This window comes from Myotis nattereri (assembly GCF_964212035.1).
Source record: "Myotis nattereri genome assembly, chromosome: 17".
Lineage (NCBI taxonomy): Eukaryota > Metazoa > Chordata > Mammalia > Chiroptera > Vespertilionidae > Myotis > Myotis nattereri.
Genome location: NC_138092.1, coordinates 23,267,063 through 23,339,151, shown reverse-complemented (window position 1 = coordinate 23,339,151; position 72,089 = coordinate 23,267,063). Strand labels below are relative to the sequence as shown.

The following is a 72,089-nucleotide window of genomic DNA, read 5'->3' as shown; positions in this document are numbered from 1 at the left end:
TATTCACTGAGCACTGAGACAGTAAAGCACTTGCGGAAGCACAGAAGGAGGCAGGGGCAGCCTCTCTGGCTCTGAGTGGAGCTGGGAGCATGGAGCTGGCTGGATATGTGACTGAGAACAGCTCAGCCAACAAAGACCATCTGGCCCAGTGCAATCAGGGCTCCCAGGAAACCTGTGGGGCCTCTGACTAAACCAAGATATTTGGCTTCTGATCAACTTCACATTAACATTCTCCAAGCTAATTCCTCCTAAAGAGGCGTGTGATAAATAAGAGACCTTCTCAATCAGGCTGCTGTTATTTCTTCTGCCTCATCTTGCTCCTGTCAGCTGGGTTGATCCACTGTAAAACACAGACTTTTTTCTTATACTAAAGCAGAACCTTCATTTGGATAAACATCACTGCCACAACCTCGCTTTAAAAGGCCTGAACACATTTGGGGGGGGGAGGGTACGGCTCTGGGCCTCCAGCGATGCTTCTCCTGGAGTTGATGCCAGTTTCCCTTTCTTGTTAGGGAAGTGGGCAAGCTCCTTTGAACCAACTGTGTTTTCTAGGACCACCCAGTCTTTAACTTTCAACCCTTCTAAAGGTGTCTGAAGGCCAAGGGTGTCCTTAATTCTAACTTAACATTAGTTAAGCTACTCCAACATGTTAGCAATAGGATCCTAGACAAAGCCACAAAATGAATCCTGTCATTGCTATTTTGACTTCATGACCTGCTTCAGCCAGGTAAAGGCATTCAGAGAAGTCTAACAACAACTTAAGCAAGATCTTCCTATTTAAACCCTGTATTATAAAGTAGGCCTACAGTGCCGGGGGAAACTTGCGATCAGATCCTCTGCCTCCCTTTCCATCGAATTCCCTTGAGTTCCCCAGATAGTGTCAGGCACATAAAGCTGCTTGGTCCCTGTTTGCCGAACTGAGCACACAGTTACTACCAGAAGGATTATTTCTCAGCTTCCATGGACTTGTATTTGCAATGTTACTGTCAAGTAGTCTTACAGGAAGACCTCAATAAACAGTTTTTCATAATTCAGACAAGCAAATAGTCAATGTATATATGAGTATGTGTGTTTTACTGGATACGTTGGAGGTTGGAGAGGAGGGGCCACTATACTCATATAGAAGGAGGTAAATCTATTGTACAATTTCTACAATTTAGGGCCATGCAGTAATATTTGCATTTAGTAATAATCTACACTAATAAAAGAGAAAAATGGTAATTGGCGTACGGCAATACCGTTTTCATTGGCTAATCAGGGCTATATGCAAATTAACTGCCAACTAAGATTGGCAGTTAACTGCCAACAAGATGGCGGCTAATTTGCATATGTAGGCACAATGCAGGGAGGCGAAAGGGAAAGCAGGAAGAAGCCCCCTGCCACTGACAGTGATCTGAAACCCAGGGGGGAGCTAAGAGCTGGGGGGCAGCCATGATCAGAGAAACAGGCACCTTTGCCGCCCTGGCCAGTGATAGCAGGAAGTAGGGGTGGAGCCAGCGATGGGAGCTGGGCGCAGTCGAAGCTGGCAGTCCCAGGAGCTAGGGGTCCCTTGCCTGGGCCTACAGCGAAGCCCACGATCGCGGCGCCCCCCGCTGCCACTGCAGGTCCCCGCTGCCTGGGCCGGACGCCTAGGCCAGAGGCGTTAGGCCTGGGCAGGGGCGGAGCCTGCAACCGCGGGGAGCTGGGGGTCCCCTGCCCAGGCCTGACACCTCTGCCGGAGGCCTCAGGCCTGGTCAAGGGGCCGATCCGGTGATTGGTGATCAGAGGGTGATGAGGGTCAACTCCTCTGGCTGAGGCATCAGGCCTGGGTGGGGGGCGGAGCCGGGGATTGGGGGGATATGATGGTCCCCTTGCCCAGGCCTGAAGCCTGGGTCAGAGGCGTCAGGCTTGGGCGGGGGGTGGAGCAAGCGATCAGAGGGAGATGGGGGACCCCTGCCCAGGCATGATTCCTGGGCCAGAGGCCTCAGGCCTGGGCGGGGGCCAGAGCCAGTGATCGGGGGGAGATGGGGGTCCGCTGTCCAAGCCTGACACCTCTGGCAGAGGCGTCAGGCATGGGCAAGGGGCCGATCAGGCGATCGGAGGGTGATGGGGGTCAATGCCTGAGGGCTCCCAGTATGTGAGAGGGGGCAGGCTGGGCTGAGGGACACTCTCCCCCCCCCCAGTGCACGAATTTCGTGCACCGGGCCCCTAGTAATTTATATAATATATAATGTAATTATATATTGGATTATATAATGGTATATAGAATGGCTGATTATATAATGGTTTACAGTTTACAAAGTACTTTTGACTATGCTTTCTCATTTGATCTCTATAACAATTGAAGGGAGTAAGGAGAGTCAAGATTCTTAGTCTCATTTACTTTGGGGAGACCGAACCCCAGAATCAGCCGTGACTCATTGCAGTGACAGAACTGGCTCTGCTGATGCCTGTCCTGTTACTCTTCCTACCACCTGTTCCCATCTACTCCACTTCCTCAAGGGCTCTACCAGGGATCTGTGAGCCACATCTATGTTTTAAAAGTTGATATATTCCATAATTATTCATTCAACAAACTATCCCGTGATTACTTAGGTGCTAGGCACAATGATGGGTTCTGGGAGGGGATGAAAAGCTAAATAAGTTAAAGACCACTGCTTTTTAAGGGCTCAGAATCCAATTGACAAAGTCAAAATTGTAAATAACTATTTTTGTGGAACATGGCAAATGCCTACAAAGCAAAGAAGACAAAGAAAATAACTCTTCTGAGGAGTTCAGAGAAGCTTCAGAGAGAGTCAATCATTGACAAGGCTTTGGGTGATGAATAGAAGTTTTGGTGTGTTTTTTTTTCCTTGCTTTCTTTCAGTTTTAATAAGATACTAGAGGCCCGGTGCACAAGATTCGTGCACTCAGGGCAGGAGGAGGGGGTCCCTCAGCCTGGTCTGCGCCCTTTCGCAGTCCGGAAGCCCTCAGGGGATGTCCGCCTGCGGGGAGCGGGCCTAAGCCAGCATTTGGACATCCTTAGTGCTACTGCGGAGGTGGGAGAGGCTCCTGCCACCACCGCCGCACTCGCCAACCTTGAGCCCGGCTTCTGGCTGAGCGGCGCTCCCCCTGTGGGAGTGCACTGAACACCAGAGGGCAGCTCCTGCATTGGGCATTTGCCCCCTGGTGGTCAGTGCATGTCATAGCAACCGGTTGTTCTGCTGTTCAGTCGATTTGCATATTAGCCTTTTATTATATAGGATAATGGACTTATAATATTGCATATATTTATAGTATATGATGTATATAATGTAATCATTTGATAAGTTTAGTTATCATCCACCAGCTCACAAATTTCTTTGCTTTTGATGAGAACCTTTAAGATCTACTCTCCTAGCAGCTTTCAAATATACTATACATTATCATCGACTATAGTCACCATGCTTTACATTACATCCCCAGGACTTATCTTGTAATTGCAAATTTGTAGAACATGAGATTTTAATGAGGGGCCGGGGGGGAAAGTGGGTTTTTCAGGAGAAGAATGAGCCAAAGCACAGAGCCATGAAGCAGTATGGCCTACTTGTAAACAGATGAGAAGCTCAGTGTGTGGCAAGTATAGTATACTTAGGGAAAGTGATAACAGATGAACCTGGGAAATGAAATCAGGCCAGATGACCCCTAACTGAGAAGTCGTTTATTTTTAATCTTTATTGTTGAGATTATTACAGATGTTCCTCTTTTTTCCCCCATTGCCTCCCTCCACCCAGTTCCCACCCCACCCCAGGCCTTCACCACCCTATTGTCTGTGTCCATAGGTAATGCCTATCTACACTAATAAAAGAGAAAAATGGTAATTGGCGTACGGCAATACCGTTTTCATTGGCTAATCAGGGCTATATGCAAATTAACTGCCAACTAAGATTGGCAGTTAACTGCCAACTAAGATTGGCAGTTAACTGCCAACAAGATGGCGGCTAATTTGCATATGTAGGCACAATGCAGGGAGGCGAAAGGGAAAGCAGGAAGAAGCCCCCTGCCACTGACAGTGATCTGAAACCCAGGGGGGAGCTAAGAGCTGGGGGGCAGGGCAAAGGCGGCCCTGGGGCCGCCTTTGCCCTGCCCCCAGCCATGATCAGAGAATCAGGCGCCTTTGGCGCCCTGGCCAGTGATAGCAGGAAGTAGGGGTGGAGCCAGCGATGGGAGCTGGGCGCGGTCGAAGCTGGCAGTCCCAGGAGCTAGGGGTCCCTTGCCTGGGCCTAAAGCGAAGCCCACGATCGCGGCGCCCCCCGCTGCCACTGCGGGTCCCTGCTGCCTGGGCCGGACGCCTAGGCCAGAGGCGTTAGGCCTGGGCAGCGGCGGAGCCTGCAACCGCGGGGAGCTGGGGGTCCCCTGCCCAGGCCTGACACCTCTGCCGGAGGCCTCAGGCCTGGTCAAGGGGCCGATCCGGTGATTGGTGATCAGAGGGTGATGAGGGTCAACTCCTCTGGCTGAGGCATCAGGCCTGGGTGGGGGGCTGAGCTGGGGATTGGGGGGATATGATGGTCCCCTTGCCCAGGCCTGAAGCCTGGGTCAGAGGCGTCAGGCTTGGGCGGGGGGTGGAGCAAGCGATCAGAGGGAGATGGGGGTCCCCTGCCCAGGCATGATTCCTGGGCCAGAGGCCTCAGGCCTGGGCGGGGGCCAGAGCCAGTGATCGGGGGGAGATGGGGGTCCGCTGTCCAAGCCTGACACCTATGGCAGAGGCGTCAGGCCTGGGCAAGGGGCCGATCAGGCGATCAGAGGGTGATGGGGGTCAACGCCTGAGGGCTTCCAGTATGTGAGAGGGGGCAGGCTGGGCTGAGGGACACTCTCCCCCCCCACACACCCAGTGCACGAATTTCATGCACCGGGCCCCTAGTATGCATATAAGATCTTTATTTAATCTCTTCCCTCCTACCCCCCCTTCTCTATGAGAATCATCAGTCTGTTACATTTCCTATTTTGTTCGCCAGTTTAGTTGTAATTTTGATGTGGTTGTGGGAGGCATCGACTACAGGCATTTACCTATGCCACCATATTGGTCCCACCTCCTAAGAAGTCTAGTTTTTAACACTGTGTTATATGCATTTTCAGTATTTAATTTTTAAAAAGGCAACAAGATTTGAAAATAATACTCCCTGACTCTGTATCTGACATGTAGTTGATCAATAAATATTAGAGCCCTAGCCGATTGGCTCAGTGGATAGATTGTCGACCTGCAGACCAAAAGGTCCCAGGTTCGATTCTGGTCAAGGGCATGTACCTTGATTGCAGACTCCTCCCTAGACCGGGCCCTGGTCAGGCTCATGCAGGAGACAACCAGTTGATGTTTCTTTCACATTGATGTTTTTGTCTTTCCCTCTCTCTGCCACTGTTTCGGAAGATCAATGGAAAAATATCCTTGAGTAAGGATTAACCAAAAAATAGTAATAATAAAATAAATATGAGAAAAATTAGTTACATGAATTAATGAATTAATAAAAACTATCAGGCTAGGAGATTACAGGTTTTCTTCAAAACCTATATATTGAAGTATCTCTGTATTTTATACCCAGGTAAAACATCATCCATAATTGGGTATAAGTGCTAACATTCAGTATATTTAAAAGTTATCTCTGATCCCTGGCCAGTGTGGCTCAGAAGGTTGGAGCATCATTCCATGCACCGAAGGATCACAGATTCAATTCCTAATCTGGGCACATACCCAGGTTGCAGATCCCTGGTCAGTGTGTTTGCAGGAGGCAACCAATTGGTGTTACTCTCTCACATTGATGTTTCTCTCTCTCTCTCCCTCTCTTTCTCCCTCTCTCTAGAATCAATGAAAAATGTGTCCTATGGTGAGGATTTAAAATAATAATAGTTACCAAAATAATATTAATAAGAAGGAGGAGGAGGAGAAAAATAATTTGCATGTTCTCATTGGGGCTCCTTGGTCATAGTGCCTCCCTCTGAATTTTTTCTTTAGTTAGCATTAAATATGCTATAATCAAAAACCCTAAAAAATCTTCTACATGGCTTTATGCTTATAAACAATTGGAGTTTGAATGGGAAAAGAATCTACTTCTTGTTTCTTAATTCAGAGCTTACTGAGCCCATGGAACCTGAACTGTTCCTACCTCATACATATTCGTACAAGGTGCTGCACTGTCTGAGGAAGTGGAAACCAGAAGAACAGGCGGCATCTTTCTGGGCCATTAATTATTCATAGAAAGTGTTGCTCTAATGAAATGTCAATACCGGCTACTCATACTTTTCTGATTGTGGACTTTGGCCATGTCAGAGAAAAAGTTGAAGTAAAGAATGGGGCAGTAACAGAAATTCTTGTTAATAAGTCCCATGTATATGCCACATAAAATGCCCTATTTTGTGTCTGTGAAAATATGGGAGAGAGATGGAAAAGCAGCAGGGCATTAGTTTATTAAGATCCTACCGAATCCCATTTGGAGACTGTGGTTCAACTTCAAGCAAGACTCCAAAGTTACACCTGACTCTGATTCTATTGTGCAGGTTAACTCGCCATGGTTTACAATATCTTCAGGCCTGGTGCTCTTTCTTCTTCTGTAACCCCCACCCCACCCCCCAAAAAAAAACAACCCTAAACCTCGAAAATCTAGGGAAATAACATCTGACAGTAGCATTCGACTGTGGTTTCAATGGCTGCACATGGGACAATTATGTTTTTAGCAAATGGGTGTCACTTTGAAGAAAGGAAATGCGGGGCAATTATATTGATGCGTGTCTCCCAGGGCTTGACTAACACACCTGAAAAGAGGGCAGTTCAGCTTGACATCACTCATCGCTTCTTGACCTTTATGGTGGAATACGCACAAGTGTGTTTGTGTTTTACAACTGCCAAGGGCTGCTGCTGCCTCTGAAACCCATTGGGGTTTCATGCCAATGACCAGGATGGTTTCAAAAGTGACCCTGACTCTTAGATCACCTTTGATCTCTCTCAAACCAACCTGCTCCCAAAGGGGTGATTCCCTCCAAGAAAAGGTTGACAGTGGAAGAATGTATTCTCATTACAATGGTGTCATAACAAACATTTTGTCATGATTTTAGTGGTAAAAAGATGACAACTTAACCCACAACTCTCTTTTTTCCTGATTTTGTTTTAAATAACACACTTTTAACATTTTAAAATAATTTAAACAGGTGTCCAGTAACAGAATGGCAAACGTTAAGTGTGAAATCTGAAAGTTAGGAAACCGAACTACATATGGCCGGGTTTTTTTTAAACATCCTCCTGGGCTGGACTGCTAAGTGGTTTCATCACTGTCAGGCCAAGCAGGACTTGTAAACCCTGGGAGGTGGGCATTCAAAGGCAACATTTGCTCGGTGCCTTTAATGATTTTTGTAATTAGTCATTTAAACAGATTGCCCTGTGATCTAAACCTGGGAATGCAGGGAGATGGACTGAGAAAGTCATTTCCTGAAGGAACTATAAAGCTAATTGTGGAAAATGAGGCTTGTCTTTGCAGGCTTTTCTGGCTCATATTTCATTGGGTGGGAATGGAGGTGGAGAGCCACATTCTCCAACAATCTATAAAATGAACATGCCCAGAAGGCCTTCTCTCTGATACCAGAGAGCTAAAGGCCTTTGTTGCCTTGCAAAGTTTAACAGATGAGTAAGTGGTCCAAATATGCAATGACAATTTAGAGACCAGAAGGAAAGGAACCAAGAAAGTGATATTTCAATGAAATAGGATAAGAGTTCTGGGAGATCGATGATTCTGCCTTCATTGAACACAGTTATACTTTGTTGGTGCACTTTGAGTAACTAATTCAGCTTTCACTTCAGAGATAAAAGTAGAATTTTTCAGAGCATGTCAGAAAGGGACTCAACTGTGTTAATGAATCCACGGCTCCCTCACTAGGTAACAGTCGCTCAGATAACTAACTGTCTTGATCTCAGCACGCCTCAGTTGCTCCACGTGAGAGAAAGGGCCATTTAATTCTCACCAACAATTTTCTCACTCCCTTCTGAGAGTTTTATTGATGGCTCAAAACCTTTTAAAAGTTTGGATGATATTAGTCTCTGTGTTTGGTGCACACATACATACACACTCACTTTGTTTATAATAATAGGTAATTGCTAACATTTACTAAGTGCTAATTGCATGCTATACACAAGTCCAACCTCTTTATGTGGCCTAATGTATTAAATTCTCAGAATAGGGAGGTTTTGCTGATCAGGAAACAGAGGAACAGAACATTTAAGTAACCAGCTCAAGGTCATAGAGCTAATAAAGGAAAGAGCTAAGCTTCAAACTCAGGCAACCTAACTACTGAACTGATGTTCAAAGTACAAACCTTCTTTCCTCCACGTCCTTCAACATTCCCAATTCCCATCTGTAACCAAACATGAAACACATCAATTTCTTTTGTGGGCCCTAACATCACTATAGAGCTGGAGATAAAATATTGATTGGCTGCTAGGTGACAGAAAAGCATATTGTGGATGGAGGGTGGAGGAAAGTTGTTTGATTTCAGTATTCTGAAAAATAAAATGTGTAATTCTGAAAGATAGGGAAAATCATTAACGGGTTTTTTTTGTGGGGTTTTTTGGTCTTAATCAGTTTTTAATTATTTTGTTATTATAATAGTTATTTTTTTATTGATTAAGTTATTACATATGTGTCCTTATCCCCATGTTACCCCCATCCCCCCCACTCTTGCCTTCACCCCCCTGTTGTCTTGATGGTCGGAGACAATACAATGCCACGAAGTAAAGGATGCTACTACGCTCTTCCCATAACTTCAATGGCCGGGAGTTCCCACCATGCCAAGGAAGGGCAAAGGGAGAAGCCGACCTTCAAAACTGATGTGTGGCACCTAAAGTCCCTTGGTGGTATCTGCTCTTTCATCTTACATCCTTAACATCCCCATTGCAGATGCAGATAGTCTTGTGTGTTTTTTTAACCTTAAATTAACTTTGTAATGTATTTTATAGACAAATATTACAAGCTATAAGAATTTTAATTCGATAAGAATCTATAGAAAGTATTTTTTAAGTGGAGAAACAGTATGAATAGGCAATTCACAGAAGAGGAAATGGACTATAAATTTTAAAATATATTACAAAAAATGCAAATTTTATGAAATAATTGAATATTTTTTATCTATTAGATTGGCAAAACAAATTTTTATAATATATTTGTAAAAGGGTATGGGCTAACAAAAAGTATCATAGGCTGCATAAAAATTGGGTCACCCAATCTGGTGGGTAATTTTCTCGGCATCTATTTAACATTTTAGTGCAAGTAAGCATCTCAGTATCTACTACAGAGAACACATAAAATTTTTATTTTTTATCAGAGAAACATCTGCCATCCAGAGTTTTCAATCTACCCAACTAAGGGAGTAGAATTTCAGGGAAATAGCAGAAATGGAGGTTGGGGTAGTTCCTTTGGTTGACTTACAAATCCCCCTTCTTGGCATTCAATGTGTTCTTGGCGTGAAATTTAAGAGAAACATGACTTCAAAAAGAAAGCAGAGCAATGAATTACACTGGAACATGTGTGCTTGCAAGGTCATCTGGTCTTTAGGGCTCTGTCCTGCACAAAATATGGAAAAGCAAAACCATTCCGGGGCCCCTGGGGCAGGAGAAATGATTTGGGGTGAACTGTCCTTTCTGGTTTGAGAGCCATCTGCGGCAGGAGTCGTTAGGAACCTGAGCGGTTCTGATTCTGGTTGCCTGATTCACAGTGCCTACTGAGGTGGTGGACCAGTCTATTTGCCTCCACTGAGCAGGGCAAGCTGCCAGCAGAATACTAAGTGGCTATTTCAGTGGCGCTGATTGATTCGCAGAGATGGCACAGCTGTGACCTCCTCAGTCAAAGTCAGTGTTTTCTTGGTCCTCAAAATTTCAGAGAAATACAAACGCAAATGAAAAATAATGACAAGGCCCACATAGCACCCCAGAGCCATTGCCGCAACAATTATGAATGCCTCCTAGGCTTCCAGCATCCTGCTAGGTGCTGACAGTGACATAAAAATCATCGAAGACATAACTCTTGTTCTCTACGACATTAATAATGATAAAGTAGCAAAAGTTATGTAGTTGTAAAGATCACAGAGTTTAACATTTCTTTTGCCACCTATATTCTGCTTCTTAAACACTAACAGACAAATATAAACATGCCTTGTGCATAATCTTTTTATCTAGAATGCCCTTTTCTTTATCCACCTGGAGAAGCTCCGTATATAATACAAAGTCTAGGATGACCGTCACCTTGATGACATGAAGCCTTAATGGCTGTGCCCACACTGCAATCCTCATCACTTTCTCTGTGCTCCCTTTAGACCCCCATCCCATCCACACCATTGCAATTCTAGATGTTATTGTAAGTATCTGTGTGTGTCTGAATCCCCCGCTTGGGGGGTGAGGGTAGGGGTCCCCTTTGGTTGAGGTTCTTCTAGATTCTGGCTGTCCTTTAGAATCATCTCTGGATATGTTGTGTGTGTGTGTGTGTGTGTGTGTGTGTGTGTGTGTGTGTGTTTTAAAGTTCAGGTTCCAAACCAGACCCATTGGTTCAGAATTCCCAGGGTATAGACCTGCACATCTTTATTTTATGTTACTCTCCACGAGTGATGTGGACTTAGAGTCAGGGCTTAGAGGCACTCACTGTGCCCGATTGCTTTTTATAGCTCCGATGCCAGGAACAACACCTAGCACACAGCAGATGCCCAAGTCATGCTTGTGGAGGAATGAATTACTCACATCCACTTTATGTCTCTTTGTAGGTAAATATCTAAATTATACGTGACACCAACTTGCTGGGGTCAACTCGGATGTTTTGTAGGCTTCTCTTAAAGATGTCTGGGTTTCTACAGCTACATTCTTTGGTTGGTCCCAGTGCTTTAGCATTCAGATAAAGGAAGTGATCTGAGGTGGAAATATTTTCTTTTTAACAGTAAATGTATGAAATTTTGCAATACACAAGCTAGAATTTAAAGGTAGAAGGGATTTATTGCCAAAATGTGACAATATAGATTAGTTATAAAAGACCTCTCTATATATTCATACGCATGTCCAAGTTCAGACTAGAAAAAAATCCCAAGAAGTTGTCTATTTTAAGGTCTGTGACCACATTTCTAACTGCTCAATGGAAGTTTACATGTTCAGATAACATACTCAAAATGGAACTTACTACATTCTTTTTACACAGCTCCTCCTCCTTGTTGGAGGTAAGGACTGAAGTGTAGATGTTGATGGTATTATATGGTCAAGGATTTAGAATGAGAGAATTTGGTCTTTCCTCTGGCCTCCCTTCCCCAAGGAGAAGAGAAGTAGCCACACAAGGAATAATAGTTAAATATGAATCAAAATATCATATCACTAACATCTGAGTCAGGATCCAATAACCCAGTGAATGTTTCCTGGTTTAGGACATATTATTGGGCTAGAGACTGAAGTGAGCCATCCATTTCTTTACTACTATTTAAATTTAAATCTTGAAAGCTGGACATTCAGTTCTCCCTGTGTACATTAACGTCTGCCTTAATACCCCCATTGTCACGGGCATAACTCAGGTTCCCTGGGAGAAAGGTCTTTTGGAGGGTCAGCCCACAACCATTTCCATTCATTCAGTGTCCTCTTTCCTTAGCCAAACTCTGTAGAGATGGTACAAGTTTCGTGCTCCCCAGTATAGGATACACTAAGAAATACTCTCAGTTCTTCACTTTTAAACTCAGCAATTTTTTCATCTGATTCTTTTGAATAACACAGTCTTGTCATTTGCACACAAATCTGAAATAATGGCTCATTCTCAATGTAGATTATTTGGTCAAAAAGATCATAATAAGTATGTATGGGGCTACGTGGGTACTTAAAATATCGGGGGGGGGGTGCTCTGTAAAGTACATGATTGGCCACTAACCACTATGCTGTACATCTGAAACTAATAGAGAATCATAGTGAATGTAAACTGTATTTGAAAAACATAATAAAAGAAATAGCCAAAAAAAAATAAAAGTGTTCAAAGATAAAGTATAGATGAGATTTTGGATAAAATAGATCTAGGTTTCAGCTACTTTCCAAAATGGACTTTCTTATCTCTCCTGTTTCAGGTCCTTAAATTCACTCCCTCACGTCGGCCCCTCCAGCCATAAGGTCCTCCCTCCATTCCTCAAACACACCAAGTTCATTCTCCAGGGTTTCCAGTCATGATCTTGCTTCTCTGAAAACCAGCTTCTTTCTACGGTTCATTTACTTATCACCTGCTTTTTTGTTCAACTCTCAACTCAGAAGCTATTTCTTCAGAGAGGCTCTGCATTGACCTCTCCCAAACCAGCCTCTTTTCTCTTATTGTCACTTGTCACTATTTGTATTACATTCTTGGTGGTATTTTTAGTGCAATGCCTGTCTCTCCCACAAAAGGGAAAGAACTCTATGAAGACAAAGACCATTTCAGCTTGGTCCACCAATGCTCAGTCCATAGCCTGCCTCAAAAAATATTTTTGAATGAATGAATAAAAGACATCGTTAAGGCACTTAACCTATATGAGCCTATGTCCTTATCTGTAGGCTCAAAGTTATCATTAGAGTGAAGTGAGGTGATAAGTTTACCAGTTAGACAATAGTCAGTACTCTATAAATATTATTCAAGACCTTATTAATTTTTTGACTAAATTATTTTCCATGTGACTTGAAATAAATAATCTGCCTCTTTGTGTCTCCCCATTTTCTTTTATTAATAGGTCCTACCATATGAAAACTCTCAAAAAGCAGTAAACTTTATAATTTTTCATTTGTCCACAATTTTTGTATAGAGAAGTACAATATAATGCAATAATTTCAGACACTGTACAACATAATTTGTAAGCAAGATGGAGTGAGGGCATTTCTACCCCATTTAGTGAATAGTGATGTTGATAGAAAGGGATTCAAAAGAATTGCCTTAAATCATATTACAACCTGGTGGGATAGTCAAGTTCTTATGAGCTATTGGGCCTCCAGATTCTCTTTATCCTTGACTTGACTCTTCTTATTTTTACTTCTCCAGTTCTGGGAAATCGTTGTGACTCTTTCCTTGCCACAGATTCCTGATCAGACTTCCCTTAGTTCATCTTGACCCACTCATCCTTGGGCTGTGCTATTGAAGGGGGATGCACTTTTTAAGGCCTGTAGTTACAAACAGTTGTTATTTCAGCCACAGTTAGGAATGGCCCACACATGTATTCCTGAAATGGAACACAGCTACTGATGATAATCAGTATTGATTAGTGAATCCAAATGCATCTCATTCATGGTGGGTGGAGCTAAATAAAGAAGTATAAAATGTGCATTGTACTGTATCATCAATTTCTCAAACTTCTTCCTTTGGTTCCTTATTTTTTATGTTCCAGGAACTGCAGAGCATCACGTAGTGACCTGTCAACTCAGGAAGCTGATGGTCTGACTGAACTAGTCCTGGGGCTCTTCACAGAAAAGGCAGCCGGGGTCCTGGTCGGCGGGAGATTCCATCTGAATGGTGAGTGAATGCACAGGAAAGCTATTGCTGAGGGCTTTAGCAATCTCTCTCCGAACGCCCTGGCTGTCCTGGCTGGCTGCTGTTGAAGAGGAATCATAGTGAGCCTGACATTGATTGCACACAAATAGGCAACTACTACATCTCCAGCTTCAAGTACTTGGTGGGGCAAGGCACAGGCCTAGTGATCAGAAGGAGCCAGGTTGGCTCTGACAATCAGCTACATCTACACAGACAAGGTGTGTGTGTGTATGGGGCGGGGGGAGGATTTTAGGACAGCAGAGTACCCAGATACTATGGGAGCTCTTCTTCACAATTATCTCTGGGGCCTGGCACTCCTAGGAGCTGAGTATGAAAGTGGAAATGAGCCCCGGAAAAAGCCAAGACAGACCTGTTATTTCTTATACAGCCTTGCTCACCAGTCCCCAGGGACCTCTGGGTTGCAGCCCTTATATCTAATCAGAACCTATGTTAAGGCTGGTGACAGGAGGCAGGGAGCATTTAGAGCTCCCCACAGGCCTTTCTTAGAGCAGCAACCCTCACTCCATCTTTTCTCTTGTCCCCAAAGGTATCAGGAGGCTGTAAAATTCCCTCCACAGTAACATGATTACTAGGTTCTTCCATTTGCAATAAAATATTAGTGTTGTGGATGCTGTAAATTCCCTGTAGCCAGATCTGAGCCTCTCAGCGAAGATCGGGATGTCTGAGAAAGCAAAGTCCTCAAATGACTGTCACCAATGTTTCTGTACCCTGCGTCTACATAACTTCCTGAGTTATTTTCTAGCAGCCTAATGTGTCTTATTGGCCTGTCTCCCGAGGCAGAGAGACACCTCCCACCACCCAGTTTCTCAGCGCTAGGACATACCCTGGACAAAATCACCTTCTCCTTGAGAAAGTCATTTTTAGAATAAATCCAGTTTCCTAAGAATTATCTCACATGGTTATAAAATTTCTAACCATCCAGTAAAAAAAAAAAAATCACCACTAATTTTTACTACCAAGTATTTTAGGTTGTTAGAACCTTAAGGCCCAGCCGGCGTGGCTCAGTGGTTGAGCATCAACTTAGAAACCAGGATGCCACGGTTCAATTCCCAGTCAGGGCACATGCGCAGGTTGTGGGCTTGATCCCCCATGTGTGGGGCATGCAGGAGGCAGCCCATCAATGATTCTCTCTCATCATTGATGTTTCTCTCTCTCTCCCTCTCCCTTCCTCTCTGAAATCAGTAAGAATATATTTAAAGAAAAGAAAAAAAGAACCTTAAGGATGGAACCTGTGTATGCTTTATCTTTCTTCGGTGATAGGCAAAGCATCTCATACACAGGAGATACTCAATGAAGATTTATTGTTGAAATCATCCCTATTATTTAACCGTTTGAGTTCCAGGCCAAACAGGTGAAGTCTAATTTTCAGAACCTAAGGACTTCAAATTTGGGTGGCATTTTTACCCACTTTGTCGTACCCTCTTCAGTCAGCCTCTAGGAATAGCATCAGTATCATTGTTGCCATGACAACATTGACAAGGGGTATGGTTTTCCAAGGCCCTTGGTAATACAAAGTATTTCACAGTTGTTTAGACAGGTATCGGCCACTAAGGGCAGCTCTACAAAAAGGAGGAAAATTAGTGACTTTACAGAACAAGGACTGAATTTTGTCCAGTCTTACTGACCTGCAGCAACATGAGCCGAGAGAATCACCTGGTTCGTTGTCAAAGACCAGATGTGCAAGCTGTGCACAGACACCACACCATCCACCGCTAAGATGAGCTCTTTCACAGCATTGTAGTTGAGGTTCTTTGGCACACCTGACAGAAGGAAAGAGTGGGAGGCTACTGTTATTCCACTGAATATAGCTCGTCTAGATGGCCAATTGGGGCTGGGGGTGGGTGGGTGTGGATCCTTAACCCGCCTTTTTTAGGATTTAAGAGCCTTACTCATTGGGATTTTCTCCTTAGGGCTAATTTAAAATTCTCTACAATTTGAGTTTAGTTTAATCCCACTTCATATTATTTCTCAGAGATAACAAAAAGTTGGTCAATATGTAATTTTACTTAATTAGCTGCACAAAGTTCAGGATAGCAGAAACAAATTAGTGGGGTTTTTTCTCAGATTAGTCATAGAATGTATATACAATTATGGGTGAAGTTGTTGTATTATAGTAATAATAATAAAGACATAGCTTTGTTGAGAACCTATAGTAGGTCAAGGCTTATGCTAAGTACTTTATTTATAATGATTGTCTTATTTTCATATTTACAAGAACTTTACGAGCTAGTTTTATCAATGCTACGATTCCTATTTAACTGGAGGAGAAATTGGGAGACAGAAAGGTTAAAAAGCATTGCTAAGGCTACATAGATAAGTGGGATGTCAGGGTCTGCAATTCATGCTCTGAGTGTGAGGTGTTATGCAAATGGTAGACTCTAGGGATTGCAACCCACAGTTGACTGTTATGCCTAGTGTGTCATCTCTGCAGAGTTTCATTTGGCTCTTGAAGACCTGCTATCGTTCATCTAGGACCCTTATGATGAAGTCATGATCCCATTACTTTTTGTCTTCTTGCCTCATTTATTTCTTTACGTTCAGGAGGAACACGAGTCCACTATTACTTATTTTACTCCGTGAAATAATGTCAACGAGCATGAGGCTATGCTCTCAGGACCTCCATGCTCCATCACATTCTAGGGACCATTTTTCCCCTGACGGAGAGCCTGCAAAAATATTAATGTATCCAGGAAAGTACTCAAAGTAATGTTTAAAAAATAATTTCCCAGATTAATAAATAAGTGAAAAAATCGCTCAATTATAGAATTGCATATTAAGTAAATAAGATAAAATATTCCACCAATCAGATTAGGAAGGAAGAGAATCAGCAGTTTGATAATAAACCATGTTGGTGAACATGTGAGGAAATGGGCACTGTTATATTCTATTGGCCAAAAAGATGTTGAAATAGTTTTTTGGCAGAAATGACCATATCTGTCAAATTTTAAAATGCACAGAACTTTTGAAATGGAAATAACATTTTTAGGAATTATTCCAAAGGTGTACAAATGCTAAAAATATATATATGCACATGAATGTTAATTATGCCATTGTTTGCAATGGCCATCAATAAGCAAGTACATGCATACAGTGGAATAGTTTATAGCTATGTAAAAAAATAGGGTGTTTCTATGTATGTATTTAAATGGAAAGATATCCAAGTGAAAAAAATAAGTGCAGAGCAAAATAAGTACAAATCCAGAATACTATTTGTTTAAAAAATACATACATACATTATATGTGTATATATACATTATATGTATATATACATTATATGTATATATGTAAATATTTATATGTGTATATATTATATATAATGTGGTATATATGTAAATATTAATATGTATATATATTATACATTTATGCATTTATATATGCATATATATAGTTATCTTTTGAAAGATGTATGTCAACTTATAAGTAGATGTTACCCCTGAAGAATGGGACTGAGAATTCAAAGTAGGAAAAAAGAGAAGACCTTTAAAATTCATTTTCTACTTTTGCATATTATTTTAAAATGTTACCAAAAATAAGTATTCTTTTATGCTATTCTTATTTGAAAACCTAGTTTAGAAATTAAGCATCTACCAGATAGGAGTTACCTGGCAGTTTCCATAATTAACTGTCCTTTCTTTAAATAAATAAGGAAGATAATCACCAGAGCAGATCTACACTGAGAGGCAGGGAAGTGGAATATAGTCATCTCCACCAATAGTGCGCCAATCTGCCTTTTATCCCCCTGGTAGTCATAAGTGCCATCCTAGCGACAACAGCTGCAGCTCAGCACTTGGCCCTCAGGAAAGGAAATGGGTGTATTTGTGACTTGACAAATCAAATATTGTCACCTCCAGAGCGAGGAAATTCGCTTGTTACTCAGTGACATTTGACTCCATTTGGTTTCACTGTTGTCAACATTATCATCTGCCAACAATGATACTGCCCACTGAGAACAGAAACCTTAAATGCAGCCGTGGCAGTGAACACTAAAAATGCGAACTGCTTTGAAGGCAACTGTCCTCTGAGACTGTGTCTCCCTTATTTCAAAATGTGCTAGACAAAAAAGAAAAGTTCATCCAATATCCGGATATTCATGATCATCCAAATGTTTGATACGATGCAAACCTCTGGCTCTGATAGAGTTTTCTGGGAGCCATTCCCCGCACCCTCCTGTAGGAATCTCTAAGTGCTACGAAAAGACTGATTCAGTGGTTCTCAAAGTGTGGTCCCCAGATCAGCAGCAGCAGCAGCATGTTGTTAGAACTTCAGATTCTTGGGCCCCACCCCAGACCTATGTCTCAGGAAGAGTGTGGGTGGGCCCAGCAATCTGTGTTTTAACAAACCCTCCAAGCAATTCCGATGCCACTAATGGCATCAATGAGCAAGTACATGCATACAGTGGAATAGTTTATAGCTATGTAAAAAAAAATAGGGTGAGAACTGCTGGCCTAGTCTAACTAGGGTGTTAGGCAAGCTCTTCTGAATAGCTACAACGCTAAGGATAGGTTTATACTGTCTTTCTTGGGTCTTGCCCATACATTTAGGGATAAACTAATATCTTTACAATAACTTCCTCCATGTCTATCTTTAGTGTGTGTGCATATTGTTTTTATACTGAACCATAACATTTAACAGTTACTGGAGGAAAATTGAAACCATTACTTTTTAGTTGTTCCATATGAAAGAAAATCATAATATTTGTTTTCCCCCAATTCTTTATCAGTTTAAATGTTCTCTGTGATGTATATTAATAGTGAGCATGCCTTGAGGCTACCACCTCTTGTGGTTATAGGGAAGAGAAAACATGGATCTTGGGAATAAAATAAAATCACTCCTACCTTCCATGAGTAAGATGGAGAAGTCCTTTAAGACTGTGACGGTACTGGCCAACACCAGGACAGAAAACACAAATGTGCAGATTGAGTCGGCCATTTTATAGTCTGGCTGGAAAATACAAGGGCTTTAGGTTAACTGAATGTGTGTCTCCTTTGAAGAAAGTCTGATGAATAAAATATGTAAACCTCCCTTTTTCCTTCCCTCTCTATCAACCTTTCTCCTCCCACTTAACATCCAACTTGGCATGATATCCAATTCAGAGGCAGCTTTCTGAAGACTCAATCTTTCTTTTAAGCCAGGGGTGGGAACCTTTTTTTCTGCCAAGGGCTATTTGGATATGTATAACATCACTGGCGGGCCATACAAAATTATCAACTTAAAAATTAGCCTGCTATATTTGGTCAAACATTTAGTTAACTCACCCCTAATGCCTTGGCAGGGCTGAACCAAATGATTTCTCAGGCCTTATATAGCCCTCAAGCCAGACATTCCCCACCCCTGTTTTAAGCTTGAAACTATCAGTGACGGAAGAAGAGAGACTACAGGGCATCTCCCATCATTTAAGAAGTGAAGGGAGAGATATTCTTGAGTATTTTCTCAAGAGGCCTGATTTGACTTCTCAGAAATGAACAGAAGTACAGAGTTTGCGATGAGCTGATTCGCATAATGCTCATTGACTTTTCAGCCTTAATTATGACGAGAAGAAAGCCTGTCATCTGCTGAGAGGTTGCATATGCCCGAGGTACAGCTGGAGTTTGGCCTTGGCAGACTGGGGTTAGTGTGGTTTTTTCCCTTCCAAGTATGAGGCATACTCGAGACAGACATCTTTGATCCAGTCCTAAGAGTACAAGCTGAGGCCTCATTCTTGCCTCTCTCACCACTGAAACCCTTAGCCTCAGGGTGAAAAACCTGCTATTTTGTCTCTGATGTAGTTTTGGTCACAGAGAAGTCTGCCTCATTTGTCTAAGAAATTTAACCTTTATAAGCATACTCTCAAACTTGACTAACCCATACAATTTTGAACTATTTTTCCTTAAACTTAAAGCTTTCAGTGAGTGAGCATTTGCTCAACTGAATTCAGATATGTTTTTGTAATTTGTATTTACGTGTTTTCATTTTTAGTAAAATTAATGTAGAGTCCCTGCTAACTGGGCAATCATAAGAACAAAGATAAATGCTCTTCTCCATTACCCTCTTCCCCCCTCCCCACCTCCACACACCCCGCCCCCCCCCCCCCCCCCCACCACCACCACCACCACTCTCACAGGCCTGTTGGTTCTCAGTACTACCAAGTGCAAATCTGCAATGAATATTTCCTTAGGGTCAGAGGCCCACCCACAGCCATTCCTACTTTTCATGAACACTCTGACCTTTTGGAGAGAAGTTACCTCTGGCCAAGCAGCAGGTACAAGACCCACGCTAGACTCCTTTCCCAGAAATATGAATCTTCAGCAGAATGATAAGAAATTTAAAAAAATGAGTTGAGCCATATTCATTTCAGTTTGGTGTCTGGGACAGAAGTTGGATAGTTTCTGAAATCTAGATAACAAAAGTGACCCTTATTTGTATCTTGATTTCTGCCTGGAGTACATCCAATAAATTTCATATGTATATATAATTATATATAATTTATTTTTACATATATTTTATTTATTTGTTTGTTTATTTATATATTTATTTATTACTTAAGTGAGCTAGAGATTTTTTTCTGTTGCTTACAACCCAAAATCTCTAAGATATTTATGGCTCCATTGTAGTGCATATTGACCCAATGACAAAAGGAACGACTTTCTTAAAAGACTGGAAGCCCTGCAATTAAAGACAGAGCTCTCAGGAATTTGGAAAGTCCAAGGTTTCAGGCTTTGAATGTTTATTTGTTTAAAATTTGCACAGTAGTGTGTTGAGGAAAAGAATAGCCTGTCCACCCTCCTTTCTGTTAATTTTGGAGGACCCCCTTTTATACTACTTGGTCTATAAAATTGCTATGACAGTGAGTTAAAGCAAACATACTCACCTTGAAGTAGATGATGAGTGCGCTGGTTAACACACTGATGCTCTGAAACAGATCCCCAAGCGCATGCACAAAAGCTGCTCTGACACTGGCATTAGCTTGCACTTCCTTGTGACTGCGGCCAGGAGGCCTCTGGTGCAAAATCACACTTAGTCTGAACAAGAGAACGTGTTCTCAGCACACATGAGACTAACCCTTAAGAACCTACCCGGCATAATGGAAGAGTTAACAGTAGCATATATTATCCAAATTGACAGGTAATTAAAATATTCATGTTTTAAGATGTACTATTTTGGACTAATTTTGAACACAAGTGGATCCTAGCATTGTCCGTTTTCCACAAAAGGGCAGACAATGAAGATCCGCTTCGGTTTTCCTTTTCGCCTAACGCTCCCCTTTCACGTGAAAACCGGAAAGCATCAACTACTCTGAGGAAAGCCGAGTATTTTACAGTGAGGAGGGAAAATATCATTTATTGAAGGTCTACTGACTGAGCTAGGCTTAAAGCTGAACTTTGATGGGAGCTTAATTAAATGTATTCGTTTCAAATGCATAAAGCAGCAGGAAGGAGTAAAACAAAATGAGTAGTGAATTTCATCAGGGCTGGATTTTTAAATCTTTTACTTAATTTTGTTCATCTACATAAGCATTTGAAATTTGGATAATTTTAATGGCCAATGATGAGCATACTGTGCTTATGTATATGTAGCTATTTATCCAGAGAGTAAAATATATGAAAATATTATAAATGTATTGCAAAATTTAACATTTCCTATCCAAATCGAAGTGTTAAGTAGTAGCCATTATAAATTATGCACCTGGTTCTATTTATCTACAACCTCAAGAGGTATTAGACCAAAGGCAAAATGAGAACTTTTTTTTACTGATGGCCAACAAGGAGTGTTTTGCCTAGAAACTTCTCTGTACATTTTGTAACAGAGGTTTTAAAGAAATATTGTTTAGTACCACGTACCCTTATTTTCAGAAAAGTGTCTGTCAACTCTCAGACCGTCATCACGACGTGAACTGACTACTGCCCACTGGGATTTGCTGTTCACATAATGTTTCCTTTTTAGACTGTCAGTGTTTCGGCAGAAATTGACCCTCAGTTCGGAGCTACCATTTCAGGGTCTTCAGACAGCCTCCCACGGCTGGCAGTTACTAGACTCTCTTTCTAGGTCTGCTACTAGGAGGTGTGCTCATCATGTTGTCATTCATTCTTTCACTCATTTTATTAAAAAAAAAAAGAAAAACTTACATAGGGACCCGTGTATGCCAGGCACTGTTAAATGTTTAGGGCATAAGAGTAAGTGAAAACAGACATGGTCCCTCCCTATTGTGGCTTCAAGCATGAAGGAGATGCAGAGAATTTAAAAAGACAAACACACACACATACATGGAAAATTCTAATTATAATAAGCCTACTAAGAACCGGTGCTACAGATAGTCCAACAAGGGAATCTGATTTAGTTAGCAGGACAGAGCAATCGAGTCGGATGTGAAAGGTTAGCGTTTGGCTAGGAGGGGAGGGAGTGTTCCGGCAGAGGAAATTTGGCATGCAATGGCCTTAAGGCTCTGCCAATAATTTTCATCCTAGAATCCCTTTGCAACCTGTATTATAACTTTCTGTCCTGATTTTGAGTCCACAAGGAATAAATTTATTTCCAAATTGTGGTTGTCTATTCAGACAACACAGCCTCTACCTGTACTTGGAACCTGTAATCCCAGTTCTGGGAGAAAACACTATAGTCACTCAGTAGCCTTATCCATTAATAACTACCTGCTTCCACAGGGAAGACGAAAGCTTTTTAATTCCCTTATCTTTCTGAGCACCTGAAAATTAAGGTCAAAGTTCAACAGCAGTTGCAGTAAAAAGAAAATGTGTGTGTATCTGTTAGAAAGTCAAACTCAATCACCGAGGGTCCAGATTTATGTGGTAGTTAGCTAGGGGTACCCTTCATCTTCGTGTAGCATCGATACAATTATGTGCCATATGACTTGGGAAATTATTAATATTTTTATTCTTCCTGCTGCCTTGTGGACATGTTGTTCTCCTATGCAAAGATGATGTTATTGATCCCCCGTCAGCAGGACATGTGCTCTGGCTTGTCTCCTAGTGGTGATAGATTGGGATTGATCTCCCCAATGCCAATGTGAAACACTTTTTCAATATAACTGGGTGGAAATAGGGATCTAGTCAGTTACAGCAGATGAAATATCACTCTTCTAATGGTTTAGCTCAGAGATTTTGGCAATGGTTTGCAAACTAAGAGGTGGGGAACAGAGGCAGGCACAAGGTAAGGGTACTAGAGGGACCTGGGAAGCTTTCTCTACATGTACATGCTCTGCTTTTCCTCTAGTTCCAGAGATCCACTGTACCCTCGCTTTAAAAACACTGTTTAAGATGCCATTCTTCTATCACTGTCTTCTTCACTTTCATGTATAAGCCTATTGCAGTATATCACGTGGCAGTGCAAGATAGACAAGCAGATGGTGCATAGTGTATGAGTTTCCTATTGCTGCTGTAACAAGTTACCACAAGCCTTTCTGGCTTAGAACAAAATAATTTTATTATCTTATCGTTTTGGAATTCAGGAGTCTAAAATGATTGTGCAGGACTGCATTCCTCCTGGAGGCTTTAGGGGAGAACACACTTTCTTACCTTTCCCAGCTCTGAGATGTCACTTACATTCTGTCATCTTCAAAGCCAGCAATGCAGCATCTTCTCCCCTCTCTGACCTGATGCTTCCCTTCTATAAGGACCTTTGTGGTGACATTGGGCCTATCTGGATAATTCAGGATAATCTCCCCCATGTCAAGATCCATCTTTAACTTAATCACATTTTTAAAATTTCTTTTATCATGTAAGGTAACATATTTAGAAGTGCTAAGCCTTAGAATATGGAAAAATTTGAGGGGCCATTGTTCTCTGTACCACAGATGATACAGATAGATGGACAGGCAGACAAATAGATACAGTTTTAAATAGGGTTGTCCAGAATTATTTTGTCAAATGGGAAGGAGCAAATCGACCAAAAGGATCAAATCCCTGGCCTTAAAACCCCATTGTCATAAGCAACCAAGTAGCTCATTTGGGGAAAAGCAGACAAATATGGCAATGATCACATGTCCAGTAGGACATGGTCACACATCCCATAAGAGTGATTTGTGACTACCTGGTTAAGGGGATGAACCAACAGGTAGAAAATGAAGAGTTTAGCTAACATAGCTTAAGGCAGAATTTTTATAGTCAAAATATTGCAAAGATATGGTAGAGTGCTTATGAGAGAAATAAATTCTGCTATTCTGTTAAAATATATGAAACTAATGACCATTTTATAGGATGTTGCAAAAGAGAATTCAAAAGTAGAAAGGGGACTAAAGTAAATAGAATTTAAGATCTCTGTAGGAAGCCATAATATGTCCCTGTAATAAAAACTGAGTAGCAGTAAGTCACGTCCCATGTGGAACCCTCAATACGCATGAGAGCAGAAAGGCTAGGACCCCATTCTGAGTATGGGGGGTCTAGAATAGATTCAGATCCTGGCTCTATACCTCCTCACTGGCAATTCATTTAACCTCACTGAGCTTCAGCTTTCTAATCTGGAAAGTAGGGGTGTTGTGAACATGGAGCTTGATAATGTAGATCAAAAGATCGTATCACAGTCCTTGACACATAAAAAGCCTTGAAAAATGGTAGCTATTAGAAGCTGATAGTAAGATACGTAAATGAGCACAACCGACCTTACCTTCAGCCATAGAACCACGTGAGCACTCTGTCAGGTCTCTGCCATCCTCACAAGTAGAGGAATTAAACACACGCAAGAAATAGCAACAAGAACAAACACACATCCGAGTCCAGACAGGGTTAAAGGCAAGCTTCCTGGGCAGTGTGTGGGGTGACTTACACAATATTGGCTGCCACGGCACAGCCTGAAACGATGATCATCACGGTGGCCTGGATCTGGTAATCAGGGGACAGCAAGCGCTCACACGCCAGGTACACCAACACACCAGTCACTGCCCAGACACACAGCATGGACAGCAGGGCACCGAGGATCTCTAAGGATGCAAGCACACAGACGTCCATACACAAAGCATTCATGAATCACCTTAACGTCCCCAAGAGTCATGAGACATTCATGCCCCCTCCCCCCCAAAAAGAAGCTTTCGACTAGTTCACTCTGGTTCACAAAGCAAAACGTTGGAAGGATTTTAGCACAAAGACAAGCTGCTTTCATGTTGCATTTATAAAACACCAGCATCTGAGTTCACTATGCTCCGTGTTACTCAGTAATTTGCAGCAAATTTTAAAAGCGTATTATTTGCTGCCCATGCGTGCTGTTTTCCTTGGGGATTTTAATTTAAGCAGGTGCTAAAATGATTGAAGCTTATTAGGAGATGAAATAATGAGACGCAAATAGTAAAAGGCATTTAGAAACTCTTAATTTTGCCATAAAACATTTACAACGTGCCAGTACCAGTAGCTTCTGTGGATTACAACAGTAAAAGGGGGAGGCTTCAGAGGGTACTTGAAAAATGAGTTTCATTTGCCCACCCAACATCCCATCAACACAGAGGTGAGCTCAGAGGTATATCAACACTCTAGATGCGTTTTAAGAGCAATGGTAAGGAAAAGAAACATAGAATGTGACATTTACATTGACATTTAAAGATAGGATAGTGTTCAGTGTGCCCACTGAGTAAAGTACATTTGCTCACTTAGGAGTTCCTTTATGCCTCACCCTGATCTGCAACTCAACGTTGGAGGTGGATTCGAAAAGCCGACCAGGGTCTGGGAACATTCTGTGAGTCAGTGCTTAGGCACATTCCAGAATTTTGACCTCCGCCTTTAAGCAGGCACTGTAACCTGTTGTTTCTCATTGTGGGCACTCCACCATGAGCGCTCCGTCCGTGAACTGTACCTGCCCGGTGCCATCCAAAGGTCAGCCGCTTGGAGGGAGGCTTGGAGGACAGCCACAGGGAGAAGAGGCTGAGCTGGAAACTGGTCAGGTCAATCAAGAGGTGGGCAGCGTCTGTGACGACAGCAAGACTCCCCGCAATGTGGCCACCTGGGGGGTGCACAGTATCACACGGGGTGAGGATATAATGCCCCACACAGGGTTCCCAACCCACCCAGGGTCCCCAACCCATAATGAGAAATCAGCCTGGAAAGGGAGGTTGGGGATCCTTGTGTGGGGCACAACTAGATTCGTATGTGCAAACCCGAGTTGGTGAAATGTCACAGACCCACAGAGCATTAGAAGAGACATCTGCATGGATCCAATCCGCCTCTTCTTCCCAATTTGACAAGTAAAGAAACAGAGACCCAGAGAGTGGGTAGGATTTGAACATGTAGAAATGAATGTCAAGGCCAAAGCCATTCCCAAGGGGGAAAGGTACAGAGACTGGAGAGTGTGGCATTCTTGGGGATCATCCCTGTCAGACAGGGGCATGGGGATTCAAAAAGGGCAATGCAAAACGATGAGGCTGCGGAAAGGCCAGATTCACAGGCTCTCACACTGCAACTGAGGACCTGGACTTCCGTCTGTAAAGCCGATGACACAATGGCCCACTGATGGGTTTTTATTTATAGTCTTGCCTTGTGATTTTACCACAGTCTTTACTGCTTCTGTCTTCTCTACTAATTTGCATTATCCACCTGAGTTCGAGACCCCTGTTAGGAATAGGGGCAACAGTAAAGCGAAAGGACAGGCAACTTCTAAAGGGACTGCTGAGTGTCACAGTCTGGTAAAGCATAGAAAGAAAACCCACGCGGCGAAGGCCTGGCTGGCTCTTCTCTCTGTTACCTGGGCTTCCTCTGCTTCCCTCTAGTTCTCTTTTGAGCAAAGACCGCCAGACTCCACAGTGGAAGCCAAAGGAAAGCCTCGCTTCCTCCCTCCCGAACAGAGCTTGTTGTTCGAGAGCAATAACCTTTATTACTCCGGCTGTGTCTTCCCAGCAAAGAGCTTCTGCTGACGGATCGTCCTCCCAGCAGCTGTTTATTGCCTCCTGCACTAAAAAGCGACGGCGGCTGTCAGTCATCAGCCCTCGGTCATCAGACTCACCTTGTCGGCTAATGATTTTTAAGAATTACATATATGGCTCATAATTGCAGTAATCCCCACAGACTGCTGGCTCTCGCTGCAGTTAATAACGGGTTTGTCAAAGTTTAATGGTCTGAGGGAAAGTAGTCTTCAAGCTTGTTACTGAGCTGTCAGTGCAAAAATCACAATGATTCATTAGCCAAAAAGTAACATTTTGCTAACAAATCAGCTGTCCTTCCAATTACCCTGGAATGTTGCTCTATCTGCCAAACCGGGGCCTGATAATGAAGCTGTGTTCCTAATGCATTATTTCTTGCCCAGAAAATGACTGCAGGCAGATAAGCAGCACACCACCATCTCAGCAATGAATGATGATGGTGATTCTATGTGCTGAGCTGAAATCGTAGCCCAAGTCAAGGAAATAAGGTCTTATAGGGTTTCTTCAAGAGGCTCCGCTGAGTCAGGAGGCAACTGAGGGAAAAAAATGGCCTGACTTTGGAAGAAGCATGTTAAGGGGGGTGATGGGGGGCAGTCCAGAAACCAAGAACCATTTTGCAACCATCAGAACTACTTTTAAGAACCATCTAGAAAATTGTGAGCAATCATGATGAGTGGCTGTGGAACAAAATTGTTTGCAAGAGGTCGTTTGCAACTGAACTTGCATTTGCTTCTGAATGCATGGGGTATGAGTGACAATTAATTCAATCATCCCATCAGTATTTATTGAGCCCTTACTGTTCACAATACAAGAATAGGATACACAAAGATAAAGTTTAAAAATCTCAGTCTCCCCCAGCCTACATGGCTCAGTGGTTGAGCATTGACCTATGAACCAGGGGGTCACGACTGGATTCCTGGTCAGGGCACATGCCCGGGTTGTGAGCTCAATCCCCAGTGGGGGTGTGCAGGAGGCAGCCAGTCAATGATTCTCTCACTCCCTCTCCCTTCCTCTCTGAAATCAATACAAAAAAATATCCCAGCCCCTCTCTTCTGTGATCTCACTAACACTCACTGTGCCGAAGACACGCATGACAAATAGGCTAGAAGACTAGAAAGCCACTCCCACTGGGAGCTTTGGGGAACTTTTCACAGGAGAAAGGGGGAAGGATTAGCTAGAAGAGAAGGGTTTCTCAGGGAGAGGTAATAGCAGGAACAAGAACAGAGAGAACTGGAAGAGCATGGAACCTTCGTGGAAAAGCAGGAGGTGTGGAGTTTTGGCAAAATAATGGGAAATCAGACTGCAAAGGTGGGTTGGAGAAACTTGTGTGGGACATTATATGTCATGTTAAAGAACTCGACTGTCATCCTATAGGATCAGGGGGTCTACTTATGATTTGGAGGCTGGGTTGTGACATGTTCAAATCAGTATTTATGAGGGAGATCTTTGCCAGCAATATGGATACTGGCCTGGAGGGAGAAGCAGCTAGCAGTTAACACACATGGGTAACAGCCAAAGGAAATGATGATAAAGGCATGACGTCAGGCGGCAGCACTCATATGTCTGGATTGCTTGGCAAGGTGTAGAGAGCAATCCACGTATAACAAGGTAGGAGAGGCGGTAAGGACTGCATTCTAGAAACAGACCCCACTGAGGGCCTGTTGGGTGGAGATGACAGCAGAAGACCAGCGGGGCCACTGGGCCTGGGTCTCATGTTCACCTCAGAGTCAGAGTTGTTGTGAAGCACGCATGATGGCGTTCTGTGCAGAACATAGACATCCTGACGGGAATGAAAGAGCGAGTTGGTTGTCTGACAGCATTCGCCTTGTTTCCCATTCCTGGACTACACCATTGTATGCTAGTAAGCCATATTTTAAAAATTCTTTCATTGCCTTATGAATAGCATTATTATACGATGTAGCTTGTTATGCCAAGAACTCACTGTCTGTGAGTTTGAATTATGTAACAAGTATTCAAAACACACCACAGTTTACACAGGCATGTTTTGACATTTCTTAAATTTTTAATACCAGGAGCATCAGGAAATGTAAGTGGTGGCAGCTACTGAGACACCCTGGCTCTAGGGGAGACTAAGTCTCTTATCAGTGAAGCTTGTGGTTATCACACCACCCACCTGTATCTTTTTCTTACTATGAAGAGACACATATTTTCTTACTCTGAGATACTTCCCATCTCCCCCAGCCAGCCTCCAGCTCTGTATTTCTATCTAGCAACCTAGTGCCCCCTCCATTCCTGCTTGCCTCTAAGCAGTCCTGCTTCGGGGTGCCTTTCCTGACCATGCTCAGTTCTTCTGGGATTGGCCTTACCTGAGCTTATCTTTGGTGAGTTTTTCGTGTCTTTATGTCCATCTTTTCAAATTGGGATACATGTTTACATCTACAATGTAACTCGCCTCTTTATGGCCTTTCTACAATTAGGCATTTCACAAGCAATCTGAAAGAGCCCCAGTTCAAATTCTTACCATTTGCAACAGCATGGGTGGAACTGGAGAGCATTATGCTAAGCAAAATAAGCCAGTCAGAGAGAGATAAATATCACATGATCTCACTCATATGTGGAATATAAAGAACATCATAAACCGATCAACAAAAATAGATACAGACACAAAGAAGCATCAAACAGACTGTCAAACCTCGGCAGGAAGGCAGGGGAGGGCTGGGGTAGGGGGTCTGGCTAAGAGATCAATCAAGGACTTGTATGCATGCATATAAGCATAACCAGACACAAGGTGGGTGAGGGCATGTGCTGGGGGGTGAGGGAGGCCAGGGGGAGGTCAATGGGGGGAAAAGCAGACATATGTACTACTATTTGTAATACTTTAAACAATAAAAAAGAGTCCCAACTCAACAGGTTCAAAGGACATTGATGCTTATAGCCTTCTTGGATCTTGAATTCCTCCCTCCCATTTGCTCTACAAACTGAATTCAGTTCTCTCTCTAAACACAGATCTATGACCTGATTCTCCTCTTTTTAAAAAATTTTTCTTTTATCGCTTAAAATATTACAAAGAATAGTACATAGGTCTCCTTTTTTTTCCCCCTTGACCTTCCCCCGGCCTCCCCTACCCCCCAGTGTCTTGTGTCCATTGGTTATGCTTATATGCATGCATACAAGTCCTTCAGTTGATCTCTTACCCCTCCCGTCCCCCAACCCTCCTCAGCCTTCCTGCTGTCGTTTGACAGTCTGTTTGATGCTGCTCTGCCTCTGTATCTATTTTTGCTCACCAGTTTATAATGGTCTTTATTATCCATAAATGAGTGAGATCATGTGGTATTTTTCTTTCACTGACTGGCTTATTTCACTTAGCATAAAGCTCTCCAGTTCCATCCATGCTATTGCAAATGGTAAGAATTCCTTCTTTTTTACAGCAGCATAGTATTCTGTTGTATAAATATACCACAGTTTTCTAATCCGTTCATCTGTTGATGGGTACTTAGGCTGTTTCCAAATCTTCTCTTTTAAAATGTCAATTACTCCTCCAGGCTTGCAGAATGAGTCCAGATTCCCCATTCTGTATGGTCTTTCTTGAACCCCCAACTACTGTTCCAGTTTTATTCTCCACAACCATGTTTTACCCTACACCACTATCTTCCGTAGGTCCTTTCATTAGTAAGTCATAACTGCCTAACTCAAACCAGTTTAAACAGTAACAACAATCAAGTGGCAATTTATTGACTCAGCAACTGAGGACAGATCTGGGTGGAATGGGATTGGGTGCAGCCCATACTCAGATTCAAAAATGTTGGGGCTCCCCTCTGTGTCCAACCATTGCTATTTATTGTCCTAGAGAAGACAGACTTCCTCCCCCTCGACAAGAAAAGTGGGCCCCTGGAAGCTCCAGGTTCAGAGCATTTCAGCATGGTATTTGCAGAGTAAACAGAGCTTTCCCCCCCCCCAAGTCTCCCTATGTAAAGACCCAGAGACTCTGATTAATCCAGCTTGGCATCTCACACCCAGCCTTGTCTATGAGCATGAGGTACCTGGGCCAGGATACCAGAATTGCAACCAGGCAATGAGTGTGAGAAAGCTTGCTGAACACGCAGTACCAGTTCACTACCAACAGTGGCACCCAAATGTGGCTGCCTGGCAGACTCACTTGAATTGCTTCCTGAGAACACATACTCCCTGTCCTGTTGCGGACCCACCCGCTCAGTCTCTCCAGGCAAGGCTGATGTTTACACTGCAGGACCACAATAATAATCAGGTGCTGCTCATTCAGGCCCCTCCATCTGAAAGGTCCCCTCATCTCCCTCTTAGCCACCTCTCCATGTCTACCCTCCTCCCTCAAGGATTGGATCAAATCCCATCTCCTGCAGGAGTAATCTGAGAATAATAATTGCTTTCTCTGACATGGTCAAAATGACTTTAGGGAGGAAGTGAGCTGTGGGCTGGGCTCTTGAATCATGGCCAGTGTTTTGATGAGTGTGGGGGATGAAGGAAAGTGTTTTTTTATTCAAATGGAAAGTCATGAGCCAAAGGTACAGAGATATTAAGATGCAATGATTATTTTTGCATTCAATGAATAAATGGCTGAAACAGAAGAGCCGTGTAGGGAAGTAGTAAAGGAAAGAGACTGATAGTCTGTTTGGCAGCCAGATGGTGGAATGGCTTGAAAGCCAAAGTAAGAGGTTTTCATTTTGTCCAGGATGCCAGAGCTTCCCAATATATTGATCTCTCTCACTTGGGGCTTAGCACAGAGGGAGCCCCTAAACCAGGCTATTGTTGCTACAGGTATTCTTGCCAGTTTGCCTCAGTGCTCAGTAAAAGTTCCTACATCTGCCATGATGGGGAAAGCTTGTGAAGGGCTGAACTAGGCAAAGGGGAGCCAGGGAAGAATTTTGAAGACAGAATCAACATGATGAGAGCAATGTTTTAGGAAAATCTGCTCAAAAATAAATACAGCTCAAATTCCAAATGGTTGTCAGTATCCACATAATTTCTTTACTGACATCACTTTCCTTTGACTCTAAAAGTCACATTAGAGCCAAACCGGTTTGGCTCAGTGGATAGAGCGTTGGCCTGCAGACTGAAGGGTCCCAGGTTCGATTCCGGTCAAGGGCATGTACCTTGGTTGCGGGCACATCCCCACTGGGGGGGGGGGGGGGGCGTGCAGGAGACAGCTGATTGATCTCTCTCATCGATGTTTCTAACTCTCTATCCCTCTCCCTTCTTCTCTGTGGAAAATCAATAAAATATATTAAAAAAATAAAATAAAATTCACATTAGAACTCACAGACCAGTTATCCAGGAATGAGAAGATAGCTTCCCATTTTACCCCCTAAAAATGCAAGTCATTTTTTAAAAGCAAAGTGATAGAGCATAAGAATGGGTATAAGGAGAAAAGTGAGTTTTTTTTAATGGAATAATCATCCATTCTCAGATGGTTATTAATTTTTTCTCTATTACCCAAAAGGTAGCATAAATTAATAACCATCTGAAAATGGACGATTACTCCATTAGCATCTGCTAAGCTATTTTTTTCCACTATAATGGCTAGCAATCAGAATTAATTGTTTTCTTCAAGCTATGGAGTCTTATGGCCCATGTACTCAGACTTTTATTGCTTTTCAAAACTGGAAAAGAACTTAGACTTATCCAGCCGAAGACAAATCCAGGGTTGTTAATAACCTGCTTCCACTTGGTTTACAAATATAATTGATAGCACACAGTTCCTAGAGCCAGGGTAAGTCTTTTGAAGGAACTGACCTAATAGCTTGTGGAATAGCAAATAATTTACTTTTAACAGTTCCAATCTGGAAAACGCCCTGTGGATACCCACTGACATCTTTGCCAAAGGAGTATTCTTTTTCATTATTGAAATTCATAAGGTTGTGGACAATATTGCATTGCTCATGAAAGAGACTGACAAAATGGAAAATCTAAAAAACAGAACCCATTCGAAATGCAATTTGAAAAGGTGATGTCTGGAAATTCACAGCCTTCCAATAAAGGCCTTGGCACCGCCCCATTTCGAACGCAGCTCAGGAAGAAGTAGAAACTGGCTTGTTTCCTCCAGTACTTTCTGCCTCTGCTTCTTCCTGGATCCGTGTGATGCTGAGATTGATGGCATCTTCTCCCCAGCTGATGTCTAATCAGTATTCTGAAGCGAGATGGCCTTTCATTCACAAAACTCACTTTTCTCCTTATACCCATTCTTAAAATCATAATTACATTTTGGAGAAACCTGAGCAAAATGATTCTCATGCTTAATTAAAATAATAAACTAAAATAAATTATGTTTATCTTTTTTTTCTGTTAAACAAGGATTAATAAGGAAAGAATAAGAGCTATTATAACATATAAATTTGCATTAATTAAATGTGTTACTACTGACAAGAACCAGCAACAGGAATCATGAAATACCTTAGAACCAAACCCTATTGTTTATAAAAATTTGATAAATGATAAAAGAAACATCAAAAATCAATGGAGAAAATAATTATTTCATAAATTATACTGAAAACCTTGTTAGCTGTTTAGAAAAAGATTTTTTTAAATATGTTTTATTGATTTTTTACAGAGAGGAAGGGAGAGGGATAGAGAGTTAGAAACATCAATGAGAGAGAAACATCGATCAGCTGCCTCCTGCACATCTCCCACTGGGGATGTGCCTGCAACCCAGGTACATGCCCTTGACCGGAATCGAACCTGGGACCTTTCAGTCCACAGGCCGACGCTCTATCCACCGAGCCAAACCGGTTTCGGCAAAAAAAAATCCCTACATTTCTAACAATAGAGAGATGGTCCTTTAAATCACAGTGGAGTGTGCATTGTTCAGGCGTGAAAATATTTTCAGAGCATTTGATGGCATGGTCAGAAGCATTTAGTGTGCTCTTGGTTGTGTTGAAAAACTGAGCTATGAATAGAAAATATATTGTATGGAAATACTTCATAATTTTATTGGCAGTTATCACCCTAATGTGGGATGGTGGTGAATGTTATTACATTCCCTTTTATTTTCCAACGTATCTACAATGAGCACATTGTTACTTCATACTTACAGAAAGGTTAGCTCTCACTTTAAAAGAAGAACCTAGGTCACCCTCCTGTAAGGATGGAGGATTTTCTTTGCTTGTTTAATCAGAGAAGCCTCTTTGAGAAATACTCACCCACAACCTCTGCAATCATGAAGACGAAGCATATTCCCGAAGCAGCCCAGAGTTTCCACTTGGCGTAGACTTGCTCGCTTGCCCTGTTCTCTGTGGCCTTGGCATTACTGTGACAGTGATAGATGGCTCCGGGCTCCAGCACCTCTGGCTTCTCTCCAGAACAGTGATCTTTAGTCACGGGTTTCTGCTGGCGATCCACACTGCGCATGAGTTCGACAGAAGCAAGAAATGAACATGGTTGCCAACACCACTGAAGCCCTGCCCCTTCTCTGAACCACTGTGAGGACATTTGCAAGCTATATAGGAAGTTGTAATTCACAGTTCCCTCTACAAGAAATATCACGTGCAAGGAACAAGCAAGAAATGTCTCTCTGAAGTCTCGAGTACTAAAAGTTTTGCTCTTATTCAGTCAAACTCTTCTTCAGTCTCTACTACCAGTGATTAAGAGATATCAAAGGAGCAGGAGGAAGGAAGCAGATACATTTCCTTCCCAATAACTTCATTTTGAAAAGATATTGGCTACTGTCCCACAAATCAAAAAAGGAGTGGGAACATTGTTAGATATGTGTCTGTGAGCCAACTGATGATTCGAATTCCCACCATTGCATGCCAGCACTGTCACTTTCTTCTCCACGACAACATTGTTAATAGATCATAGCAGTTTTTCCTGCTAAGTCCATGTGGACCCTAGGAACCTTCTTCACACAGCATTGCACACAATCTCTACCAATCCATGAAAGTTATATTGGAAATTGAGACTTACTCATACTTCCTATAGCAAGCAGTACATATCAGTTCTGCTAGTTCTGCTCACGCAGAAATCACTATTTAGAGCCGTTTATAGAATTATAGAAGTTCATAGATGGAAAGATTATAGATAACATTTAGTCCAACCCCATAGTTTCTTAGCTGAAATAATTAGGGTTCAGAAAGGTTAAGTAATTGCCTGAGGACAAATAACCAGGAAATTGCAGAGCTGGGATTCCAAGACTTTCTGTGTCTTCCAGGTCACCCCACTGTGCTTCCCTACCTGAACTTCAGTAAACCTAAAACCAGTCTTTACTGATGCTATGTTGATGTTCACAGATCTTGAACTAATCATTTAATTGTTAAATAAACTTATTAGAAGCATTAATAAGATTATTAGAATTAAGAGCTTTGTATTCATTACTTTGAAAGATATAAAAACAGAAATAAATTAGCCTCCAGTTGAAGAGCTATTTCACTTGTCTAATCACCAGCTAGAATTAAAGATCTGTAGGCTTTGGCTTAGATGATGATTTTGATTCTGACTCTAATTATCATTATACTTAGTTTTTCTGAATAACAGAATATATTTATTATAGAAAATTGTGAATTACAGAAAAGCACAAACAGAGGGGAAAATCACTGGTAACCTTACCTGCAAGAGACAATTAGTATGGACATGTTGTTGTTTAGCTTTGTAATATACAAACACACTTTTTGTACATAATTAAAGACCATATTAATTAGGATTTTTTATTACAAGTGCAGAAAACAAAGCTCGTGGTAGGTTAATCAATAAGTGGGGATTATTGGTTCTGAAACTGAGAATGTCTGGAGGTAGTGGGCTTCAGACTGATTTATCAGGGCTCTGGATCCATTGCTTTAGTTCTAACTGTGCTTCGGGCTGGTTTTCCTCAGGATAGTGGGGTGGTTGCCCCAGGCAGTCAGGGCTACACACTTGCAAGTGTCCTCATTTCCAACTGCTAAGCAAGAGTTCTAAGTTGCACGCTGAGTTGGCCAAATGAAAACCAACCCCTAGGCCCAGGTCTGATTAACTCAGACCTTGTTCCAATCAGAATATTGGCTAAAGCCAGCCAAGCTGACTCCTCCAGCTGAGAATGGGGTAAATACTACCTAAATCACATGGTTGCAACTCACTGGGGATGGGCCAGAATGGATTGTGGATGAAATGACAGTGTCACCACAGGATCCTACCAAAGATACAGCTTTGGGACCTGAATCTTAGCTGTATTTATTGTTAACAATTCCTCAATTTATTAAATATTCTACATCATTACTTTTAACCTGTAGAGATTGTTATATTTAATATAGATATGTCACAACATGATTAACTGAATTCCTATTATTGGACAATTCATTTTTTCCAATTATTTGCTCAGATAAGCCTCACTTTGATTCATATTCTTACATTTAATCTTTGCTCAATATATTATTATCTCCTTAAAGTGTAATCTTAGAAGGGAAATTGCTTGGTCAAAGAGTATCCATATTTTTAAGGACTTTGATGTATATTGCCAAGTTGACTTCGGAAGGTTTGTACCAATGATGTTAATAGCACTCTGGATTTTGAGCAGTTCTACAAACTCTTCATATTGCAATAGGAACCACTTGGCAAGAGGCACATAAAGTATTTATATCTATACATTGTTGCCTTTGTAATGTGATATATGCCCTGATAATAAATAACCATATACTGTAATAGTGTGGGTCCCCAATGGTCATCAACCCAAAGGAGCCTGAGAAGGCAGCATGAGCAAGACAGGGCCACCAATTGTTCTAACACTGTTTATATGAGCACTGGTTTATTTTATATTTTCCATGAATCTTGTGGCCAGAGAAAGATAATTTATCCCTGGACAGTTTAGAAGGCAGAAATCCCACCAGAGCACAGCCTGTGGGCAGTGCCACAAGGGGAAAACGCAAGAACGCTGGCCAATTTTGACTTTTAAATACCACTTTCCTGTAGACCTCAAATTGACCAGTATGGCTATCCTTTGGGCTGAGATTGAACTTGAAGCACTCAGCCAGACATCCATGGCTTAATAGGGTCCATGGACATGGGATGCAGAGTGTTCATATATGTGTATGTGTGTTTTATTGGTGCATGAAAAAGTCCACAGTCTTCATTGGGCTCCCCAAAGAATCTATGATTCTAAAAGTTAAAACCCCAAGTTAAAATGCATTCCCCAACATCTCATTAGAGCAAAGTGGTCTAAGTGTCTAGATGCAGTGCAGGCTCTTAAGCTGAAGGATAATGTGAATCTCAAGAAGAATATTTTAAAAGATGGTTCTAAAAAGCAAATGCTATGATGCATCCAAAAAGTAAGTGTAAATTTGCTGCCACTGAATTAATCACTGTAGATTTCCACGTGTTATAATATAGTTGAGGCTCTGAAGAGCAGGAACAATAGACCAGAGCAAAGAAATTCACTACAGCATCACAGAGAAAAAGAGGGAGAAACAGGTTCCTGACCGGGAAAATGAGGGAACAGGATAATTTCTTCCAGGTCTAATTGTTTTTATTTGAAAAGAAAAGAAAAACAGGTTTGACCATTTTTATCATCACCATATCCTGCAAGCTAAACACATATCTGAGGCAAATGAGACCCTATAACCATAAATGATTGGCTTTATGTGCCTCACAGAGTGCTAATGGTCTATTTTAATGAGAAGGAAAATACTGTTATTTCAATAATGTAGAGATGCTCTATTAATAGTGCCCAGAGTGTTAAAAATTTGTTGTACAAAATTTCTGCCTGACCTAACATGAGTCTTTATTGTTTATGAACTCAAAAAATCACATGTAATATTACTTTCTAAGAAAAATAATTCTTATAAGGTGAGATAATAGATGGTCTTGGTTCTTTGTCATATGTTTGCAAAGCAAAGTTATAAATATCCTGAGAGAGAAAGCTTTTCTTTGCAGCTGCTCAGACAGTTGATTCTATCAAACATGATGTGCTGCTCTTTGGAATATTAATTCAGTCCCATGGAACAAACAGCACTATGCATATTATTAATGGGTAAGTATTTTCTTCACTTCTGCTCCTAACATAAATGTATTTCAGATTTTCATTCATTCATCTCTACGCACTGAGTTTCTCTTTGCTCCCCACTTGGATTGAATTCCCCAAACATGCAAAACTCATTCTTACATGTCTCTGTCTTTACCCGGCAATATCTCCATCTGATCAGCTTTCCTTAACCCTACTTCCTGTGTAAGGTTTCTCTAACCTTACTCTAATTCCCTTTATTTTTCAGTGCTCAACCTATTGCTTCTGAAAAGCTTCCTCTGACTTCCATAGTCCAGCTAAGACCTAGGTTTCCTTGAGATATTCTCATTGAACACCCTCAGAACGACACTTACATGCTATTTTGTAATTGATTTTTTTCTTATATGTACTCCATATTAGACTCCAAGTTTCTAGAGGACAGAGATCTGGGACTAGGAATCTTTTCTTCTCCATTATATATCCAGGTGTGTTCAATCCATAATTTTTAAATAAAGGAAAATGAATTAATATATTGTACATGGCACTGTGGGGGATATTCAAAGGAACTAGAACTATGTAGAACATTAAAACTCAGCTCTTTTTATTATAGGTGTGTATATTCAATAATGGTATTATATAATTAAGAAAATGGCAAATAATTTTCTTATATGAAGAGAAAAGCACTAGGTATGGATGGAATAAGAGTAGAGGGGTGAATTGGTAGAAGACAATGCAAGAGGTGGACAGATAACTTTAAGATCAATGTAACCACAAATTTTGTCACATCGTTGAAAAGCCTCCCTTCTTTCTAAATATAATGTAATAAAATATACTATCTATTTTAAAAGTAGAAGTAATTGAGGAAAAGAAAGGCAAACACATTAGATTGTATATGTCTATTTTCTGGAAGGAAATCTACAGATGGAAATACATTCATAAAGGGTGTCCTTCATGCTCTTAGGATAGTTAAGACTCAAATCATGGAGAGTGTTGCATGTTTCAGGATATGAATTATACAAGTCTGCCAACAGTTTATAAAATTTTACAAAATGTCCCAAGTTGCACAGCAAAAGTTCCCAGTCTGAAGCTGGGGGATCTAGAGATGTATTGAGGATTGAAGACAGAAAGCTGTGAAGCAAAAACAGGTGGCTGTTACCTGTCTAGTGTGAAGGCATACATCTTGGTGGCTTTGTCAGTCACAAGATAAGTTCTTTCCGGGAACTCCATGGTGGCCAGGATGAGAGCTTTTGCTGCGTCTGTAGTTATTCTTGTTATTGTTGCTCTGCTGCGGCTGTTTAACTCACTGTCCAGTTTGGGAAGCAAAGCAGCATTACAAGTATTCACACACTTTCCAAAGATAAAAATAAAAGGGCTTCCGGGACTTAATAGAACAAGCCTCCTACATCAGTGTTCTTGTAGGTCTGCTAAACTTACAGCCTCCTGGAGTACCGCCTGGCCTCATTCTCTCACCCACAGGTTCCTTCCTAGAGAGACCTGCAGGGAGGATCCCATGGTGTGTGTGTGTGTGTGTGTGTGTGTGTGTGTGTGTGTGTGTGTGTGTGTTTTCCGTGCTATCTGATTCCACTTGCTTTCTAAGAGGTGGAGGGCTCAGAGCTTTCTTCTAATTGCTGATGTAGAGATTTGGTCTTCAGAGCACACCTGAGTGATCTGCAAACAGCTGCCCTCTGTACAATAATCTCATTTTTTTTCTTTTTTTCTTTTTTTCCTTTTTTTGGGGGGGAGGGTTCTCTCTCTCTCTCTCTCTCTCTCTCTCTCTCTCTCTCTCTCTCTCTCTCTCTCTCTCTCTTTCTCCTGCCATTTAGTTCTAAGATGACCTCTAAGCAGCTGTCAGGATTGACTTCCCTTCTCCTAGGACCATTTTGGGATTTCAGTACTGAGCAGAGGACATGGGCCATTAGTCACTAAGTCTGTAGACTGAAACCGTTCCTGGTGCGGCAGCTTTGAAACCCTTTTGACAGGCGGGAGGAGGGCAGACTCAGCTTCTAAGTAAACAACAGCCCTCAGCCATACAAGAACCAGAATGACCTGACTCACCAAGGAAACCCTGCCAGGCAAACCAATACCAACTCTTAGGAAAGGAGTTTTCTGAGCTGATCCCAGACACCTTCAACCACAGACTCCTAGGAATGAACATTTGATTTTACTACAAGGAACTTTCCTTTCCAAATAAGAAAAGATATGGTAGCCCCAAGGGAACAGGCCTTTGTATGTGGGCCAAAGAGCATCCAGGGCCTCTAGGGATGCATGCAAGATGGGCAATGCTGAGTGGGAAAGGGGGCGTGAACCCGACCATGGAATCCTTTTATTCTTTTCCCTCTGTCAACACTCATTTCTAGTGAGAAAACTCAGAGCAGTGTAATCCAGAGTAGCCCAGTGACCCAAAATCCTGACAGTTTGCCCATCTTGATGAGTACAAACCTCAATGACCCAATACAATAAATATTGTCCCCAGAAGGAGAATGGGCTTCGATGGCATTTGCAACAGCTGGTGAGGGGGAGAAGTTGTTTTTGGCTGAGAGGGAGAAGGCAGGCCTCCTGTCACATCTGTGGTGGAGCTGTGCCACTTCTGTGAGATTTCAAATACTATAATATTAATTCTATGGTGCCCGAGTGGTGTCGCTCAGTGGGTGAGCGTCTATCTATGAACCAGGAAGTCACGGTTCGATTCCCAGTCAGGGCACATGCCCAGGGTTGTAAGCTGGGTCTCCAGTAGGGGGCGTGCAGGAGGTAGCCCATCAGTGATTCTTTCTCATTATTGATCTTTCTATCTCTCTCTCCCTCTCCCTTCCTCTCTGAAATCAATAAAAATAAATTTTTAGAAAAATTAATTCTATGGTCTTTTCATAGGACCCATTGGCTAAAAGATTATTAACTTTGCTCTGACACATGGATATGAGAGAAATGGCTCTGAGAGGCCATTTTTCCTTGCCAGAGAAGTTTTAGGTCTTGTGTTAGCAGAATAAAAAACAAACTAATTCCTTCTCACATACTTAACTTTGCAAAATAATACCTTATTCTGGAGAGGCAAAAGTAAGAATCCAGAAAAGAATTATGCTTCCATCCATGTGACACATTGCCACATGTTACAGACTGAATCATTTGTGAGTAGTTTCTAGCACATGTGAGAGAAATGGAATTCAAGTGAATGAATGTCAAAAATGGAGGAAACTGCTTAAAATTGGGTTGAAATCCATTAAGGATAAGTGCAAGGAAGAAAAGCAATATTCATATGTAGGAAAGAGAATATTTGGCTATAAATATCAACAGAAAACAAATAATGTGGAAGTTTGAGATTTGAACAGTTTTGTCACTAGCCTGTGTATGGATGCACAGGAATATTTACATTTGTGTGTGATTCTGCGAGGATAGAGATACATACTATGTTGTTAAAATGAGTTGCTTATTGATACAAGGAGAGAAGGAGGATCAATGAGAAGGGTCAGGTAAGACTGACTGGGACAGGATAAGGTGGAGATAGAGAAAGAGGGCATGGGGATCCAAGTAAAAAAGACAAGAATATAAAATATTGTGCCCCCAAAATGTATTCTTTCATCTCTCTTATTTATGTGTAAGTTGAACTATATAAAATTGCAATTTTTTAGTACCAGCATAGCCTATAATAAGCAATTTCATTCCATTGGACTTAAATATATATTTACACATGTGTACACACCAATTCTATCTAATAAAAGACAAAAAGGGTAATTGACCGTACCTTTGCTACGCTTCCCATTAGGTAATAAGGGCCATATGCAAATTAACCACCAACAAGATGGCGGCCAGCAGCCACACAGCTGAACCAAGCAGGAGGCTTGCTTGCTCCAGTGATGGAGGAAGCCAAGGTTTCCCGCCTGCCGCGGCCTGGCTCTGAGCTCCGAAAGCAACAAAGTTTCAATTATAGAAGCTAAACAAACCTCAGATACCTGCTTTCAGCAGGCCGTGGCCTCAGAGCTGGAGCGAGCAGGAGCCGGCTCTTAGCTCCAGTGACGGCAACAAAGTTTCTATTATAGAAGGTAAATAAATCCCAGAATAAAAAAAGAAAAGAAAAAAGGGAAAGGATGGAAACTTCAGTCGCAGGCCAGCCTGAAAATGACCCTCACCCCCTCACCCAGACTGGCCAGGCTCCCCAGTGAGGACCCCCACCCTAAAGGGGGTGTGGCCAGCTGCAAACAGCCATCAACCCCTCACCCAGGCTGGCCAGGCACCCAAGCGGGACCCAACCCTGATCCAGGACACCCTTCAGGGCAAACGAGCTGGCCCTCACCCCTGCACTAGGCCTCTATCCTATATAATAAAAGGGTAATATGCAAACTGACCCTAACAGCAGAAAGACTGGGAATGACTGGTCACTATGACACACACTGACCACTAGGGGGCAGACGCTCAATGCAGGAGCTGCCCTCTGGTGGTCAGTGCGCTCCCACATGGGAGAGCTCTGCTCAGCCACAAGCCAGGCTGATGGCTGCCAGTACAGAGGTGGTGGTGTGCCGGGAGCCGGTCCATCCTTGCTGTTTCAAAGGACCTGGCATATATGGCATACTGTTCTTGATATGTTTGCTCACCTTCTTGGCACTGTGTGTTTTAGCCAAGGTCTCCTCTCTGAGAAAGGTTGTTTCCCCAAGTAGGGATTTTCCCCTGAAGTTAGGGAGGGAATAAAACCCCTCAACTAAGTGCCAGGCGGGTAATTAATCACTTTAACTACGAACAATCATGCTTAAGCTACATAATCTTTACTCCCTGGAATGGAGATAAGAAACACCCTAACCTTTGTAATAGAGATTGATAGGATTGAATCAACTGGTATAAATACAGATGTAACAAGACAGCAAGAGACAGAGAGAGAGACAGAACCTAGGCACAGAACCTACAGAGAATGTTCTCTAGAGACAGAAAGAGAGACAGAAATTGGCACAGAACCTACACAGAACGTTCTCTAGAGACAGAAGAACTTCGCTGGAGAGAACATGGCAAAAGATCCTGGACAGAAACTGGCCTCAGAAACTAGAGACAGAACCTAGCGAGAGAACATGGCAAAAGATCCTGGACTGAACCTGACTACAGAAATTGGCAAGAGAACCTGACTAGAACCTGGTGACTGAACCTGGCTGGAGAATCTGGGCAGAACCTGGCTGGAGAACCTAGCGAGGGAACATGGCTACAGAACCTGGCTGGAGAACCTAGCGAGGGAACATGGCTACTGAACCTGGCTGGAGATCCTAAGCAGAACCTCTCTGGAGATCCAGACCAGAACTTGGCTGGAGATCCTGGTTGGAGATCCTGGCTAGGCTGCTGATCAACTGAACGCTGTCTCCGTGTCATTCCTTCTTCGCCGACTCCATCCACACCTTTGGGGACCCCTGGACCCGCTGGGGCTGGACCCCGGCAGTGGTGGGAGCCTCTCCAGCCTCCTCAGCAGCGCTAAGGATGTCTGACTGCAGCTTAGGTTTGCTCCCCGCTGGCAAGTAGACATCCCCCAAGGGCTGCCGGGCTGCCAGAGGGATGTCTGATTGCCAGCTTAGTCCCAATCCCCCCGGGAGCAGGCCTAAGCCAGCAGGTGGTCATCCCCTGAGGGGTCCCAGACTTCGAGAGGGCACAGGCCATCTGAGGGACGCCCCCCCCCCCACCCCAGTGCACAAATTTTTGTGCACCGGGCCTCTAGTAAATGTATATGTATACATGTGGGATACATTTAAAAAGAAAAAATAAATGTGCATATTTTAAAGTATTGGGAAACTAGGTACTATTTTCATCCAGGTTTGTGAATTTCCAAGTGCTACTCTTGAAGATAACTACTTTACTATAAATCAAAACTTCTGATGTAAGTAACATAAATGTTAGGGAATAAGGGATGATGGCAAATAAACTTTTATATTTAAAAAAATGCAAGTTTTGCTGCAGTAAATTTAGATGTAGATCAGTGACGATCAAGGATTGCCTGCATGCTACATTATGTAAAATATTCATCTGTTGATCACCTTATCCTCTCACAAGCTCATTTTCACGACGCCATTGTCCACCTCTCCCCCGTGTATTGTCAGCACAATGTTTATGAAAATTATCCCATCCTCCCTGACTCACCTCTGGCCCGCTTTGGCATGCACTGCCAACCAAGGGCCATGGCCCTAATCAGACTCCACAAGAGCCACAAAGTTTGTATTTGGAAAGCAACACAGATCAAAAAAACACATCCCCTCTCTTGTTCACAGTCGGTTTGGCTTGGCATTGTGCTGTTCATCCCAGTTTCCTAGGCAACCAGCTTCCAACCCATCCTGAATTACAGGGTGTCCTTTCCGCCCACTCTCCATCACAAGCCTGTAGCAACTGAAGGGGCAAAATGCAATTTATAACAGTTTCCTCTGGGAATAAATATTCTGTCAGCCGCAAGAACAGCTCATCCCTGGCACAACCCAGCACTAGTTGGGCTCTCCAGTGCTAGCTATTGTCAGCAACAGTTTCTTAACAGGATTTTACAAACAGTAGCCCTGTGCAGAAATAAGTTACATGAGTGTCTTAGCTTGTTTGATATTTCACTTGCAGGAAGGATGTGTGTATTTGTACAAAAATCACTAATCATCCCTAGACATTAAAGTACCGAGCTTTTATGATTTGCATTCACAAAATTTAAACTCATATTTCAGAAACATGAAATATTTGTTTGCATGGAACTCTCCTTTAAAAAGAGACATGAAAATGTGCTTGTTTCTAAATAATGAGGATTTTTCATCCTGTTTGGCTCTTTCTTGTGTGTGGGGAGAGATAGAGAATATAGTGAGGTGGCTTAGTGCATATGCACATGGGCTTTCAAATTAGACTTAGTTTTAGTTCTGGTTTGAACACTGCCTTACATGTGTGACCTTGAACAAGTTACCTGACCTCAGTGGTTTTCAGTTTCTCATCTGTAAAATGGGTGCATTAGTAGAACCCATCTTAGAGAGTTCTTGTGAACAGTACGAGAGGTGATGTGTATAAAAGTGCTTAGCATAGTTATCTGGCATGTAACCCATTTTATATACAAGTGAGTTGCTATGGACTTAGCCTTGTCTAAGTAAAATGTTTTGGCTGTCCCTGAGAAATTGGCCCGGTCTTGGCAGAAGACTAAGAATTACACAAGGATAGAAGGATCCAACAAGGAAGTAGAGGTTATTGAAAGGCCTGGGGATTTTTAACCTGCCATCAGCCATATGAAATGGGTAGGTACCTCACTTTGGGATCAACTTTCTAAAATAGTAGATTTGTTCCTGCTTCATACCATCTGCTTAGCAGTAGAGTTCTATTCAAAATGTGTCCGCGTTAACTGGCATAACAGGAGAGGAAATGCAAACTCAATCAGTGTAATTACCTGCTAAAGATTCTGTATGTGTGTATTCCCACACAGACTATAAAGATCCTATTTCTAAGTTGGGTAGCATTTCCTTATGAAGGTGGTTTTATGGTTATTATTACAGTGTGAGGTTTTTCAAAAGTTCCATCCAGGAACTTGAAAACAAAGACATTGGAAATTTAATTGGATTGTATTTTAAAGAACACTATGAAAATTTCATTTTAATCTAAAGTCAACATGTATAAAACATAAAGCATTCCCTGATATTTCATACTCTACTTGAAAATGAAATGAAAGTCATCTGAATTTTATTTTCTTTTTGATAAATTGGCACTATATAACTCTTTTTTTTGCCACTTTGATTTTTAAAGAGATTAAGCTGTAGAAATGTTCCAGTGCAAATATAATTTGTATTTGTTGAAAAAAGAAAGACGTGATAAAATATTGATACTAAAACAATAAAAGAAAGATTTTATTAAGCCTGATAGATGCAAATAAATAATATGAAAATAAACTCACAGTTTTTTGGTGAGGGAAAAATATTAGGGCTGGGTACTTAAAATGTTTATGAAGTATATATTAGATTGATTAGTCTCCGTGTTCTAAACCTCATTTTCCAAGAACTCTGCAAACTTGAACTAACTAAACCTTAAATGCACCCTCTGAGCCAGATATGCTTGTGTCTTGCAAACTCCAAAGCAGTATTCTGCTGTATATGTCTCTGTTTTATTTACATTGCCAAGCAAAATAGGGTTCCAAGAACCTAAGCCATGATTTTTAAGGCATTGGAATAAGAAACAGAAACAAAAATCTACTTTCAAATAGTTCATGTCCTTGATCTGCAAATGCACAGAGCATCACCAAAAACTAAAGCACTGGATTCCTGAATTTAAAAAAGAAAGAGAGAGTCCTCTTGTCATTATCTGCAATGGCACCATTTAATTTCCATCAGTACGTTTACTTTCCTTTAGTGAAAGGCCTTGAGGCACCCATATTTCCTCTCAGGAGGAGGATTTTCACAGCAAGTCCCTTCTCTGAATCTTGAAGCCTGGATTTGTTTGATTCGAGCCTGACAAGACTGCCTCTCAGGAGATAGTCCAGGAGACAAGACAAAAGCTGCCTGGAAGCTTTCCCCTGAAAGACTGAGCTATTGCTTTTCATGTCAAACCCACAAAATGCATCAAAGCAGCTGGGCTCTCTGCTTGGAAGCACCACAAGGCATTGCAACCAATTCATCTCTTCTTCTGGTATTAGTGAATTGGCTTCCAGTGAGTCCCCAGGTCTACATGCTGCTAATCCAATTGTAGTAAATCTCACCCCCACCAACAGAGGATGAGTTCTTTGAATCTGTATCCAATGCAAACATGTGAGGCATTATCATACTTTTTATATCCCTAAACTCTCCACTCTACCACCCAGATATAGGTTAGTGAGATGGCGGGAGCTTCCGTTTTCCTCCCAGTCAGCTAACTCCAGAAGAGAAGAGAATAGTTATTTAATTATAACAAGCAAATACATGAAAATATGTTTGCAACAGATTTTTTTAAAGCTTATGTGCCTAGGATAATATTCCCCTTGACCCTTGGTAATCTAAGGATTTTTCTCTGAGCCTTCACCAGAATTGTGATACTTCATTATTCAAGAATAAAAGGTGTTTTTTTTTAACATGATAAATATTCAGATTAAATTGCTAACAAAAGTAATATCCCAAAAAAGTAATATCCAAGACACAGATAATAACAATGTCCTATTTTAAGTACTGTCTATGCAACAAAAATCCATAGGACAAATAACAGTTTGAGTAGTTTTTGATAGAAGTTGGTAAGAATAGGATTTTGGCATAACCTGCACTTCCTAGTCACAAGTTAGTTTCAAAGAAAGCTGTTAAATTGTAAACTCAGGTGCCCCTTAGCCATTTTCTATTGAAGGAAACACAAAGAGAATTTGAGTCTATGATTATTGTAATGTCCCAATGAATACTAAGTTGCCATCATTTCTTAGACTCATCATGATGATGGAGTTACTGTCAGTAACTGAGGAATAGTTCTTTATAATCTGCTTTAAGCTACATAATCATTTCTTCTTAACTTTTAATAAAGATGGGGCCTCAGCTAAAGTGAGGTTTACTGATTAATTCTAAGGTTTCAATACATTGGATTCATTGTCTGCTCAAATACATGTTTTCCACTGTTGACTGGACAGATTAGAGGCCTTTGGGCATTCCATTCTAATCCACCTGGTCATTTACCTCTAATTCTAACTCTTTACCAGGTAGATATGGTTATTTAATTTCTACCCAGTGGCTTAGACAATATGGTATTTTTCTGTTTCAAACTATCTCAGAGGTCATTTCACCTAAGACTAGCTTCTTTGAGCACAGCTGACATGGCTCAGTGGTTCATGGCTCATCCACCTAGGTAACCAGGAGGTCATGCATGGTTCGATTCCTGGTCAGGGCACATGCCCATGCTGTGGGCTCTATTCCCAATGGGAGGCATTCAGGAGGCAGCCAATCAATGATTCTCTCTCGTCATTGATGTTTCTCTCTCTCTCTCTTTCTCTCCCTTCCTCTCTGTGAGCAATAAAATACATATATTTAAAGACTAGCTTATTTGATACCTGAATCCAGCCCAACCATTTTAACTGATAGGACTGCTCAATTGACCATACTGTGTCATGCTAAATGCAGCCAATTGGTAAAATCAGGGGCTGCAAGTTCTGATTCCATCCCTTTTTCTAATTTCCAGTGTGTCAATGAATAAGTTTGCTTCTTTATGCCCCAATTTCCTAACTAGAAAAATTTGAATGACAGTATTCAGCCACTTCACAAGACTCTCATGAGTAAAATAATCCCCCCTCATCCTTCAGAGGCAGCAAAACACTTCCCAAGATTTAATATGGTTAAATACATTAAATACTGACAAGTCATTTACAGATAAAATAATAAAATGTATCATAAGATAAACACCACCTAAATAAACATTTTTAACATCTTTTTAATTTAAAAAAATAACATATATGCACAGCAGAATATCTCTAAAATTCAAGGAAGTAGATAATAAGTCCTACCTAGGTTAACACCCAGTGAATGAATCAATTTTAAGACTATCCTGAATACCTTCACGGAGTTCTTTGTGCATACACACACACACACACACACACACACACACACACACACTTTTTTTAACAGTACAATTTAATGTGTAGTTTGGAATGACTTATAAGCCTGTCAACAGTTAATTACTTACTTGTCATTTCTTAATTATCAATAGACTTTCTTTTCTACAACAGTTTTAGGTTCATAAAAAATTGAGTGGGTACAGAGATTTCTAATATACCCCAGCCCCCCAGTCATGCATAGCCTCCCCCATAATAAACATCCCCACCTACTAGGACAAGATTTGATGGCTGTGGCTACCTTTCTATAATTCCTCCCAGAATCAGCACATACTATCCCATCTTTCACTTCATGTCTTGTTTACCAGCAATTGACCAGGCTAAAGTCCACAGAAGTTGCTTTACTTTGAGATAAAAGGGAAAGTAGAAAGCAAGATGTCTTCTGAGACATTGCTCAACCCAACAATTGGCCCATCAACCCATCCTCTCTTCCCAAGCCTTGATGGAATTCCTAGTGCTACTGGCTAAACTCGAAAGTTCATGTTAGGTCAGCTCTAGTGATTTAGACACACAATTCCTACTCCCTGAGAATTTATAATGTAAATTGGTACCGGGTGACATACCATAGTAATCACAAACTAGCAAACATGTCACAGTACTGCCAACATATTTATTCTGGAAGTATACAGCATTCATTCACTAAGTGAATATCATCAGCAGTTATCTTCAATGCCAACACTAGAAACTCCTACCCCAGCCCCTTGGATTATTAAATCTGACTCTATCCATCAAAAACAATATCACATATCACACATTATCTTATACTTTATCATGGCTTTAAAAAGAAAATCTTACTCTCTAGAGCAGCGGTTCTCAACCTGTGGGCTGTGACCCCTTTGGGGGTCAAATGACCCTGTCACAGGGGTCACCTAAGACCATCGGAAAACACATATATAATTACATATTATTTTTGTAATTAATCAGTATGCTTTAATTATGTTCAATTTGTAACAATGAAATTGGGGGTCACCACAACATGAGGAACTGTATTAAAGGGTCATGGCATTAGGAAAGTTGAGAACCACTGCTCTAGAGCCTTAAATTACAGATACCAGAGCTTATAACACTGTTCTTAGAAGCTAGGCAACTTAAAATGAAACTTTTGCTTTGTCATATGAATCCAAATATTTTCCTGTCTTTCAGATAAATGCCACAAGAAGGTCCATCTCTTCTGGCTTAGTCTAATATTGAAGTAATGACCATATACAAGAAATAATACCTCTCCCAACACCCTAAGGGCAAAATCATCCTTGTCACTCCACATTGAAGATCTCTTTCACAGAGAGTTTCAGTTATGACTCTTGAGCATAGTATTTACAAACACACAACATATTATTCAGTAGATGAGGGGAAATGGGAAGGCTACCAAAAAAAAGTAATTTAACTTAGACACTAAGTAATGTGAGAAGACTAATTAGAAGTGTGACTTTCCAATAATTTTCCCCTGAGAATTTCTACCTGAGACTTCTTTGTCCTAGGTTTTATATCTTAAATAGACTTAAGAGGTGTGTTTTTTTAATCTAAAATGAACACCTGATAATGTAATAAGTGGCCTTAATGTAATCAGCAAAAACCAGAGGAGAGGTCCAGAGAGCAGGATGATGTGTAATTGGTTGTAGATAGTTTCCATTGAACTGCTTGCCTGGTTTTTGAAATGGGCACTCAAACGTGTAAGTTTCCATAACTGCAAATGGCCCCCTGACACCTTGCCAATACTGCCTCCTTTCCCAGGAACTCTCCTTCTGCCTTCTCATCTACTCCTACAAGACTGGAAGCTCTTGGTGGGCAAGGGCATTACTATTTCACACTGTTGTATCTCCTCTTCTTAGTATAGAGTATATGGCATATTATGGGTGAATAAATAATTTTTAGAAATTAGTGAATGAACGAATGAATGATTGGATAGATAGGTGATGGATGAATGGATGGATGGATGGATGGATGGATGGGTGGATGGATGAATGGATGGATGGATGGATGGATGGATGGATGGAGCACACTGGTGAGACGCTATTACATAGTGATTCAGAGTAAACTTTTTGAACTCATGAAGATTTGGATATCACTCTACTCATTAGCTGGGTTATCATAATCTTTCTGAACCTATTTTCCTATCTGTAAAATTGGATAATTAGATTTTTCTTATAGATTGTTATAAAGTTGAAATGTAATAATTTATATAAAATTAATTTCACATGTAAAGATAATAACAATTACTTAATAAATAAAGGATATGTATATTAATACTTCATCTATAAAACCAGCCTATAATCAGATAGGCAGTTCTGCCTGATTAAATATGAAAAAAATCACAAAGGACTTTCAGATCTAGTTGTCAAGTCAACTAAGATGGAGAAAAAGCTATAAAAGGTGGACTTTTCTACCTTAAAAAAAATTAACAAAAACATTTGGAGCTGGCAAGCATATTAAGCTTAAAATTTCACTGATAAAAGACATGTCTTAGCTATATCTGTGCTCCCTTGAATGGGGAAAACGACAGCAAGAGAAAGGAGACGATCATGCAAGCTGTTGCATTGTGGAAGCAGAAAAGACTATTAGACTAAGCCAGAAAAGATTCGCCTTCTTGTGACATTTCTCTGAGCAACAGGAAAATATTTAGATTCATATGACAAAGTAAATGTTTCATTTTAAGTTGCCTAGCTATTCAGAACAATGTTATAAGTTCTCATATCTGTAATTTCAGGCTCTGGAGAGTAAGATTGTCTTTTTAAAGCCATGATAGAGTATATGATAATGTGTGATATGTGATATTGTTTTTGATTGACAGAGTCAGATTTAATAATCCAAGGGACTAAGTTAGGAGTTTCTGATTTCTAGTGTTGGCACTAAGGATAACCAGGGCTATTCTCTTTGTGAATTAATGTTGTATACTTCCAGTATAAATATGTTGTCAGTACTGTCATATGTTTGCTAGTTTGTGATTACTGTGGTATGTCAGCCAGTATCAAATGAATTGCTTTTCAAAGCAATTCTCTCTTAGATTATAAATTCTCAGAGAGCAGGAATTGTGTCTGTCTAAATCACTAAGAGCTTACTTAGCAAGAGCGTTGAGCTTAGCCACTAGCACTAGGAATTCCATCAAGGCTTGGGAGAATGGGTTGATGTGCCAATTGTTGGGATGAGCAATGTCTCAGAGGGCATTTTGCTTTCTACTTTGCCTTTTATCTCAAAGTAAAGCAACTTCTGTGGACTTTAGCCTGTTCAACTGCTGGTAAACAAGACATGAGGAATAGTATGTGCTGATTCTTGGAGGAATTATAGAAAGGTGGCCACAGCCATCAAATCTTCTTGTTCCAGTAGGTAGAGGAGTCAGTTTCCCTGCAAGAGCACAAGGAAAGAAAATAGCTTCATTATCAATGCTTCATTAACTCTGACATTTACTAGTTAAATTATTATGCATCTAGATTCTATTTTATTTTTTCTTCTCAAAATACAGAAAAGTATTGCTTACTTCTTTCACTAAAACTTGCAGAATAATTTTATTCTACTGTCATTTAAATTTATAAGTACATTTGGGACAGTATATATGTGAATTTTAAAATATATGTGGAGAGAGCCAATTTATTATAAGATATGCAGAGTTCTGCATTATTTCTCATTGGTACAAAACTAATTGGCTTTTCCCAGTCATTGCACAAATATTTATTTTTCCATTTTATCATCCTTATAATAGCAGCTGATATTAGAAGAGGGCACAACCATCTGGAAAAACCTGGAGCAGAAGCCTTGCATTTCCCAGCATCCTACCCTCATTGCTTTTCTAAGCCTTAGCACTATTGCTGATAAAGCTCCCTTTCTTTCCACAATGCCACCCCATTGATGGCACAAGTTACCCATGCATATCCCATTCACAAGAACATTTGGTAACATTTTTCCTTGAGCTGAAAAGAAATTCCTACACTATATGGGTTATCTAAGACCCCAGAAGTAGGAATGAAATTGGTGGCAAGAACTCCTGGCTCCTCCACTGACCACATTAGGGTTGTGCAAATCTGGGCTGCTGTCTCTTCATGTGAAATGAGAGGGAATGATGAATAGCGTAAGAGAATGGAAAAATTCAAAAGAAAAGAACTAGATCCCACACGACCAAGTTAACTTTCTCAATTTGGGGACTAGACTCACGGATGTCAATAAATGCAACAAAGAACTTTCTTAAATACCCACATTCCTTATCCTGATTAAAAACAAAAAAAATAAATAAAACCTTGGGTATATCTATACTCATATATATAAAAGGCTAATATGCTAAGTGTCCAACCATCCAACTAGTAGCTATGATGCACAATGACCACCAGGGGCAGACACTCAACGCACAGGCATGGAAACATGGAACAGACTGATGAATCTCAGAGGGAAGGGAGGTGGGGGGTGGGAAGAGATTAACCAAAGATCTTACATGCATACTGGAGGCCCTGTGCACAGATTCGTGCACTGGTGGGGACCCTCAGCCTGGCCTGCGGGGATGGGGCCGAATCTGTGCACTGGGCCTCCTACATCCCGCAAGGGGTCCCAGATTGCGAGAGGGTGCAGGCCAGGCCAAGGGACCTCACTGGTGCACCAATATGTGAACCGGGCCTGTAGTGCTGTTATAACTAGCTCGAGATCTCCTGGCTCCCTGAGATATTTCACTTTAATGCCAGATTCCATGGTGTATGGATATCCAAAGTATCCCCTGTATTTTTGTGACTTTCTTGGAAATAGAAAGGGTACAAGGAGCATGTCTGCCTCCATGCTCTGCTTCTTTGTAGCAACGTACTAAATCAGAAAAGAAACTCTCCTTTATTTTCTCACATAAGGAATGTGCCCACAGTGCATTGACAAATATAGCTGACTTACTGAAGATTGAGGGCAAAGATGAAGGAGGAAGTCAAATTGCAGCCATGTGACAAATTTGAACTGGAACCATAGTCATTGTTGTTTTAAAAAGATACTCCTGTCTTCTTACTAATAGGCTTAGGGTTTTGCCTCATCTTTCACTCACCTGTCTCAGTCTGTCCACCTTGCTGACTTCTATCTCTTCATTCTCTTTTTTTTTATTATTATTCTTTTCTCTTCCTCTTGGGATCATAGCAAATTCTTTAATGTATCACATTCAGAGTAATTCAGGAATAATCTTTAATTGCCTGGTTAGTTAGCTCTCAGCCCTCACACTAAGATATTTATCTTCCCAAATGAGAGGAGTTCTCTCACTGAAAAGAATTATGATGCTAGAATTTTTGTATCTTGACCTTCTTCCCCCTCATTTCATTAAATAGTGCTACATGTGTGGCAATATTGACTGTCATTCACTGATGTTTAAATCTCTTCTCTTTCTGGACACAGGGGAGGACTTCTCGGCTCCCTTGAGATTGGATATGGTCATGTTTCTAGTTATGTCCAATTGGTTGAGGGTGAAAGTGGTTGATGTTGCCCTGCTGTAGCTAGAAATTGAGTCTGCTTCAACCTGGGTGCCTAAATGACAACAATGAATGAACAAAGCCTGCCTACTGACTTGCACTGGACAGGGGAGACATCTTTGTTGCGGTGAGCACCTGAGGTCTGTGGCGTATTTGTTTTTGAAGCATACTCTAGCCTCTCCTGACGAATACAGTATTATGATCACAAAGAGGTGGCACAACTTACCTCTTCCTGTGGCAAAAATTTGCATCCCCTTGGACCAGATTTTACAATCAGGGGAATGAGCATTTAAAACGGGTTCTGCCCTTTGATAGTGCTCTCTCTGAATCTCAAGGCCTGAAAAGACACAATTTTTAGAGAATTTGCTCATGGGGATCAGTTGGTCCTTCTGCGCATCCATCCCCTTTCCCACTTCTGCCTCTGCTTTGAACATTGCCTATCAAAAACCTTTCAAGTTGAAATTAACCAGGCACTTGCTTCTCAAGTGCAAACAGAAAGGTGAGAAAAGAGGAGGGGTGTTCCCAAAGCAAGTCCATATGTAGTTGTACCAGCCAATGCCCAATGCAGGGTCTTTGTTCAGTTTCTTCATCAATAGTTCCCAATGTATTCAGTGTACCATCAAACCTGAAAATGAAGTGAGACATTAAAAGAGCAACTCTCTTGTCCGTGAGATATGTTCAGAATGACATGTTGTGTTCTGAAATTAGACTGTGATGTTATTGTGCAGCTGTGTAAAAGTACTAAAAATTCTTGAAATGTACACATAAAGCAAGTGAGTTTTATGGCAGGTAAATTAACCTAAAATTTTTTTTAAGGGACAAAGTAAAATATATTATTGCTTTGAATAAAGCATGATTTTAAAAACCAAATATTGCTTTATGTTATAAAATTGTCATATTATTCAGCACAAAAAGATACCATAAACTGTCATTTCAGTATTTCAAGAAGTATGATCATGTCCCCAAGATATTAATGACTAGTCATGAAATTAGTTCAGATTCCTAATTAATGTTTCATTGAAAGTTTCCCTCATGCTATTTTAATATTGATAGCCTGTTGACATAAATGTCATCATTAGTCTGGTTCCAATGTCTATTTATGCTTCGCATAAAATCAGGAAGATTACATTTTTAGAACATGAGGGCCAGGGGAATACCAGTAGACCTTTTAGTCTCTGTGTCATCTGAGTAAATGGTAAAGTTTATATGTTGGCGCATTCTGTCTACTGTCATGTATTTAAATCTGGTCCCATAAAAGGATGGTTAATTTCCCAGTGGCAAGGAGCAAATAGCGAAGGTGGAGGGGATGGAATCTGGCCTGAGGTATGCCCTCTAAGTTAAGACAGAAGATACAGAAACTTCCCACTCATTCATTCAACCAATGTTGGTTGCATGCCTGCTCTGTCCCAAGCAATGAACCCAGTGCTAATGCTGCAATGGTGACCAAATCCATAGGTCCCTCATATATTCTAATGGTAGAGAGGAGTGCCCAGTACAATGTCAAAAACTGACAAACTCGGGCCTGATTTGAGGAGCAATTGACTCAAGGATTTCCATGCAGAGGAGCAGAGCCCCATGGTGGGGAATGGAGAATGAGGCCCTCCGTGGAGTAAAGGCAAAGTGTGGCCATCAGCAAGGACACCAGGGAAACTACACAGCTCTGTGATCCTCCTTTGCCGGAAAGGTGACTGGGGCTGCAATGAGGAATCAGGCAGCTCATGATCTTCAGTAGACTCCCCAGAGCCCAAGTGCAGTGGAGCACCAGTACCAAGTCCTACTGAATGCAAGTATGAGAATGCTTCAAATTGCTTGCTTCAGCTATGGCTTCATCTGTGGCTCCCAGTGGGTGTCAGACCTCAGAGGAAGAGCCTTCGTCGATGATAAGCCCATTCATTGGAAGCTGCGATGAGTACAGACAAGGAGAAGCTGCATGGCCGTGGTTAAGGGTAGGAGCCCTGGGAGCAGAAAACCTCAGTTTGAATCCACGTTCTGCCACTTACGAGCTAAGTAACTTGGGACACATGATTTAATCAGTTTCTTTATATGTGAAAACATCGATGATGATAATAGCATCTAATTTATTGGATTATTGCCGTTATTAAATGAGATGACATATGAGCAGTAATTAAAATATTGCCTAACCTTTCACAAACTCCCAAGATATATTATATGATTAAAGGATGCCAGGGCCTAACCTTTGCAGCTGCAAAGAGGTTTTTAAATTTCATTTACCCACATAAGATTCTACTATAAACCAATAAGAGTGAGTCTGCGGGTCATGCAAAAGCCCCGCTTCATTGCTTCTAAGCCTTAGTTACTAATAAGTAATTAGCTTGAGTATAAACAGCCAATACAGCAGTTTCAAATGCAAATAACTACTCTAATACCATGGTTTCCATTTCAGTAAAAATGAACATGCCGTAGGTGATACTATAAGAACACCTTACATTTTCTATTAATATGCACTGTACCTAGAGTTATGTACTAGAGTTTCTAGCACCTCCCAATATTTGAGGCCTCCTGAGAGCATTCTAAGGGTGGGGTCTTACATGGCATCAGCCAAGCAGAATGAAACTTCGGCTTAATGACCTCACTTAGGACCAGATGATGTGATATGGGAGTGGGGATCCAAGATAGTTGTAACATAGAGAAAGGAAGAATGGTCAGGGTAGGATGGTAGAATCATTCTTAAGAGATTATATTCTTCTCACACTCTACTTAGCTTCCCCTTTGACTAAAGTGGATGTGACAAGTGAAAGAGCTACTTCAGCAGCCAGAGGCCTGGCATTGACGAGGAGTCTCCTTTCTCGTTTGAAAACTCAATCTAAATTATGAAGATGGAGAAGAGGCAACATGAATTGGCTCCCACCGAATTCTAGCCCAAATGTTTCTCTAACACAACATGGATGAACTAAGGGTCTAGGATGGCTAAAGTTTTGAATTGCTTTGTGAACATAGTGGAACTTTGAGATTATTGTTTAGAAAACAACCCTCAACAGCTAACCTCACAGTTTACCACATTCAGGTTTCTCTTAGACTGCAAGTGGAGCCTGCCTGAACCCCTTCCAGAAAACTTGGATCTGTCCTTTCCAAACTGGAATTTCTGTATGCCTTGGCATGAGAGGCAAACCAAAGGGCACCACTGCATTCGATGTCTGCCAACTCTGTTTCCCCATGGGCCTCCGGCCTGTCTCAGAGGGTCGGAAGCATTTGCCTGATTTCCAATACCACATCTTTGAGTTTCAACTTTAACTGAATTGTTTACAGTATTTTCTGTCTCTAAATTCACCAAATGGTTACCATCACCCGATGGCAACGCAAAGATGAATGACTCAGATTGCTGTTAGGTAATGAAAGACCAGTTTTCACACATCAAAAGAAAATGAATATATCTTTCAAGTAAGAAGGCATGCTGAGAGAAAGAACAAGATACCTTTAGAGACATTTACACTTGGGATAGCTGATCTTTTTAAATATATTTGTGCAAAATAACTAAATAAAAGGGGCCTGCTATAAAATACTACTCCAAATCTACATTAGCCTGGGCGGCTATACACTTTCAAGTTCTGAAAATATGACTTATCTGGTCTGGCAATGCATTAAGAATGCTCTGTAGTTTAAAAAAAAAAATGAGCTATTGATCTTAGCAGATTTTAATTTAGATTAGTTCACTTAAAAGTGTAATAAATGGCTCACATGTTGAATCACTAAGGCAACAATTATTTTAAGAGCATCAGTCATCTGTGCTTCCAATTTAATCAGATCTCTTTATAGAGGTTTTAGACGGTGTTTGAAATAATCACATTGTCTGTGAAAAGGTGTTTTGAGTTGTATGTCAAAAGTCGAAGAGAAATTAGAAAGACAACTTATAGTTTTAAAAGACCAATGATGACAGATGGATATTTGCTTTTATTTTATTTGTGAGCAATTGTGGGGTTTTTGTGAGGTTGTGTGTGTGTGTGTGTGCATTTGAGAGTGAGAGAGAGAAGGTATAGTATCTGAACTAGAAAAATAACCCAGACGGTTTCTGAGTTAGATTTGCAAAGCCTAAACATCTTTAAGAAGTTAAGACAAGACCAATTACATTCTCTTTGTGACCGCTAGGAAATGAGTTCTTGGTCATGTTCTAAAGGAAAAGTCAAATATAATAAAAAGAGAAAAGATGAGAAAGAGCTAGCTGTTAGCATTAACTTGCAGTTTTACCTTAGAAGCAAATATTTAGTCTAAAAGGCTTTGACCTCTGACCTTTAAGGTTTCCCTAAAGATTTCATCTTCTTGGTCCCTGAGATGCTAGTGGCTCCCTGCTGAGATAGAGGGGCCTTCACCTCGGTAGCTGAGACCGCGAGCCCTCTCTTAATCCTATGCAGTTTTCATACTGCCATCTTTCCTGGCATCTGTGCATAAAGCAATGTAAGACATTACAATATAAATGACATCTGAGGGATTCATCTGAAATTCTATTTCACTGTTTAATAATTAAAAGTTAAAAACCTCTCTGTAGCTTTATAGCACTCTCTAACAAGAATAAATTTCATTGATAAGGCATCCTCCTTCCCAACACTGGAAGCTGTTGGCAATTTCTGCAGAAATGAGTTTTGTGATTAATAAATCATGTCCTCTGGGCTGTGACTCCATGAATGAAGCTCTGATTGAAGTACTGTTACATATTTCAGAATTCCCAAGTATCCACCCACTTACAAGTGTGTGAACTGAGCATAGGTGCCTCCGTTTCTTCATTCATAGAATGGGGTTGGGCACTAGACCTTACTACACAGGACTGTTGCAAGGATTAGATGAGTCAATGCAAGTAAAGTGCTCAGAACAGAGGTTGGCATACAAAAAACTCTCCATGTGTTGGCTCTTGTTATTATTGTTGCTTTTTTGTGTTATTCAGAAGAACCTTTTGCTTCACATGACTGAGAAATTCTTAGAGGAAAAGCCCTAGTCCTGGGAGGACAAAAATGATGGTAGCTGCAGATTGTTTTTCATTACTTTTTGAGTCTTAAGCATTTCTAGAATGTCCCCGTGTTCACTTTCAAAAGCCTAAAATTCACCAACTAGTCAGGAGAGAGAGCAGTGTTCTCCAATAGGAGCAGAGGCAACACTGTATGGCTGGAGAAGATTCAGGAGTCTGTTGGTCTCAACCCTGGCTCATGCTTGAACTCACCATATCCAGGCACTTCCTACCAGTGAAACCATGGCCCCTATTCAAATGCACGTACCTGGAGAATAAATGTGTTAAGTCCCTGCTTCCTATAGACACTTGAATGTCAACTAAACCATCAGAACGTTTACAATTAATTTCTGCTTAAGAAGAGATTGTAAGGGTGACAAGAAGAAAAGGAGTGATACAAAGAACAGCCAGGCTACCTCCCAGTTTGTGAAGTATGCTGGGAATAAGGTGCAATTAACAATTCTAATTCTACTTTTCATGTAAATATCAAGGCAGACTTGAAAGTAAATACCCGTAATTATGTCACTCATGCATTGTGGTGGTGGTGGTGGTGGTGGTGGTGGTGGTGTGTGTGTGTGTGTGTGTTTGAGCAGAACAGAAAAGAGTGGGCGTCTGGCTAGGACACTCAGAATTGCCCTTATTCTACCCTGTATTGTATCTGAGCCATAGCTCTTACTCCTCCATAAAAATCTATACAAACTTTCTCCACACCACTCACAATACAATATAAGCAAAAAGAATGTGCTTGCTCTGCAAATGCATCTTCTGGATAAGTCCTGACCCCAACCCTCCCTTCTTTTCAATTTACCCCCAAACTCCTGGCTTAAAAATCTGGAACCACCAATGATTCTGCATCTGCAGTTCCTCTGTCTACTCTAGAGCCATCCTCTCCAGATCTCAGAAGGGCTAGCCCCTTCTCATCTCACCGATTAGATCTCAGCATATCTCCCTCTGCCTCAATGAGTGCTTACTCAACCACCCTGTAGAAAGTGGCTCTCAAGCCTCACCCTACCTTCAGTTTCCTTCCCCCTCTTGCTAGCTGTGATGAACCTATTTCGTTTATTTGTTTGGTTGGCATCTGCTTCCTTCACCCAAAAGGAATCTCAGGGAAAGAAAGGACCTTGTCTGGCTTCTGCCTAAGTAGGTGCTCAGTGCCTATTTGTGGAGTGAAACAAAATTACAATCACGAAAGAATACTTGTCATGTGAATGCTGCTACTAAAAAAAAATGGTAACCCGATGAAGGGCCTGGGATGTGACCAAGGGGATCCGGATGGAAGGTGCACAAGTAAACACCCCAAAAAGGAACAAAGAGAATTGGAACAAAAGACTGGTTGGAGAAGGGAGGGCAGACAGGGAGGATATGGCAAAGATAGCCTTTAGCTATTCACTAATTTGCCCTAGAGCAGTTCTCTTGCTGGTTTTCCATTTAGAGAAACAAGGTGATTTTCTGGGAGAGCTAAAATGTAATTCAGATCTCCCCCTTCTCTTGCTGGGGCTGCGTGAGGCCCCTCTGGCAGTTGGTCATTGTCTCACAGCTGTGGAATAGTCTAGGCGGCTGGCCGGGAGGCATAAGCTCCAGAAGGCTCGCTTTCTGTCCCACCCCCAACTTGTCTCCAAGTCTCACAGAGCTAAGAATCTTCTGAATGGGAGGAAGTAGGAATCCGGAGCCTCTGGCTGACTAAATAGCCAGCTCCTTCACTTTCCAAAATGAAACACCATGTAATAGGAAGGCTAGGGATTTAAAGCCGACAGGGGTCAGCTTACCCTTTGATGGGGGAATTCACTCTAGAGGTTCCTCCGCTGCTTAAGTGTTCAATAATAAAACTTAATTCCTCCAGATTGATTTTCCACTCTCCATCATCACCAAATCATTGCCACCCCATGGAGTATATTCCCTACTGGGGCTCCGACGCTGTGTTGTGGAGTCTGAATAACAACTCAGAGGTGCAAGATGAGAGGGAGGCATGAAGCAGGAACGTAGCGCTCCAGCGATGGTTCTTGTCAGTTGAACGCTGGCTTTGTTTTTCTCATCCAAATCCTACTCTAATTTCATCTAACCGTTGCTTCTAGCTGTAGACAGGCAGTATGATAGCACTTCCATGGAGAAGCCTTACATACCACGGGAGGAAAAATATCCTCCTTCTAAGTCAGCCGTTCTCAACCTGTGGGTCGCGAACAATGAAAATACATCCTGCATATCAGATATTTACATTACGATTCATAACAGTAGCAAAATTACAGTTATGAAGTAGCAACAAAAATAATTTTATGGTTGGGGGTCACCACAACATGAGGAACTGTATTAAAGGGTCGCGGCGTTAGGAAGGTTGAGAACCACTGTTTGATACGTGTCTGAATTCTGGGCTTTGGTAGCTAATAGGACAAGGGGTTCATTTCCTCCGAAGCTGACTCTTCACTTTCTAATGATCTGCTGATAGTTTTCTCCCACCTTTGTGGGTATTTCAGGGTCCAGCTTCACCGAGAGTTTACAAAAAGGGCAGGTGATGAAAATGTCGTCTCTACGTAATCTTTTGTGGTTTTGTTTCACAAATCTCTCGTGTTTTGCAAACTTACCCATGTCTTCACCATTGTGTCAACCTTATTGTACCATGAATTCTAATTATTTTGTATATCACATCCTCCTCCTGAAATAAACACTCATAAGGGCAGAAACCAAACCTGCCACACTCAATGGTTTTTCCCAGTAGCCAAGCTCTCATTAAGTTTTACTGAAATGAGTGGAATGTAGAAAACATCTCCCGCAACCATTTCTGTATCCATCTAGCTAAAAAGCAGTAGAACCTCACTGCATGCTGGCATCTTAACAAACCTGTTACTCACATCTCTGAATCCTAGAGATAAGAACGCCTTAACACAGACTCATAATGCAGGAAATTGTTAAATCAGAATCAAATTCCAGCTCCTGGGCAATGCAGCCAGGCACAGTATACAGAAACGTCTCCAAACCTTAATAACAGCAATGCCTGCTTTTGAACGGTGCCAACACTTTCACTGCTGTTTTCTCATTGGATCTTCACAACAGCAAGGAGGGAGAAAGGGCAGTTATTACTGACTTCATTTTGAAAAGAATGCATTGAATCACAGCACAGATATGGCTTGCTACAGTTCCATAGCAAGCATCAGAGCAGAAAGTTGGCAACCTAGGTTTCTAGACTACTACTTCATTCTTTTCTGACTAAACTGCCCTATGACATCTGCCTTCTTCATGTGTACTTTTCATACATTTATGTGCATACCCATTGCCTTGGGGTCTTGCTAATACACAAACACTGACTCAGTATAGCTGAGGCAGTACCTGATATTCTGTATTTCTAACAAACTCCTCGGGGATTACTGATGTCACTGATTTGAAGACCAGTTTGAGTGGTTAGGTGCCAGAGGGCGGTGACCATGCTAACCTATCTTTATATCTCCACTGCTTGGCACACAGTAGGTGTTCAATAAATATGTGTTGACTTAATGAAATAAGTCAACAAGTAAGTCAGCCATGCTTGGCCCACTTTTGGTATCTCTAGTGCCAAATAAATAGCAAAACACCCAGGAAATAACTGGTGAATTAATGAAATTAATTAAGCTGTCAATGGAACAAGGAAAGTGCTGACTGTAGAATTCCTTTGTAATCAGACTCAATGGGAAAATAAAGGACTTTCAGAGCAGGACTGTCCTTGGGAAATACTCCAGTACTCACACTGTGCTAGCCATTGAGTCCACAATAACACATTTTACTTCTGTGTTTGCGTCATCAGAATATATTCCTGACCCCCTAAGTAACATGACGCCTTTTTTCCAAGTACTTTCTGTGCCTGGAAGACATGGCCTCCCTCAGACTTCCTGCCAAGGTTCAGTGAGTTAAACCAATTTCAGCATCCTCATTTTTGCTCTAGGAAAAGAAATCTGAGTTTTTCCTGTCTCCCGAGCAGAGCTGAAATTAGAGCCCAGGCCTTTTGCCTCCCAGCCCAGATCTTGACACTCGGCTGACTCTCAAGGGGTTTTTCATACACAGCCACAATATTATCTACACGGCGCTCCTGTGTGGTGAGGGAGGGGGGGGCGGGGGGAGGGGTGTGCTTCAAATAAAATATTTAACTGTTCTCAACTGAGTTATGAAATAAAGGGCTTTGTTAAGAGTAAGGGATGAATAAAACAGAGCTTAATTAAAATTCTCTGAACAGTTCATAGGAGAGAACAATGCAACCCACATTCAACCATTTTCTGGGAATCTGGCTCAAGGTCTGGGGCGCAAGACACTCTGGCACTTTTAATCTGTTCTAGAAAGTATGAAAGTCCTCGCCATGTATAAATCAACCCACGAATGATGTTATCTTGACAGACTCCTAGCAACAGCAATTACATTTTTCAGAAAGTGGGGGAAGGGGAAGGCCGGGGATGGGGGGCGGGGGGGCGCGGGCGGAGGGGAGGGGTGGGGAGTAGCAACCAGAATAGAGAGGAATCAAATGTCATCCCCTCCTTTACAGAGGGACTCAGCCCAGGTGTAGCCTATTCTCACCCACCTGGGGCCACTGGACTCCCACCTGAGGCACAGGTTAGCCCCATTATCTGGGACATTTCCAGATGTTGAGCAAGAAAGACATTTTGGAATTAAGAATCAAAAACTCTTTCATTCTAAAGAGAAAGAACAAAACGCCTCCACCAGGAGCAGAGCTGGTGTGCTGTGCAGGTACTGAGATCAGCATCAGGACTTAGTTTCCCTCCGTCTTTCAGCTCTGCATCCTCCCAAGTTGACCTCACTGTCGGGAAGGTATCCCCTCAGATGCCAAGATGGCCTCCAGCCCCTCGGACCTCCGTTGTGATAGTTCAGTAGCCGCAATGGAAAGAGAGTGCCTCTTTTACTAGTAGTTCATACAAAAGTCCCAGGACGCACTCTGAGTTGGTTAACTTATCAATCACCATAGCCAGAAGGTGTTCTGTTTAGCCAGGCCTGGTTGGGCGCCTCCTGGTGGGCTGGAGAACAGAGCCCCCTGAAGCACAATAACCAAGAATTTGGAAGGAGTAGTTCCCCGAAGGAAACCTGAGGTGCAGTTACTAAAAAAGAAGGAAGGGATGTGAGGAGGCAAGCAGGGCAGGCTACTACTAAGTTGTTATATTTTGTCTGAATTCTGATCGCTAGGTTTCTCCTTGGTTCCGAAACCCAGTCCATAATTGGAACACTATTTCTGATAACTGGTTCCCTATCTTTCCTTATATCTGGGTTCTATCTTGCTAACCTACTGGAAAGCTACAGTAATAATACATGGTGGTGTTTATCAGATACTGACTTTGTGCTGGAATTTGTGCTAAATGCATTATATATCTCATTTTATCATCACGAACACATATAAAGATGTATTTTGTCAGAACTCCATGTGTAGTTGAGACACCTGGGGCTCAGAGTGAAGTAGCTTTCCTAAGGTAACATGGCAGCTATGGGGAAAGCAAGATATAAAGCTCTGTTTGATTTCAGACTCTAAGCAAGTAATCACCATGCCCTGTTGCCTGGCTCCATGTTAATGGACGTCTCTGCAGGTAATGGGACTTCTCCACAAGTAATGCTTGCCGGTTCTGTGGCAAATCACTTGGCATCTTTGGACCTTAGTCTCCTCATCTGTAAAATGGGAAAGATGACAGCTGCCCAGATCTGCCTACCTCATCTCTCAGCGCCATTGTGGAGATTAAGTGAGGTGGTGTGCCTGTAACAGTGTGGTTAAGATTATTCCTCATGTAATCAACTACAAGAATAGATGGAGGTGTAAATTAGGATTTAGAAACATATATACCACACCAGTTCCCATAGTTACTCACTCATAGCTCTGCCAAGAACATGCACCCCTTTCAGCCAGTTCCCTGATGCTCTCAGACTCTCTGGGACTTGGCGGCCTTTATTCCCTGAGAGGGAGCTTCACTGCATGTCCCATGCATGACCTGGTGTCCAGCCACCTCCTGAAGATCCTTCCCTCTCAGCTTCATGCCATCCTGCTGTGCAAGGCTGATGGCCACCCCTGGGAGGGCATGTGGGTCACCATTCCCCACCCAGTGCACCATGACACGTGGGAACCTATGTCATCACTCCTGCTTGTTTAATCTTTCTGGCACTTACACCCACAGGACTGGAAAACAATTCCTCAGCTCTGTCATTCAGAATAAACAAATGACAGAATGCACAGTGTTAGACTACAATTTTTACCTATGTGATGGCTTTTTTAAGCTAATGTCGCTGAATTCCTATAAAATTCAGTGGAGCGGAAAGAATTTTGACAAGTCTCAGCATCTCTCTCTGGGCGCCCCCCACCCCCTCGCCCCCAAACATCAATAGCAGCCACATCTTCTGTTATCTTCTTAGGGAGCTGGGTTTTTTGTTTTTTTCAACATATTTTTATTCTAATAATCTTACCAGGTATACCGATATTACAAGATATAATGGGGATAAAAAATTCAGGAGTTCTTTTTAAGTGAACAAAATGCTTTGCACATCAGTTTAGTTTTTCAAAACAGAGAGAGCTTGGAAAATTCAATAAAGAAAGGGTTATTTTATGCATCTTAATCAGTATAAATGCTGAGCTGGCTCCTCTGTGAAGCAGTTTCCTGGCTGGTACCCGGGGTGGTAATTCCTCTTAGATCATCCCCTCAAAAGAATGTCTTCTTTGAATTCTCAGTATTTGTCCTTAACAGCACTAAGGCTCTTTGTTAAAGACTTTTTACCTTGGTAGACAAAGTTGAAAGCATACAAGACTGTTGAGATAGCAATTTCTCAACTTAATAACAGTGTGTCTTCAGCAAACGTAAATACAGATGCCGTGGCTTAAATGGGTTTTCAGCCTGGTCAGATAAGGGGCCGTTGATTAAACACAAGTGGACAAACAACTTCCCAGCCAAAATATACTCAGGGCTCTTGGGTGTTTTAAAATCTGGTGAGTTACTGCTCTTGCTTTTTCCTATTTGCTGGATGGGTTTAAAGGTGAATGGAACCCATTTTCATGCCCTCAGTGATCAGGGATGTAATGGATGTCTGGAAAGTTTTCTCAGGAGCCAGAAGTTAAGGACTTTTTCCTTGCAGTTCATCTCTTTTTCTTAGCCAAGCTACTTAACCTCTCTGAACCTCCGTTTCCTCATTTACTAGGTGGAGAGCATTTTAACTTTACCTTTAGAGGAGGTAAATTCATGTTGTCTATCATTATTTCCTTCATTTTGTAATAATGACACCTTAATATTCTTTGGAGAAACACTTCTTCCCTAGTCTAGTGAAATTTACATGGGGCGGTTCCTTCAAGATTAGGTGTATTACACAGGCCTGGCCATGAGCGTCAGTCCCTCTGGCCACTGGGACTGGTTCAGGCCTGGGCACATGATGCAGATCAATCCAGTCAAACTCAACCTCAGGAACCATCATTCAAGACACATTCTCCTTGTATGGGCTATCCACTTTCAGAGCATGAAGACTAGAGCCACAGAGACGGCCTGCCAGGGAGCAAAATAGACACAGAGGAAAGAAAATGACCAAATAAAATGTTGGTACTAAAACCAGGAATGCAGGTTTGTTCAATCCTCAAATAGATAACAGCCCCTAGACAGGATTGTATACAATAAATGCTCCAGAATGATTTGTTAGAGGAGCAGATAAGGGCATTTTAGATATTGTGTTGCTCAACTCTCAGAGATACTGCTCAATGTCCTGGAAATTGGTTTAACTTCTTGTTGAGTGGAGCCAACAGGACTAAAGGCCAGAGCTCCATGCTTACTCACCCATCTTCAAGGATTCCTCAGAGAAGCTGTATGAGTGAGGCAGGCCACATTTCTGATCTTCATCTTGGCGTCATTATCTGTGAAGGAGGGAGAATGGTGGTTTTCTAAACTTTTTTAGGGTAGTTGTGAGGATCTAATGAAACAGTGAGAAGAGGGATCATTCTCTGTTCATCAGCTCAGCTTGGGCACCGCGGGCATCTCTCCTGAGCATGGTCCACTCCCTTGCTAATGTAGCATTAGAAATTCACTCTTTGGAGCCATTTCTGGAAAGAGTTTTTATACAAATAAAATTGGAAAAGCCTGAAATAACATGTTAGACCTACTATGGTCAGTGTTACATATCACTCCAAATACCATTCAGCTTATTTTTGTTATCTGGGAGCATTTGATTTAAATATTGGCCTCCTCTCTAGATTTCCCATCAAGCAGTCCTGTGCAGGCAAAACTGCCATTACCTTAAATAAAAGTTTTAACCATGAAATATTGTTAGGAGGTGGCTGATATTTTAGTCATACTGTTGATGATTATTTTAAATGTTTTAACTGTTCCATTGATGCCCCAAAGCTAGTTTAGGGAGCAATGTAGTTTTTCTCATCAAAATAAAACATTATGCTGATAAATACTAAACAGTAAACTTCCTTAGAACTTTTATCCCTGAAAAGTTGGTGACCCTATACTTCATTAATTACATATTTCAAAGCAAGCTGCTTGATAACAGAATGATAAAGATAATGAGCATGAAGGAGAGATCATTTGGAATGACTTGGTTTTGATACACTTACTATAACTTATGAGACTTCACCATAAAAGCAAAGTAAAAGTAATTATCCCAATCCCTGAATTACTGTCTTTGAATTGTAGTTGACTTTGTGATGACTTATCTTATACCATTGATTTTTCAGTGTTTGTTATTGCTGATTTTTAGCTGAGTTTATGGTCCAAATAGCCTATCTAAATTTGGTTCTCTGATGGCAATGAATGGATGACTCACCTCTCACAGGAATGATGGAACTTGGATCGTTGTGTCAGTCACCGATAGTGGATTGAATGTCTGTAGACATAATAAAGCTCTGCACCAAGAGATAGTATCATCTTCTGCCCTTAAATAACAGGCCTCATTTCTAGCTGGTGTAAGAAGTTCATCTTCAATAGCTGATCCGTCAGTGGGACAGAAAATCTGTTGTTGGCAAAGCATGTTTAAAATACCATTATTCCATCGTTCTCATCTCAGAGACGCTTCCCATCTACCCACACCCAATGCACATTGCAAGACACGGGTTTATTCATGCAGCAACTGATTGCCATTATCTTGTATTTTACTTTATCTAAAAAGAGCAAAGGTAAACTTTCCTCTGAGTGCTTCCTGGCCTATATTTTATTCTTCAATATTAAATTAAATGCGGAGTCAATAATACATCCTGCTTTGGTATACTGCAAAATGGTTTCAAGCTCATCTTAACAAGGACAATGTCCTGGCATAAGCACACTGTCGGTATAAATGTGTGTTTCCCACAGTGGAAATGAACAAAGAAAGATTCATAGTACAAGAAATCAATCATGGGCATGTATGAAAGTCATAGGAGCCTCTGCTTACTCTGTGACCTAGAAATTTATCAAAGGAGGTGTTATGTCCAAAGTTATGCCATATAACTAAGTGTCATTTTCCTCAAAAGAAATGCTAATGACTATGTGTTATGCAAATAAAATGTTATTTTTTTCCATCAGTAAAGAATATGTGGGTCATGCATGACTGGAGAGACCATCCCATTGGCATCATTGCAGGGGTGATAGGCATGTCATTAGCCAACTGGCTTCTTAAGGAAAAAATGCCAAATCGTTCTCCCACAGTGCAGGCAAGATATAATCACACTAAAACCATGTGCATGGTTGAGTTCCATTTTTAGACGCATTTTTAAATTATAGTCAGAATATTCTGGAAATTCCAAGTGGAAAATTGAATGATCTAATTGGAGGGGGAGGTTAGTACAGGCTGTGGCAATAAAACCAGACTGAGAGTTAGCCAATCCCAGCTCTGGGGCCTGCACTGCTGCTAACAAGTTCTAACCGTTAGCTGCTCATTTGACTTCTGAATCCTCATCTGTGAAGGAAGGTTGGCCAAATGATCCCTGATGCCCCTTCTTTAACATTCTCTGAAGCAATGATCAGAATCCACTTTATCCCTAGATCTTACTAAAAGAAACTATATAATTTAAAACTACAGCAGCCTCATTTGAATATTTAAATGCAAATCTCAATAAAGGTAAAGAAAAATTGAAATCCAGTTTCTCAGTCACAGTAGCCATACTTCAAGTGCTTAATAGCCACAAGTGGCTAGTGGCTTCTCTAGTAAATAGTACAGATTATAAAACATTTCCTTCATTGCAGAAACACTAATTTATAAAATACTAATTTATAAAACCTTTTCTGCAAGTCTCCCTAGAGACTAGTGGCATTTTATAAGTATTAAGCTGTACATGGGGTGGGGTGGAGGATGTGCATAAATCACTACATGGGGAACTAAAAGATGGAAGATAGAAGAATCAAACTGGAATTAGTTGAAAATCTCCTATGTCCAGGCATCAATAAGATCAAGAAGTGGCCACGGGCCTGCACAAATAAAAGGAGATTCGTATGGCTTTCCAACAGAGGTTTATGTTAACATGTATCTAAACCAGTGATGGCGAACCTATGACAAGCGTGTCAGAGGTGACACGCGAACTCATTTTTTTGGTTGATTTTTCTTTGTTAAATGGCATTTAAATATATAAAATAAATGTCAAAAATATAAGTCTTTGTTTTACTATGGTTGCAAAGATCAAAAAATTTCTATATGTGACACGGCACCAGAGTTAAGTTAGGGTTTTTCCAAATGCTGACACGCCGAGCTCAAAAGGTTCGCCATCACTGATCTAAACCAACAGATAACCGAACATCTCTAACATGATACCAAAATTATATCTCAAATTGACTAAAGTATTCACCTCTTTTCTTCTTTGGTTACACTGTGCCATCCACCTTTCCCCATAAGAGCATTACTGAATATCCAATACCCATTTAGTAGGAGTTCATCCCCATCCCACGTTTGCAACAAGGAGGAAGCCATGTTCTTTCCCAAGAATGTGATTCCAGTCCTAGCTGATTTGGCTTAGTGGCTAGTGGGTCGGCCCACAGACTGGAGGGTCCCAGATTTGATTCTGGTCAAGGGCATGTACCTCAGTTACAGGCTCGATTCCCAGCCCTGGTCAGAGCACATGCAAGAGGCAACCGATCAATGTGTCTCGCTCGCATCGATGTTTCTCTCTCTCTGTTTCTCCCCCTCCCTTCTACTCTCGTTAAAAATCAGTGGAAAAATATCCTCAGATGAGGATTAACAACAACAAAAATCTGATTCCATAAGACACAAGTTAAAGTAGACAGAAGAGGTCATACTCAATCATAGCTTTTGAGTCGTGTTTCCAGCATTTCTGTTCTTACACCAGGGACAGGACAAAGAGAGGTGGGCTTGCCAACTTGTCCTGCTTGACTGGAATGCATGTTCTTGACCTTATTTGTGATAAAACTAGTGAAACACCTGCAGAAAACTTCATTCCACAAAGCATGTCTTCATAGAAAAATGAGACGGTCCTCAGCTTAAATTCTACTTTCTGAGAGAAGTCTTTATTGACCAGATGCTGCATTTTAAATCAGGCCTCCCTGTTTTTCCCTCTCTTGCACCCTGTTGCTTAGCTTTATAGAATGAATATAAATTTTTAAGGATCTGTTTATTTATTTAAAACCCCTTCCTCTTCCAGACCGCAAGTTCTATGAAGGAAAGAATAGGGTTTACTTAATGCACTCATTTTCCTTACTTCTCTGCCTCCCCACTAGAATGTGAGTTCATTAAAAATAGGGACCATAGTAATTTTTCTTAGCATCTCCAGCTCCAGGTGGCACTAGCAGAGCAAAGAGGCCCGATGACCCAGAACCCCATGATTTTGGGGGTGGGGGGGAGAAGGTAAAGAGAGGCTCGAGCTTCAAGGACAAGTAAAATGTGAGGTTAAAATATTGCTGAGAAAACCTGTCCGTGCTCACATGGCAATATACTCCCACTGCTGCCTTTTCTCTAATAACAATGTTACTAAGAATGATGAGAGTTTAAACTGATATTTATTGCTTCTTAATTAGTATTTATTTATAGCTATTTTTCAAGTGCCAGGTGCCAGCTCCTATTCTGAGCAATTTACATGATTCATTCAATAACTTATGCATGTGCTCCCTGGAGGCTTGCAGAAATCTGAAAGAAGAGATGTCCTTGTCCTGAAGGTTGGATGAATCATAAGTCAGGGGCAGACCCATGGTGTCAGAAGCATTCATTTGCCCCAAGCCTTGATGGAACCAGCTGTGTTCCACTGATCAAGCAAGGCCGACCTGGGGAATATGGGATGGCAAGTAAACTTCATTCCTCATTGCAGATCTAATCATTTGGAAGGAACAACCTGGATATTGTTTTTAAGAATTATGCATCTAGGCTCAGCAAGAACTAGTGCCTCTATTGATTAGCAATGCCTGCCACACACAGCAGATAAGGAGAGGCAGTATTCTCCTAATGTTTTCACCAAACCTAGCACTTCTGCAGAAAAGGCAAGTTCTCCTCCCAGCCGCATGCCTGGAAAAGGGCAAAATTCCAGGCCTATCAGGGCACAAGAGAAACTATAGCATCAAGACTGCACTCGCCCTTCCAGAACCTCTGGCCACGACTTACCACAATTGCTAATATGAGAGAAAGAGATGATGAAAGGATGAGCCCAAAAATGTGCAAAGAAAGTGTCGAGAGCTGTTGCTTTCTCTACAACAGCTTAGTATTTCAGCACATCACACCCTTAGGAAAAATTTTCCGAGTCTCCTTCCCCCAACTAGGTCTGACCTCTTATTCTATGACACTACAGGTTTTTGTACATTTGCTTCATAGTATTGAGCCCAGTGTGTAATTATTTAAATTTATGATCAGTTGAAAATTTTATGTGCTTCCTTCATGAGGACTGAAACTATGTTTACCACATTCACATCCATCCAGTATCTACCTCACTGCCTAGCAAGCAGAGGGTCCGTGATAAGTATTGAATATGTGACGTAGTGAATGAAGCAATAGAGTTTTGGAAAGGCTTAGTGAGAGGTGTAGACCATCTCACTATCCCATGGGATATCATCTGTACAATGGTTTAATTCACTTTGTGATTGGCTCAGTTTGAGAGATGAGAAAAGCCAAATGAATGCCAAGTTTCTTTATATCAGATCAGTACCATTCTAAGAAAAAATAAGGGCATTATTTTAAACAATAAATCCTGTCCTCAAGAAAGTTTAGTTCTTAGTGTTACATTATTTTAATAGGACCAAACAATTTAGCAAATAGAAAATAGTTCCCCATTAGCCATGACCAAACCTCAAAACTGTATAAGCCCATATGATATAGGGTTCTGAATTTCATAGAGCAACTTTAGGGGGTATGGACCATTGAGGAGCAATAGGAGAAAAATATTCTGGAAAAACCAGGTGGGATTTGATAAGAATGGGGAGCACATTCAACTCATTTGGTTGAAGATTCAAACCACATCTCAACTCCTTGAATTTTATTTCTAGGTAAGCTCCTGAAGTTGTGGGTCTATAAACTGTTAAGTCATGGTCTATGGGGAGTCACAGACATAGTTGTCACCAGCTACTTTCATTACCAGAGAAGGAGGACACCTAGGCCATGGGAGTATCTTACCTCATGACCAAGGGTGGGAGATCAGGGGAGAGAGGTATCATCTACCAAACTCAAGGAAGTGATCCTGTCCTTTCTTAAGAGCCTGGTAACAAGAGCTTGTTCTATCAGCAGCTTGGAGAGGACTGAGATGGACTACTAGCTCACTCCTTGATGCCTTTAGCTAACCCAGAGGACATCTGAAACACAGCACCCAGGGGAATTACAGCAAAATTAGGAGCAGAGTAGCACCCAGAATAAGCTAGCAGCCTATGAAAGACACTGATTATTCAATTAAGTCATCATTCCAGTCCCAAACAGGAGACATGACACAGATTCTACCACCACAGAATGGAACCTTGCTCCAGGCAGCATCCATGGAATGTTCCTCAGCTCAGGGGCCCCCAGGAGGAGCCTCCTCAACTTATAGCAGAGTCTCACCTGAAGGGCGTTTGTGTGGGTCTCTCAGGCTCAGCGTCTTCCCTTCCACATCATCGTCTCAGCTTT

The 72,089-nt window shown here is 41.5% G+C and overlaps 1 protein-coding gene across 1 annotated transcript; it reads right to left on the bottom strand.

Annotated features, from left to right (window-relative positions):
• Positions 1 to 13,387: 13,387 nt before the first annotated feature.
• SLC30A8 (solute carrier family 30 member 8) lies at positions 13,388 to 38,440 on the bottom strand (the record flags this gene model as incomplete). Its single annotated transcript, XM_081111580.1, has 8 exons — positions 13,388 to 13,533; positions 15,119 to 15,253; positions 18,329 to 18,434; positions 20,341 to 20,491; positions 24,246 to 24,399; positions 25,263 to 25,409; positions 33,453 to 33,652; positions 38,370 to 38,440. The coding sequence occupies 8 exons, from the start codon at positions 38,438 to 38,440 to the stop codon at positions 13,388 to 13,390; spliced, it is 1,110 nt and encodes a 369-aa protein (XP_080967706.1).
• Positions 38,441 to 72,089: the final 33,649 nt, after the last annotated feature.